Source organism: Gossypium raimondii, chromosome 5 (assembly GCF_025698545.1).
Source record: "Gossypium raimondii isolate GPD5lz chromosome 5, ASM2569854v1, whole genome shotgun sequence".
Lineage (NCBI taxonomy): Eukaryota > Viridiplantae > Streptophyta > Magnoliopsida > Malvales > Malvaceae > Gossypium > Gossypium raimondii.
The window spans coordinates 49367502-49439590 of NC_068569.1; the positions used below are offsets into that span (position 1 = coordinate 49367502).

At 32.7% G+C, this 72089-nt stretch overlaps 5 protein-coding genes across 9 annotated transcripts; 1 reads left to right on the forward strand and 4 right to left on the reverse strand.

Moving 5' to 3' along the window:
• Positions 1-864: 864 nt before the first annotated feature.
• On the reverse strand, positions 865-3444 carry LOC105766358 (multiple organellar RNA editing factor 8, chloroplastic/mitochondrial). Of its 2 annotated transcripts, XM_052629999.1 has the most exons (5): positions 2956-3444; positions 1900-1997; positions 1735-1800; positions 1330-1650; positions 865-1275 (listed from the first exon to the last, which is right to left on the reverse strand). In XM_052629999.1, exons 1-5 carry the CDS (start codon positions 3384-3386, stop codon positions 1013-1015), a joined length of 1179 nt encoding a protein of 392 aa, XP_052485959.1. In that variant the 5' UTR covers positions 3387-3444; the 3' UTR covers positions 865-1012. The 2 variants fall into 2 exon arrangements, with proteins under 2 accessions (XP_052485959.1, XP_012441235.1); XM_012585781.2 differs by having other exon boundaries at positions 865-1650; positions 2956-3443.
• A 1764-nt stretch (positions 3445-5208) lies between these two features.
• Positions 5209-8372, reverse strand: LOC105766359 (cold-responsive protein kinase 1). 2 transcript variants are annotated; one of them, XM_012585785.2, is made up of 7 exons: positions 8187-8372; positions 7439-7545; positions 7186-7301; positions 6869-7079; positions 6556-6793; positions 6237-6387; positions 5209-5786 (listed from the first exon to the last, which is right to left on the reverse strand). In XM_012585785.2, the coding sequence occupies exons 2-7, from the start codon at positions 7509-7511 to the stop codon at positions 5418-5420; spliced, it is 1158 nt and encodes a 385-aa protein (XP_012441239.1). In that variant the 5' UTR covers positions 7512-7545; positions 8187-8372; the 3' UTR covers positions 5209-5417. The 2 variants fall into 2 exon arrangements, with proteins under 2 accessions (XP_012441239.1, XP_012441238.1); XM_012585784.2 differs by having other exon boundaries at positions 7439-7564; positions 8187-8371.
• Positions 8373-20558: 12186 nt separating this feature from the next.
• LOC105766357 (uncharacterized) lies at positions 20559-21239 on the forward strand. The gene is made up of 2 exons (XM_012585780.2): positions 20559-20842; positions 20924-21239. Exons 1-2 carry the CDS (start codon positions 20622-20624, stop codon positions 21057-21059), a joined length of 357 nt encoding a protein of 118 aa, XP_012441234.1. The 5' UTR covers positions 20559-20621; the 3' UTR covers positions 21060-21239.
• A 782-nt stretch (positions 21240-22021) lies between these two features.
• On the reverse strand, positions 22022-28605 carry LOC105766356 (putative disease resistance RPP13-like protein 1). Of its 3 annotated transcripts, XM_052630000.1 has the most exons (5): positions 28260-28604; positions 27400-27440; positions 22881-27195; positions 22727-22795; positions 22022-22418 (listed from the first exon to the last, which is right to left on the reverse strand). In XM_052630000.1, exons 2-3 carry the CDS (start codon positions 27404-27406, stop codon positions 22928-22930), a joined length of 4275 nt encoding a protein of 1424 aa, XP_052485960.1. In that variant the 5' UTR covers positions 27407-27440; positions 28260-28604; the 3' UTR covers positions 22022-22418; positions 22727-22795; positions 22881-22927. The 3 variants fall into 3 exon arrangements, with proteins under 3 accessions (XP_052485960.1, XP_012441229.1, XP_012441230.1); XM_012585775.2 differs by lacking the exon at positions 27400-27440 and having other exon boundaries at positions 28260-28605; XM_012585776.2 differs by lacking the exon at positions 28260-28604 and having other exon boundaries at positions 27400-27671.
• Positions 28606-38161: 9556 nt separating this feature from the next.
• LOC105766355 (protein DJ-1 homolog B) lies at positions 38162-42208 on the reverse strand. The gene is made up of 8 exons (XM_012585773.2): positions 41927-42208; positions 41649-41849; positions 41205-41354; positions 40893-41075; positions 40655-40735; positions 39578-39778; positions 39341-39481; positions 38162-38871 (listed from the first exon to the last, which is right to left on the reverse strand). Exons 1-8 carry the CDS (start codon positions 42062-42064, stop codon positions 38668-38670), a joined length of 1299 nt encoding a protein of 432 aa, XP_012441227.1. The 5' UTR covers positions 42065-42208; the 3' UTR covers positions 38162-38667.
• Between the last annotated feature and the right edge of the window lie 29881 nt (positions 42209-72089).

The window sequence follows — 72089 nt, forward strand, 5'->3', positions numbered from 1 at the left end:
AAAAAAAGACTTTTATTGGTAAATTACCCTAAGTTAGTGATGACGTAATTGTTTACTTTTAGCTATCGGTAATGTCTGGTTCAGCTCCACGACAAAAGAAAAGTATGAATATTTTAACCCTTAAAAGTATGATATAGATAATAAAACAAGATTAAAAAATTAGAACTTTTAAAACATTAAAGGGTAAATGAAAATGTTGACCACTAATATTTGTATATTTTGTCAAAACGATACTAATTATATTTTTAATCTTTTTAATTATCAATTTCTTTTCAAACTATAATGTACCATTAAAAAGTTAATTGAGGATAATATAAAATTTTATATGTGAAATATTTTTATGAGATGTAAACTTAAATAACCCTATAAGATGTATATGTAAAAATAATAAATTAAATAAATAATACATGAAATTAAAAAATAACACTTAATTTAAAGAAAATAAACATAATTAACCAAACGTAAGAAAGATTAAAACCTTTTGAAAAAAATATTAAAACCTTAAACTTATTCAATAAACATGTTAAAAAACAAAAAACTTAAAAATATAATTAGAGTCGTTTTGACAAAAAATAGAAATATTAGTGGCCAAATTTATAATTAATCCAACATTAAATTCTCACTAGCTTAAAATATAAAAAGAGTGACATTCGGCAAATCTCGTTAACATAAATATTAACCACCAAATTCTCTCTTAATCAACAAAGGGATGATAGATGGAGTCATGACTTGTAATGAACAACGGAGAAACAGACACTTCTTCAATAAAAAGCCTAAACATATCCAAATTTAAGTGACACCAACATCATCATCATAATAATATATTTAGAAAACATCAACAGCAGTCCATCCAACACGACAAAATTTCGTACTAATGAAGATATACTGATGAACTTAGCAAACATCCACAGCAGTACAGCAATTCATTTTAATAGCCACAAGCTCAACAGATATTCTCTTTATCTACAATGTTCCTAAAAATGTCTTCTTTCAATTCATCTAAAACAAATATCTAAGACTGGTAATTCCCACCAGGCCCGCCCATATTTGGCGGATGGTTATTCGGATATTGCACATTCTGTGTATTACCTTGGTAAGGATTTTGGAAATTCTGAGCATTTCCACCCATGTTACCAGACCATCCTTGATTCGGTGGACCCGGTGGCATCCCACCCATGTTGTTCGGCGGCGGCATTCCTCCTCCCATGTTGTTAGGAGGCGGCATTCCTCCCATATTGTTAGGAGGCGGCATTCCTCCTCCCATGTTGTTCCGCGGTGGCATTCCTCCCATACTGTTAGGAGGCGGCATTCCTCCCATATTGTTAGGAGGCGGCATTCCTCCCATATTGTTAGGAGGCGGCATTCCTCCCCCCATGTTGTTGGCTGGCATACCTCCCCTATTGTTGTAAGGCATTCCTCCCATGTTGTTAGGAGGTGGACTTCTAGCTGTATTAGGAGCAGCATTCTGCATACCCTGGTTAGGAGGAGGCTGCATGTTTTCCCTTCTTCTCTCATAGTTTCTTGATCTGTCATAATTACGAGGCCTGTCATTACGTCTATTTCTTTCATTTGCACGTGCATTGTTCCTCACCCATTCCTCATGGTACTTGGGATCATAAGGCACAGCTTGCCCATTAATGAAAGGTTCACCTGAAAAACAATAGCATAAAACCAAAAACCCCCACCATGAAAGAATTATTCAAGATTTTTTTAAAAAAAGATGGTAAAAAATACCTCCATAATCTTTATTCTTCACGTCCAAGTAAGAATCTGGAAGAACCCAACGAACTCCAGGAAGTTCTGAGAAGAAAATAAAATTTTATAAGAACATCACAAAAAGCATTTCTCGAAACAGACTTGTAGTGACAAGAAAACTAGATAACTTAAAAGGACATGTACCCTTGATCTTGTACGAGAGCTCTTCAGAAACAAGGGCTCCAAAGGCATAATAATGCCGAGTAGAAACTGAATAAATTTTCATTCTAGCTTCGTCTTCACTGTTAACAAGACACAGAAAATAAACTGTAATTACAAAAGTAATGTACACATTTCGATAAATTATAATTACAAAAGTAATGTACACATCTAGTCATGGGATAACCGCAATAAGTATCTGGAGAAAAACATTCCTAATCTGGAATCTCAATCAGAAATGAGATAAGTTACGATCATGCAACATGGCAAACCTAAGAGTGGCAAAAAGTTGTTTCGAAGACAGTAATACTCAATAGGAAGAGATACTTCTACCGAATCATATCAAGTCGTGCTAACCAAAAACTGTCAGCAATGACACAAATATCTGTTCATGTGTAGCATGAAGATACTCTAATAACACCGCATTCCGAAAATTTCAAACATAAAGACAAGCACTTTATATGAAACAAAAGTAATTTGTAAATAAAAAATTACAGAAGAAACAATTAGAACAACTTACAATAAGTTATCTTGGACAAATTTTCTTTTATTAAAACAAATTACCACTACCAAACTAAAACCAAATGATTTTCTCAATGGTAAATATGAATTCAGAGCCAAAGTAAAAGAATTGCAGAACATTAAATTCAACACATTGTTTCTCTTCATTCCATTCCTTTCCAACTTCGAAGAGAACAATACCAAGTAAGATCTCAAAATAAAGCAATAAACTCATTTTTTTCCCCCATGGAAAAGCTACCCTAAAACAAAGGAATCGAACTATATTTTATCTTTATCCGAATAATTTCCTCAGCATTCATTAGTGGGCAAAAAAAACATGAATTTTAAGGTTTCGTTTCCTAAAAAATTAGTACTTCATTAAAAGTGAGTAAAATAAAACAAAAATCCCAATGCCATATACACAAAATCAATAATTTTCCCATCAAAATTTGTTAGTTTATTGCAAACAATTAAACTACTCAGCTTAATATAAGATAAACAATCAAAAACGAAACCCATCATAAACCAACAACAAGTTACCTGCCCACTACTTGAGCTAGGGTTTTGATATAACTATCAATAATTTCATCCCTAGTAGCATCCTCTTTAGGGGGCTCCACCACAACGAGCCAATGCTCAAAATCACAGCCGTCGAGCAATATTGTCTCCTTCGGGGGACGATTCGAGTAATTAGGACTCGGGTCATTGAGAGAGGACCTGGCTGCTCGAGTGGAGAACGATTTGACAGTGGGGAAAAGTGAGTCGCGAAGGAGGAGCGAGTAGCAAAGTGGGGCACGGAGACGACGGAGGAAAAAGAGGGAAGGGGATGGCGATGAGGTTATTAGGGTTTTCACGGGGGAAGCGGCGGCGGCGGGGGAAAAGGAAGAGAAAGGGGGGCATGAAGGGAAGAGGAAGGAGGTTAGGGATTTTGGTTTGGAGAGGAGATAGCGAGAGAGGGATTGGGTCGCCATTTGTGGAAAGCCGCTACGATGATGAGAGGAACCGAAAGGAAATTGAAAAATAGTAAATAGGGTTTTGGAAGGGCTTTTAAAGAAGATTAGAAGAAGGACAAATATGTAATTTTATAAATTTTGAAGATATCATACTTTAAAATTAAGGGTAAACTTCATTACTAGTCATCCACTATTAGTAAGTTTCAATTTTAGTCCCTCAACTATGAAAAGTTATAAAATAGTCATCTAATTATTCAACTTTTCTTTTTAATCACCGACAGTTAAATAACTAACAAGAAGATGATGTGATAGCTTTTAAAATTAATACAATAATAAATTTAGCTCTCGATATGTGCACGTTTATTAATTTAATCTTAAATTTTAAAATTTAACCATCAATGTTTACACATTATCTATTTTAAAAATTTTAAAAATCGAATAGTTAAATGACCATTTAATAAACTTTCGTAATTGGGTGATTAGAAAAAAACTTACTAATAGTTGAGTGACTATTAGTATAATTTACCCTAAATTAATTAAAATGTTACATGAAATATAGTATAACAATAATATAAATGAAAATACAAATTTATATATTAAATTACTAAATGTTATTATTTATATAAATATATAATATTTTGAGTACGGTTATACATTAAAATTTCGCTATTATTTTTTAATTTCAAGTTTAAATTTTTACTAATTATTTATTATTTTATATCTAATTATTGTAATAAGTATGTAATAAATTAGTTTTTTTCATTTTTGTTCGATAGAAGTAAACAGCATTAAGCGAAAATTTTTTTTCATTTTATTACCGTAGTAACCAAACGAGACATATTAAAATATTCTAGGGCTTTATAATTTTTTATATGAGATTTAATATTTTGATTGATTAAGTTTTAATTTCATGAGAACTTTATGTGTTGACTTGATAGTTAGGGCGTTCACCGTTCCAAATATGGTCTGGATTCGAGTCGCGCTAGTCGCGTTGTTGATAAGATTTTGCTTTCATCTTGTAAGTCAAAAAATAGTTTTAATTTGATGACCAAATTGGGATTAATTGATTTGTGAATTACATGGCCAAAGTGAAATTTCTTAGCATGTAGCCAATTTTTCTGTCTTTCTTCCACCAACCTCAATTTTAGGTGTGAAAAGCAGGAATGATTGGGTGAGGCCACCAATATTAATCCCTCTGATTTTTGTTTCATTTCTTTTGTCATCTTTTCTTTGGGTTGGTTGCGAACTATCCAATCCCCACCAAATCCAAGTCAAGCCCAATGACTTCAAACAGGCTAAATTATGACCAAGGATGTCAACTTCATCTCTTTGTATTTCCTTTCTTCACATTATCTCAGGAATTCCCAGTTTTTCCTCTCAACTTCCACATTTGTTTCCCTCAATGGAATTGCTTGTGAAGTCATTGGTTACCGCCCGCCGGAAAGCTCCGTTCAGATTAGAAACTAGAAACTTGTCTTACAAGTTAAGTGGCAAACTTGTCTTACAGCTTGGATTTGGATCAGGTTGCAGGTTGCAGGTTCCAGGATTGGTTGGGGATCAGACAACGGCATTTCTGGTGGAGAAAGGCACCGAGTATCATTGGAGTCGATCTGGTTTACGACCCTGCTGTTATCTTGATTGATGAACCAACTTCAGGGTTGGTTTCAGCTTCTGCTCTTAATGTAGTGACACGGCTAAAATCAATGGCAATCAATCAAGGTAAAATCATTAATAATAATAATAATATTAAAGCCTTAATTGAAAAAAAAAAACAGGTTGAACAGTGAAGAGATTGATCCTTACAAATGTTCAGAACAATGAAAGAAGTGGGAGCAATGACTGAACTCAAAAAAGAATCAAAATATTAAGGCACAAATGATTACAATTTACATAAATTTACAGCATTGCTGGTCTCACAAAACAGGAAAGATGAACAAGGTATAATGTGGCTAAGCAAAACCTGAAACCCGAACTGTTACTTCGATGAAATCAGGAAGAAAAAATTTCAAAAATTCTTCCTAAAGAGTACCAAAACAAGAATAGAACAACCTAATTGCTTCGGTCGAATATTGAATTGAATGTCATTGTAGCATACGATGTTGTGACATTTTCTGATGACGAAGATGAATTCCCCCCTTTGCCTGTGCCTTCAGATATCATGCCGGAGTTATCTTTTTGGCCTCTGAGTGCTGTGAATTCCGAAAGAAGGCCAGGTCTTGATATATTCTCATCATTCACAGCTTCTTCTCCCATTAGCATCTTCACCACTTGAGACATGGATGGTCGGAGTTTTGGAATGTCTTGGGTGCAAAGTAAACCAATCTTTAGAAATTTCTGAGCCTCTTCTTCATCATACTCGCCGCCCATTGATGTATCAACTAGTTCCACTAGTTCTCTGGACTCATACTTGTTCCATGCCTGCAGTTGTAAATCTATTTAGCAACAATCTCAAAATCATGTTGTAACACCGAAGAACAAAATCGAAACATGAGAAGCTTAGTGACTTAGCTAAGTGGAGATTGACCTAAAAGATTGGATCAAAATCACGTGACTCCACCATCTGACATCGGATCATGTGACTCCACCATTTGAGATCCAACAACATAGAATGCCAATGTAAATGTGGAATTCAAAAACCTAAAGATTTAAGGTTTTCTCATTGTACATGCTTGAAACTTCTGTTTCAAATAGTATTTCGTGTATGTTATTAATGTTTGTTTAAGCTAAAAGCTAAGCTGTAGGCCAACAGAGATTTAATACGTATGTCCCGTGTGGGATATTATCTCTCCATGTTTCTACACACTAAGAGACTTGAATTAAGGTAACAATGAAAGCGACAAGAAGACAGAACATAGAAGAAATTCATACCCTCTCGAGAAGGTATTGCTCTGATAGAGGCAATCTTCTGTTTGTGTTGCATCTACCGCTAACAATTTCCAACAGCAAAACGCCAAAACTATAAATATCCGCTTTCCTCGTCAACTGGCCTCTTATAGCATACTCCGGTGCTAGATAACCTCTACACAGACCACATGAGGAAACACGAATGAATTAAAGTGAAAAGGAAATTTGGTAGATCAGTAAATAAACTATGCAGAGCTTGAATCATGTACTCCGTAACACCAAGTCGATTCACTAAGAACGAAATACAGAACTCACAAGTATATAGAGCAATGTAAGAACTCACGTTGTTCCAGCAACACGTGTACTTATGTGGGTCATGTTGTCAGGGAAAAGCTTTGCCAGGCCAAAATCTGAAATTTTGGGATTGAGATTTTTATCGAGGAGAATATTGCTTGCTTTTATGTCTCTGTGAATAATATGTGGTTGAACTTCCTCGTGAAGGAATGCAAGCCCCTTTGCAACACCGATGCAAATGTTACGCCTTGCTTCCCAGCTGAATTGCATACTGCTATGCCCTCCACCTAAAAGGTAAAGAGGCCTCAGGTTATTAACGTTCAAGCGGATATTAAACACGAACCAAGAATAGAAGTAATTACCGAGAAGTGTTTGTGCAAGGCTGTTATTCTCGAGATAGCCATAGACCAAAATCCTATGGTTTCCTTCCACACAACAACCGCACAATTCAACCAGGTTCTCATGCTCTATTTCAGCAATCATGTTTATTTCCGTCAAGAACTCTCGTACCCCTTGCTTTGAGTCCGCTGACAGCACCTTTATAGCACCCATGGTACCATCTCCGAAAGTTCCCTGTTCATTACAAAAAGTACAGTAAAAAAACAGGATTAGTTTCGCATGCAAGCATTTATCAAAGCAGTGTTTCAAAAATATTCAAACAAAAGAAGATTCCATTCACCTTATAGACAACACCGAAACCTCCCTCACCAATTTTATTGGAATGATGAAAATTTCCAGTTGCCATTTTCAGCTCCTTGTAAGGAAACCGTTTAGTGTTCAGAATACCCGAAACCTCTGTGCCAATGAGTATGCAATTAGAAACTTATAAGTTTCTACGACAGGGGACGGAGTTTTATAGCCCCATGAGCCGTTTTCTTAGGATTGTTGGTTCGAAAATGAAGAGAGAACAATAAGTCAAGTAAGCAGCATACCTTCATCTATTTCTATTGTTTGTTCAGCTGAGAAAGTTTTCTTTCTCGAAAATAAACATGAGAAACAAGCCATCACCAGCTGCTGCTCAGTTCGAATAATCAAATGCCTTCACACAGACGAAAATCCTGTGAGGCCAACGTAAAGCATCAAATAAGAAACATAATCGTCCATGAACATAAAAAAGGTGTACACTGTTGCCTTATAATACCCTAATTAACATACCCTATAGAACAAAACATATTATAGATTAGCTTCTAAAATAGAACAAAAGATCACAAATTAAACTTCCAAATGTATTAGCTAATAATTTTGGAAACATGCAAACTTTGCTGGTAAGTTGAAAGGTCGAAGGGGCACATCAAGAAAAATTGTTCTCATTTTCTATAGTATCTTAGCACATCAAGAAATTAAAATCTGATTTATGACACCCAGAACTATGAATTTTTTTTTAAAAAAAAGGCGAAAGCAAAAACCAACATTTTCAATTTGCCTCTGTTTTGCTAAAAACAGAGAAAATTTAAATCCATGAAACAATATTTTTTTGTGGCACAAAGAATCCAAGAAAACAAACAAGGAAGAAGAGATAAAGCATCCAAAACTCCATCAAGTACACTACTTTTTTTTGAATATATCCAAATCCCAAGCAAACCGAAACAAAATAAAGAGATCTGATAAATCATAAATCTTTTTCTCATTAATTTTCCTGTATTTTATTGAAAACCAAACAAAACCCAGATTGGAACTAACCTCAAATGCGTAGGAAAGTTGCAACAAAGACTCCGACAACCTTAGAACCGTGAATAATTGAAGAGCTGTGAAGTGTGGACTAAATTCTAGTCTTCCTGCAGTCGTTATTAGAGGTTCAAGTGGACGAGTATAGAGTATAGACCATTAATAAGCTAAAAAGAGAAGACCAGTCCAACACCACCCAACGGTTTTACGTAATTATCTATTTTCTCTCTCAAATTTCTTCGAATACTTATCACGTATGCAATTTATCACGTCATTTTCTTTGTCCTATTATTTTTCAAAGGGGTCCCTATACTCTTTATAATTTTGGAATTTAGTCAATGTACTTTTATGACCAGGATTTTATTCCTTTACTTTTTCATATTTAAAATTCAGATCCAATTATTAAAATTTTAATTTTATTTGTGTCAATAAAAAACTCACAGTGTAACTAATTTAAAAAGTTAAAAGACTAAATGTAAAAATTCTAATAACCTTTTGTTTTTAAAATGCTAGGTTATCAAATTGTAGAAAAAATAAAATAAAAAAGAGAAATCCCACGTGAAGTTAAAGATGGGAAGGAAAAGTCAAGTCAATTAAGGCTTCTCTCTCTTTGACAATACCAGCATTGTTTATTTTAATATTTGGAGTTTATAATTTATTTTATTAGTCAAGTTAGGTAAAGTCAATTTCTTCTTAATATAAAATTTTAAAATTATAAAATATCATCCACTCATAATAAATTTACTTGTTTGTGTAAATATATTATAAATTCTAAATTCTAGCTAAAGGGTGATTTTTCAAAAAAATTATATTTTTATTTTATTTATCCATAAATTATTTTTATTTAATTCTAATGTATATTTTTAAATTTTATTTTATTAGAACTATTTGTATTTTTTTACAAATATAATGATATTCATATTAAAACTATTTATTCTAATATAATTCTTCTTCCTTTATAATTATTATTTAATTTGTAAAATTTCAATAATATTTTTTTCTTAAATTATTTATTTATCTAAAAAAAGTAAAACTATAAATGCTAACATTTTGAAAAAAAAAATATGATCAGAACCGTTCAAAAAAAATCTCAAAAGATTTAAAATTCTTCATCCAAGTTTTAGGCTTCCTTTGGTTTGGCTTTGCATGCCAGTGAGGTACAGTTGGGGGAAAAATATGATACCAACCTCACTAGTCAGCCATTTGGTTCAAAGATGTCATCAGGAGAAGCCATCTCCACCAAATTTCAAATCACTGGAGATCTTCGCAAGAATCGAAATTAATCGAAATTGTTGGTATTTTTAATGCAAAAATACCCTTACTTTTGTTTATTATTTTACCATTTTATCCTTGAAAGTTAAACTATAAAAAATTAAAAATAATGTTACTATTTGTGAAAATAATATTTATCATTGTTATAAAAAATTTGATCCAAGTATAATGTTACTATTTGTTACTATTTGTGAAAATAATATTTGATCCAAGTATAATGTTACTATTTGTGAAAATAATATTTATCATTGTTATAAAAATATTTAACTATAAAAATTAAAATAATTATCATTTTATCTAATAAATAATTTAAATTAATTATATAATTCATTAAAATATTGGAAGATACATTTTAATATTTTATTAAATGAATTTATAAATTCACATATTTTAACAATTTTAAAAAAGTAAAATAATTTAAAAAACTTCTATTATATATCAATTCTAATCTGATGTCCTTAATAGTCATTTTTTATTCTCACTTCACCGCTACAGCTGCGTTTGAATCCAAACACACACTCCACCATTGTTTCTAATCTCACTGCTATAATATCCAATCTCACCGCTACAGTAACTAATCTCACCGCCACCACTGTTTTTAAGCTCACCGGAGGTAAACACACCACCCATCCAAACTAAGCCTTAGTAGCTCAATTTCTTTTTCTAAATTCTACGTGATTTTTTTTAATTTTAATTTTTTATTTGATTTAATAAGCATCATTTAGTATAAGAATAATTATTATTCTTAACATACTATTTTTACTTATTTTGAAAATGTATTGTTTTCAGTTCTTTACTTTTATTATTTATAAATTCTTTTAAAAATAAAAGTTAATGTAATTATTAAATATAATAATAACAAATATATTTATAAAATTTCAAGTCAAAAGCAAAGGTGGCTTAGCATTGTTGTCAGGCGTACTATCCTATTAAATTCCAAGTAATTTCCTTCATAGCTTTCATGTGTTAGATTTGCACTTTTTGAAGTTAATTCTAAAACTTTTCTCATTTTTGTTGCACATATTTAATACACGTTTTATATTCGTGTTTATAATTTTGTATATATTAATACTTTTATTATATTTATTTTTACATCATTAATATAAAATAAAACATGAAATATGATATATATATATATATATATGCATATATAAGAGTGGACGTTTCAAAGGTTTAGAAATATGTAAAATTTGATAAATTTTAAAATTATACATGATATTTAATTTAATGTGCAATTGTATATATGAACTTTAATTTGATACAATTATATGTATGAAATTTTGATTGTGGTTCAAATAAATGCACGAAACTTTAATTTTGATTCAATCAACATATATAAACATAAAATGATGTTATATCAATAATTATGTTTGTTAAGTATGACTCCTATTTCAGTCAAATTCGAAAAATAATCTTTTAGTTAAACTTTATTTATCTGTTTCAATCAAACTCTGATTAGTCTAGATTATTTTATTATTATTTGACCTATAGCTGGAGTTCTTCATATTTCTTTTGAACCTCTGCTTCTCTCGCTGCTTCTCTCGCTGCAGCCTCTGCTTCCCTCGTTGTCGCCTCTGCTTTAAGTTGTAGCTGGAGTTCTTCATATTTCCTTTGAACCTCAAATGTGGTCGCTTGCATCTGAGCCATCTGATCTTTTAACCTCTGAACTTTAGCTTGAGCCTGACTCCCCGAAGCCATGTATTGCTGCGAGCTGGATCCAAAATATTGGGTTGGACTAACAAAAGATCCTTGAAATCGAACTCGGCCATACCTTTCAGGACCCAAAACTTCAGTAATAATCCGGTTATCAACGTCTTCAGGATGAACAGAACTATCACTAGAAACAATCGCTTCGTACTCCGCCTTTTTATCCTTTAGTTTTTCCTAATAAATAAATCACATAGTTAGGAACGCAATATATATTAAAAAAACAAATGCAACATAACAATAGTCGCATTACAAGCAATGAATTAAACCATTAGAAAATAAACACTATAAATAACTAAAATAAGTCAAATCGTATTAAGTAAACGTACCATAATTTCACCAGCTTCAGGAGTCATAGTAGATCCATCTTTCTTCCTATGTGTAATTTCAAAAAGTTGAAGGCGTCCAAATTTTTGATCGGACGACCGTTCCTACAATATAGTAGTAAAAATATTATTTAATGGAAAGTTATACATATTTGACAATATTAAAAAATTAAAAATACCTCCGCCTCAGCTACACATGCAAAACTTCTCAATCCGACTGTGTGAGTGAATTTTTGTTTCTGCCTACTGCTTTTTCCAACTCGTTCACGATCTTACGTTATGAAATTTTTAGTACGTAAATAGTAAATACTATAAACCAAAATAATTACAATAGTTTGGAAGTACGTCATACCTCGCCTTTCTTCGAATGCCAAAATCTAACCGCATCTTCCCATTGGTACATCAGCATACCCGGCGGGACATTTTGCAATTTCTCATCGAGGGTTGTTTTTGTCTTATAATAATATTTCTTCAAAGTACTTTTATGGTCTCTTCATCTTTTTCCTAATGCCTTCTTTACATAAGCATCTGAGACCTCTAAAGCAAACTTCGCCTACAAAAAACCCAAGTTAATAAAGTAAATATAAATGAAACTATTTCCCAAGAATTACAGATGACATTAACATTTTGTTACCTTAATACTATCGAGGGCTTGGTTTTTGTTGCTATCGGGCATTTGATGGCATGACTCGTAGTTGATAGGCAACATATTCGCATTTCGTGCTAAAATGCCCATGTATCCTGCTAAAAGTCGAGCTTTTGATCCAACAGGCTAACCAAAATTGTTTCTGCATACCTTGACACGCTCAACTGGATCTAACTCGTATAAATCTGTAAGTAGCGTACATCCTCAATCTCTGCGTGTCCCACCATTTTCAGCTGCAAATGGTATATTATAATATAAGAATTTGAAAAATAAATCAATTATAAGTCAACACGCATGTAAATTAAATGTAAAATTACTTTGAACTTCTGTAGGATCCTCAGGTGTAATCAGAACATTTGAAGATCCAATTGTTGTCTGTTGTTCAGTACTATTTGTTTCTCGAGTTTGGATCATTTTGAACAATGCTTCCCCTTGGAATTTTTCTTCTAGGCATTTTATCTGCAATAAACATAAAATAGTTGAAAACTTAATAACTAATTACAACAATAATAGCACATATAAAATAGTTGAAATATATAATAAGACCAAGATTTAAATTATGATATTAAACAATCGTAAAATCTTACTACATCATTATTCGTAAATATCTTCATCCGTATCCTGACGAACCCATTGAAATTGTGCACTAGTACTAGGGATATTATCGTTTAAGTTTTGTTCTGGAAATGACAAAGTTTCTGATCTATCGTCAATGTTATCTCTACTTCCACTGCCCATTTCAAACAAGTCTCTAGGGATGTTACGGAGTACAACGTACCAACCCTCATCAGTTGGATCTTTTGAGTAAAAAACTTGTTTGACTTGATATGAGAATACATACGGCTCATCTATCAGTTGTTGTCCTGTGTGAATCAATCGGGCATTCTCCATGAAAAAGCCATTGTTTATAACCCCGAACAAACCCATCAACAATTAGATGCTCGTATACAACTTCACGATAATGCCAGTTTATGTTGACACACTTCTTACACGGGCAAAGGATCATGTTCTCTTGGATTGCATATTGAAATGCAAAATTTAGAAAAGTCTGTACTCCATTTCGATAACCGTCGCTTACCCTTGACAAATTCATCTAAGACCGGTCCATTTCTTATTTCTTGAAGTCTGATTTTCACCAGAAATTACAAGGGTAAGTTGTTCAGTGGTAAGTATAAATGAGTTATGTAAGTATATCATATGATATATATTTATGTATTAAGTAAATTATGTAAGTTATGTACTTGTATGTATTATGTAAGTTATGTATTAAGTAAGCTATGTAAGTTGTGTATTATGTAAGTTATGTATTAAGTAAGCTATGTAAGTTGTGTATTATGTAAGTTATGTAAGTTATCAAAGTAATGTATGTTATGTAAGTTGTAAGTTATTATGTATTATGTAAGTTATGTAAGTTAAATGTATTATGTAGGTTATGTAAGTTGTGTAAGATATTTAAGTTATGTAAGTTTTGTATTATGTAAGTTATGTAAGTTATGTAAGTTAAATGTATTATGTAGGTTATGTAAGTTGTGTAAGATATTTAAGTTATGTAAGTTTTGTATTATGTAAGTTATGTATGCTATTTATTATGTAAGTTGTTATGTTATTACGTAAGTTATGCAAGTTTATATATAAGCTTGTAGATAACTTATGTAAGTTAATATGTAAGTAATGTATTATGTAAGTTTATATAAAAAATTTATAAGTTATGTATTATGTAAGTTAAAAGATATGTATTATGTAAGTTTACATATAAGTTTATGTGATAGTTATGTAAGTTTATATAAATATTAATAAGTTATGTAAGTTCTTGTACATACAAATTTTGGTTATGTAAGATATGTATGATGTAAGTATATCACTTTTATGTATCTTATTTATAATTATTTTAAAATTATAATATATTTTAACAAGTTATGTAAGTAATTAAATATATACTTAAATTTTAGTAAGTAATGTATTTAAGTAACATATTTAAGTAATAAATTTAAACAAATTTTAGTAAGTAATGTATTTAAGTAACATATTTAAGTAATAAATTTAACCAAATTTTAGTAAGTAATGTATTTAGGTAAATTATTTAAGTAATATATTCAAGTAATATATTAAAGTAAATTTTAGTAAAAATATGTTTTAGTAAGTAATGTAAGTCATGTAAAATATACTTAAAATTGTTATTTAAGTAATGTAAGATATAAAATTTAAAAATTATATATTATCAATATATATATTAGTAATAAGTTAAATTAAATTGTAAAATATATTAAAATATAATAAATATTGAAAATATATATTAACTTTAAAATATATATTCATAATTTATTTATATTAAACATGCAATCAAGTAATAATTCATTGACAAGTCATTATATAATCAATTTATTAAACATTCAATCAATTAACTTACAAAATTGATAATTCATTGACATTCAATCAATTAATCGATCAATTTATTGAATAATCATAGATTATTAAACATTAGCATTCAATCGCATAAATGAGAACTAACGTCGATAATTTATTAATTGACATAAAATTGAAAATCGATAATTTGTTCACTTTAAACCGAATCCACTATTCGCCCATAATTTATTCAATTACTCAAATATAAAAAGTGATTTAAAAATTTTAATCATTTATGTAATTGTTTTTTTTGGGTAAAAATACGTACAAGAATTACAATCATAATTTATACCTTACAGTTATGGAAAATTTTTTGCAAAGTAACATGCAAATTGAGCTAGCAACATATAAATCAAATATGATAATTAAAACCGATACCACAGACTTAAAAAAATCTTAATTAAAACTCCTTTTAAAACTCAAAATAATAATTAAAGTATAAAGCTAAAATATAACAAAATCCAAAATTTAAAGATTTGGAGGTGTTTTTTTTTAAGAAAACAAAGGTGGGAAACATAGGAATAAATACCTCAATTTCCTCGACTTCGAATCAAACTACTGCAAAAAAATAAAAATAAAAATAAAAAGGAAAACATAAGTAAATTAGTACCAAATAAATAGGAAAAAAATAAAACAAGGAAATAGAAGAGTATTTAACTGACATAGAATTTCTTAAAACAACTCTAAATCCATCTCCCTCAACTTGATTATTCGCTATGGATTCATTCATTCAACCTCAACACCTTCAACCCTTGTGATAATTGCTTCTCCATTACTGCTAGTCTTTCTTTTCTTTTTCCTATGGATATCAAAATCTAACCTTTATTTTTGACTCCTTATTTTTAAATGCAAAATAACAGTAAGGCTATGACTCCTATGTGTCACTGCAAGTGCAGTAGCAAAAAAGAAAGCAATGAACATTGAACACTAAATTCTACTAGAAAATCTTGACCACTATCAAACAACAGTATTTACTCAGTCGAACAATAAATCCATATATATATAGCAGACTAAAGGCAAACAACAGTCGAATAAAACGGTATGGTACCCACTATCAAACTAATCAAAAGCATCGACTAATTTACTCAAAAAGGACCAAATTTTGAGCATGAACGAGTCAAATAAAAGTAACCCATATCAGAACTAAGGACACAAAGCTTGAAATAAAATGATGAAATTAATACCGAGAGCTTTATACCTTGGAAAGGGTATTGGCCAAAACTGAAGATGGAATCCCAAATTAGTAGTTGTAGCGCCTTCTTCTCGGTTTCAGCCTTGGAGCTTCTGGAAAAGTTGGAAGCTTGAAAGCGTGGGTAGCTGAAAGAAAGGAGTCAAACCAATAGTAATGGAGAAGCAACAGAGATATATTAACGCATGAAGAAAAAGAACGAAGTACTCAAACTTACCGATGGTTGCGGCACCGGAGATGGACGGAGAATGTGATGCAGCACAGGAGACGGCAAAGTAGCAGGTGGTCGGGTTTGGGGAGCTGTTAGGGATTAAGGGAAATTATAGGGATTTGGGGGAGAATGAGTCTTTGGGGGATAAGTGATGGAGAAATATTGGGTGTCAAATTTGGTCAAAAGGATGGGAAAAAAATGACGCCGTTTTCATCTAAAAAATTAACCATTTGCAGTGTTTATAAATAAGCGCCACTAACTATAAGTCAAAACGCAGTCGTTTCATCAACAAATAGCTCACACCTCTGGCGTTTTTGAATAAACGCCACTAATAATACAGCAAAACGGCCTTGTATCAATAAAATTTAAAACATTTTTGCGGCGTTCTAAGCGAAGCGCCACTAACTATAAATCAAAACGCAGTCGCATCATCAACACTTACCTCAAATCCATGGCGTTTTCAAAAAATCGCCACGAATAACATTTACAAAACGGCATCGTTTCTATAAATGTTAAAACAATTTTGCGGTGTTTTAATTAAAGCGCCACTAAATATAAGTTGAAACGAAGTCGTTTCCCCAACAGTTAACTCAAGCTTGTGGCGTTTCCTGAAAAACGCCACTAATACCATAGACAAAAACGACTACATTTCAATAAACATAATTACAATTTTGCGGCGTTTCTTGTAAAGCGCCACTAATAGCAATGTAAAACGGCGCAGCTTTATTAACTCCTAATAAAACTTTGCGGCATTTTTTTAAAGCGCCACTAATTTCTATCCTTTTGCGGGGTGTGGTTGAAAACGCCACTAAGAGCACAGATCAAAACACAGCGTTTTGCCATTTTTGAAACAAATTTGCGGCATTTTTGTATAAACGCCATTAGGAACACAAAATAAAACGTCATCGTTTTTCATACTAATCCATATTTGTGGCATTTTTTACTAAAATGCCACTAATGCATAAACACTAAAATAAATTTAATTTTTGTCATTTTTTATTAACCTTAAACCCTTAGAGCCATAAACAATAAGACACTAACTATAAAAAACTAAACCCTAAACCGTAAACCCCAAATCCAAATAACAAACATTAACCACTAAACCTAAAATACTAAACATTAAACCCTAAACTCTAATATGATATACCCGACACCCTAAACTTTAAACCATAAATATATATTATAAGTTACAATTAAAAGTAATTAAAAAGAATCGTATTGCTTGTTTAAACCCTAAAATAACTTTATTTTTTTATATTTTTATCAAAATCCCTAACCCTTAAACCCTAATACCCTAACCCTTAAAACCATAATTAAACACTAAGACTCTGACTATAAAAGCTAAACTCCAAACAATAAACTTTAAAACACTAAATCCGAAACCCAATATAACAAACCCTAAACCATAAACTTAAAATTATAGTACCAAACATTAAACCTTAAACCCTAAAACCCCTTAAACTATAGCCCTTAAACCTCTTAAACCCTAAACCCCACAAAGTTTTAATCAATATTAAATACTGCTTCCACAATTTTTTATAAACATATATAAGCTTTTACATTAATATATATCTATGTGCATATACATGTACATCAATATCCACATGAAATTTTTAGGGGTTTAGGGTTTTAAGTATTATGTTTGGTTTAAGGGTTTTGAGAAAGCCATATGGCCGGCATCTATTTTAACAGTTTAATGATAACTTAAATGAAAACTTCTAATTATAATTAATAATAAATAAATCAATTAAAAAACAAATAGAAAAATAATTATTTTGCGGCGCTTCATCAAAAACGCCGCTAAATCCCCGAATGCTCAGAAAACGGAATCGTTGGGCTTAGGTTTTTTTGCGGCGCTTTCACAAAAAACGCCGCTAAAGCCCTGAGCATTAGTGGCGCTTCCCCCGAAAAAGCCGCTAAATCCCCGAATGCTCAGAAAACGGTGTCGTTGGGCTTCGGTTTCTTTGCGGCGCCTACTCAAAAACGCCGCTAAAGTCCTGAGCATTAGCGGCGCTTTACCGAAAATGCCACTAAATCCCCAAATGCTCTGAAAACGGCGTCGTCGGGCTTCAGTTTCTTTGAGTCCTGAGCATTAGCGGCGCTTCACCGAAAACGCCACTAAATCCCCAAATGCTCAGAAGACGGCGTCGTTGGGCTTTGGTTTCTTTGCGACGCTTACTCAAAAACGCAGCTAAAGTCCTGAGCATTAGCGACGCTTTACCGAAAACGCCACTAAATCCCCGAATGCTCAGAAAACGGCATCGTTGGGCTTCGGTTTTTGCGGCGCTTTATGGAAAACGCCGCTAATGCTTATTTTTAGCGGCCTTTTCCATAAGGCGCCGCTAATGATCGATCTTTAGCGGCGTTTGTTATCCAAACGCCGCTAGCATCACCGCTAAAAGCCTATTTTGGTGTAACCGGTCGTGTCTTTTTGTATTAATCATTTGGCGCATCTAAAAGAATAATAATCTTTTCATCTTTCAGAATGTTACTTAGTTGGCAATTAAAATTGTCAAATCTTCTATTAGTTGGGCTCAACAATATGAATTAAGCCACAATGGATATGGCCACAATTTTAGCTATCAAACGACCTCTTGAGTAGTGGGTTCATTTATTCATTAATGGTGCAGTGGCTAGAATCACAGGAAATGCTTTTGCTGGTGATGTGTTACATGATCAGTTTGGAAATTGGATCTTGGGATTTAATCAATATCTGAGTAGATGTACACCTTTTGAGGCTGAACTTTGAGATATTCTATATGGACTTCTCGCTCTGTTAAGTAAAGGTTATAAATGGGCCATAATTCAAACAGATAATCCAAATGTGGTCCAGGCCTTGACTGATAATGGATTGGAGAATTCAAGTATTACTATTCTTAGAAGGATTTAGCGGATTATGAGATATGAAGGACGGTGGTGGATTAGATAGGTGCCTAGAGAATGTAACATAATTGCGAACTAGTTGGCTAATCTTATTTTAGCATGGAAGTCAAGCTTACAAGTTTTCAATGTTGCTCCCAATGAAGTTTTAGTGGTTCTACAACAAAATAAAGCGAGTGACACTTTTGAGCAATTAATTTAATTTAACTTTGCTTCTTTTATTTTTCACCAAAAAATATATATAAAAAAATCAAGTATTTGTAAGAATCCAAATTCACATTATTTAAGTTCAAACATTAGGGTTTAAATTTTGAAATTACCATCCCACCCATATTAAGAGTGTTGGAAACATACTGTTGCAAAATAAAATCGTTAGTATTGACAGAACAAAGAAACAAAGTATAAATAAATAAATAAACTAATCATTGTGCCATAAAAGAATCATTGCCTTAGAAGCCCCGAATAAAGAAGGTGAAACACAATTAGTATTGTTCTTCTTGAAAGGAATCGGGAAATAAGACCGAGAAATAAGCTGGAAAAAAAATCAACTAAACCACACTAGGTTCAATTCCCAAAAAAGATCGGAGGAATCACACAAAACTGAATCTCCTAGACAGAATATCTCTCTAATGTAATTTAGTAAAATACCAGAATTCCGAAGAAAAGAAGAATGAGAAAAGTTGTTTGCCTTTTGAAGGGGTAAAATAATAAAATACCAATGTTGGTTTTCAAAAATAATAAAAGATTTTCCTCAACCGAAAATGTTTGGAAAATATTTTTTTTCCATAACCAACAAAGAAAACCCATAATTTTAAAAAATATATATATTTTGGTAAATATTACAAATTAGAGAAAGAAATTATAACCGTAAATTTTCGACCTTTCAAACCCTCCAAGAAGACCCATAAATTTACTTAGATTTAAAAAAAAAGTGATGATAAACAAGTAATAAAAATGTTGGTATCATCCAATTTCCTCCCTACCCTCTCCTATATGGATTAATCATTGGGTATAATTATAATGAGTGTTGAATTTTGCAATTAGGCCATTATTTTAGGATAAAAGAAATGCAAATCCGTACACATAATTATAGGATGAATCCAAAATAATTCCCTTTTCTTGACTTTGGAATCAATCCAGTTATAGAGAATAAAGTCATAACTTTCACTTTGAATCTCCAATTCCTATTGCATGATTAGGTGAAATGTGCATGCTTTTGTGTAGCAATCAACCTTCTAATTAGCTGTCATTATTGAATCTTCCTTATCTCTTTCTTACTTTATCACTCCAAACCTATACCATTTAAATCCAACCATCCAAATCTACCAATCCCAATGGAGGTTAAGATCCCTACTTGATGCCATCCCTAATCACAGAAACTGCAACAGCTTCCGTTACACTGTTTAACATGGATTCAAATCGTATTATTTTCATTCCCACCTTAAAGTTATAAAACTTTGAAGGATAAAATAGATTTGGGTGAACTATAAGGGTAATCACTGAACTATTAATTTTTTCGGTTTAGTAAATCTCACATTAGTTGTCATTAACTCAGTAACGAAAATTTAATTTGAATTTTTTATTAGTTAAATGAACACATTTTATCAATTTGATCTTAAATTTAAAGACGGCCGAATTGAGCTAAAAATAAAAAGAGAATAAGGCAGAGGATGTAAAAGTGACGTTATACCAATTTAAAATGCCATGGTTAGAAAATATTAGAAATTACATGTATGACCTCAGAAAAGATGGTTTTGTTTTCTTTAATGGATAAGGGTAATGGGTTTTCTCTCATTGGATGAGATGAGAGAGGAAAATGTCGTTCACACACACAATCTTCAATGGCATTCCTCAGCCTTCCCGTCTTCCTGTGAACAGAAACGGCACAAGATTCATTACCAAAGCGAGTAAAAGGAAGGAGAATGGTGGTCTAACTTCAAGAAACCAGCAGCTTCCCAAGTTCCAACTCAAGGTTTCCAACACGGTTATCGCAAGGTCTGTGGTGGTTTTATTCGGACTTGGATTCATTGATGCTGGGTAAGCCTAACCATCTTGCTCAACTTCACTTACTAGGTACTTAAAATGAGTAGTAATTAGAGTTGGGAGATGTACTTTCAGGTATAGTGGGGATTGGTCAAGGATTGGAGTGATCTCAAAGGATGTTGAGGACTTGCTAAAGATTGCTGCCTTCTTGGTTGTTCCTTTCTGCATCTTTCTTGTATCTTCCTTTTCGAAACAGACTCCTGACACTTAACCTTCTTTAGCTAATATATCCAAATCCGAGTGGTATAAGTCCCTGGGCACTGACTTCTGCTGTTAAAGAAGTTGCTTTCCAACACAGTCTCTGTCTTGCTGATCTTACTGCAGGACTTTGGTATGTACCAAAGCAGAATACAAAATCCCCCATGAATGAATATAACCAATTTTTATTCAATTTACACTCAAAATCAGCTTTCAGTAAGTGATATTATTTAGTTATACCATAATATGGTGTTCTTTTCTCAGCTATACAACAATATAGTTGCTTTAGATTTCACGACCCTCTCTATAACAACCACCCACTATAACAACATTTTGTTATAATAGCCAAGTTGAAGGATCGATTTTTTCTATTTTATTTTAAAATTCTACAACAATTTTTCACTTATAACATCATTTATAGTTATCAAGTAAATTCTTTATTAAATTAGTTTTTTATAATAGCATATGGTTTAAATTTTAAGTAAAATTATTGAAAATGATCTTAATTAAAATATTATTTCAATAAAATAATTAAATTTCACGTAAAGAAATTTATTAATCATCTTTTTAAAATGGTAGAATTAAATATATCAATTCAATAAATTGTTTAAGTTCCTAATCAAAATTCTATTATGAATTCAAATAACATAAACTTATACATCGATTACTTGAATATAATAACTCATGATAAATTAATTAATTTAATTTGATAATTCATATTGATTAATTGTACTTGTTAGATTTATGAACTTTATAATTAACCATGTGAAAATGTAAAACAAAATATGCATAAATGTAATAATTCATGCACATGTTGTATTTTAATTTTGTTGATTTAATTCCCAATTTTTTTAACATAATTCTTTCTTCGTTTGATTGAAATTCACGATATAAATTCTATGGTAAGCTTACAACAATTATCTCTATAACAACATGTTATAATGTATAATAACCAGCTCTTTATAACAGGCAAAATTTGAGCACACAAATGATACTATAGATAGGGTTGAGTGTACACAACAATTTTTCCACAAAGTGAAGTGATCTGTTATTTGTTGAGATCTAAAACTTGAAATATTCAAATGACAGAGAACACAATAATTTACATGGTTCGGGAATATTTCCTACAAAACGTGAAAGTTTGGGTGAAATTTTAAGACAAGTATTAACATTATTTGTACCAGACACACATGATATTGTTCTCAACTGCTCCATTTCTTATTGCTACTTTAACAGAGGACAGCCATTGAAACATGTATAGTTCTAAAATGAGGTACTTCAGCACAAGATACGATAGTAGGCATGAAATAACCGTCACCAAAGTTGTTGGAGCACGAGTTTTAAAGATATTGAACCACATTTTAGGAAATACCTGGAAATAACGAGTGAGCAACATTATTTTAATCTCAAATGACAAAAACAATACTGCATATCATAACATCCATCAATCAATCATCCATGAAACTGGAAACAACTCTGCCTGAATGGCAGATACAATAGACGATACTCAAAGCAACATTATTTTAATTTCATGTTCTCAAAGCTAAATCAGTAACACATTTAGCTCCACTTCTTTCTATGAAAGATCCCTCCCTATATAGTTTGGTTATACCACCATGAGACTGCTTATCAATGGAATTTCAGTTTAGATATTAAACGAATAAGAAGAGTTTCAAGTACCTGAGGTCTTTTGAAACAGTTATTCCAAGCTCATTTTCGCACAGATTCAGCTTCCAAGACTGCAAATGCCTGCAAAATAATTAAAAATGAAAATGAAAATAAAAACATAACTACAACTTATAAGGCATGTGGATGTATAAAATGATTTTCGCACCTGTTGCCTGTGTCTGGAGAAACTCAATGCCAGATTTTGCTGCTTATCTATCGTTCCAACTGATAATCTAGCCTTGACTTCTTTATTTTGAAATTGACATAAGGTATGTGGGCGATCTTGGACCATTCTCGTCCTTTATCTCTTGTACTCACTTTCTCTAGCAACAGGCACTCGTAAATGTGTAGCCGCTCAAGCGACAGAAGCATGTCCTTTTCTGGAAGAGATGTGAGCTTAGGACAATTATGGATGCTCAATATTTGAAGAGAGTTAATATGTTGAAAGCCCTTGGAGTACATGGATTCCAGCTTCTCGAAATTTTCAATGCAGATAAAGGTAAGAGAAGGAGGCAGCATCATTCCAATTCCTTCTTCTGGAAACGACACCACATTCGAGCATCCTTCACCGCCGATGGTGAGTTGCTGAAGAGAGGTGAGTCGAGTTAACCCCCATTCAACAAGTGAGCTATAAATTTTGGGTGCATTTGAGATTGCAAGTGACGTGAGGCCGGTAGGGAAACCTTCATATGGGAAGGATATGTCAGCCGAACAGTTCCACACCATTAATTCTCGAAGAGAGATGAAGTTGTTGATGCACATGGGAAGGGCTCCAAAATTTTCACAACCTTCAATTGAGAAAACTCTGAGATTTGTGGTAGGCAACTCACTTTCCTTGAAAGAAACTACCATATTTGAACAATTCACTATTTGAATCTCCTGGAGAAGGTTCAGCTTGTCTAATCCTCTTGGTAAAGATTTAATATTTTGAGCACCCGAAATTTTAATACATTCGAGATCACTGGTCTCATGGAAGTCTTGGGCTATGCATTCCAACATTGGACAATTCCAAATTTCTAGCTGTTTAAGCATGGTGGGTAACTTAGTGTTTAAAAATAAGCTACTCAGGCTTGAGCAATTGTAAACTTGGAGATGTCGAAGCCGATTGCATATATCACCCCTTGATGACAAACATATTAGAGACTTGCAGTATCTGATGTCCAAGTGCTCAAGAAGACAAATGTTACTACTCATACTCTTGTTATTTTCTTTTTCATCAACTAAATTTTGCAAATTCTCGCACTCCCAAATCTCCAACTTATTTAAAGCAGGGGGAAAATTGTTCTCTGCAAAAGAAATCAAGCCAGAACACCCATAAATACTTACTACTGTAAGGAATGAGAGTGCATCTAAGAATTTTGGTAGTCTATTGAGCCTTTTACAATTCCATATTGTCAGAGACTCAACACTCGGAATTTTGTCAAGTTTCAATCCTTCCTCATCTGTTTCCAAAGAGACCAACTGGGGACAATCCTTAATTGTAATGAAATGATGCCCAACCAACCCTAACCCATTTTGTGATAAAGATTCCAACTCCTTCCAACCAGGGATGTGAAAATGTTCTGAGCTTGCAAACCTCAACATTTTCATCTTTGTTGAAATGTTGAACTTTGAAATGTCTGAAAGAGACGCAGTTTTCAAAGAGATAACCTCCTTTGCAGAAAAAGAGCATTCATCCAACAATTCTTCACACCCTCTGACGCTTAACTCGCACAGTGATGGGAAACATGAAATTGAAACTGTCAACCTTGGGCACTCATAGATTTGAAGTTTTAGCAAGGATGGAAGACGAGTTGGTAACTTTTCCAACAATTGAGGACATTCTCTTATTGAAAGCTCACGAAGGTTGGGAAATTTCGAAACTTGCTCTTCACCTTCACACGGGTCCCACTCTTTCCAGTTTGGCAGTCTTTGAAAATGCAGATTCTCTAATGATACAAATGGTTTCAGTTGATTTTCTCCAAAGAACTCAGCACCAACCTTTTGTACCTCATCGAAGCCAATAATAGACAAATCTTTTAATAACGGCAACAATCCAATTGATGGTAGTGATTTGCAACTTGTACAGTTGCAAAGCTCCAATGACAACATATTCTTAAAGGAAGAATCTGCTATCCAAGAAGAGAATTTTGCACCACCATAATTGTCAATGTTGAGTTGTTCAAGCTTTTTCTGAGGACGAAGAGAATCTAACACTCGTTCTTCAGCTTCTTTATTCCTTGCATATTTCTCAAAGTTGCTACTCCATTGTAGTACCAATCTCTCAATTCCCAGTTTCTCATTTAACTTAACTTCCCCCGCATGTTGACCATTAACATTCTCCAACCCAGAAATGCAAAAATCACCTTTGAGGTTTGGCAAATTTTTCAGTTCTCCAATGTAGTGTCCATCACCTTTCCCTATAACAAAATTAGATAACCTTTGAAGATTGGTTAGCTTACCAATTCCAAAAGGCATCCTTTCAATTGATTTTGCACCTCTTATATCAAGATAATGCAAGTTAATAAGATTTTCCATCTTCGAGGGCAACTGTTGGAGGCAGCCACATCCTCTTAATATTAAAGTTTCCAAATAGTAAAGAGTACACAAAGAATCAGGTAAACATTTGATCTCAGTGTAAGAAAAATTTAAGTAGCGGAGATGTTTTAAATTTTCAAAAACATCAGGCAATTCAATGATCTTATACCCACTCAAAGAAAGCAACCTTAGGTAGCCAAGTCTTGGTAACAAATCAACCAGGACAAAATTAGTTAAAAAGAATCCTGGAAAACTTGGAGACATTAAGGCTATAAGAGTACGTAAAGAATCTGCTTTATCAAATGCTTCAAACTTCTTCGCTGTCTCATACCTGCTGACAATAAAAGAAGAATGTCGAGTGCGATTTGAGAACATTTGTTGCTTATCATCCTCCAATTTGCAGCATATTTCCCCTGCAACTGATTGTGCTAAGTCATTTATAAGGTGATGCATTATGAACCGGGATTTATCTTTACTAGATATCTGAAAAAATGACCTTGACGCTAGATCTTGGAAATATTGGTTTCCAGGATCTTTAATTTGACCTTTTGCATTTAGTTGCAAGAAACCTTCAGCTCTCCATAACAAGATTATTTCTTCTTTCTGAAATTCATAATCTTTTGGAAATATGGAGCAATATGCAAAGCACCGTTTCAATTGCGGAGGAAGATGATGGTAGCTTAACCGCAATGCAGGAAGTATGCCACATTGATCTTCTGGTAAGTCCCATATCTCGCTCTCATATATTTTTTCCCATTCACCAAGATCTTTAACAGTGCGTAGTAGGCTTCCAATGGCTTTTGCCGCCAAAGGTAAGCCGTTGCACCTTCTCACTATGTTCTCTCCAACTTCTTTAAATTGAAGATGCCCATTGAAATTTCGTGCTTTTAATGCATGCTGAGTAAATATGGACAAACAGTCATCATGTGATAATTTATCCAAGTGAAAAGCTTTCACTGGATCCACATTAGATGAAACATTTTGAATGCGAGTTGTTACAATAATCTTGGTCCCTGCTCCAAACGGAGATCGTAAGATGGTCCAATCTTCGTAACTCTCGTTCCAAATGTCATCTAAAACAAGCAAGAATTTTTTTCCTGACAACTTCTCCTTCAACTTGACTTGAAGTAAATTCAGGTCATTGTAAGCACATGGTTCAGAAGTGATGGACTGTAAAATTGTCTTAGTTATATTAACCGCATCAAATTCATCAGAAACACATACCCAGGCCCTGTGATCAAAAGACTCCTTTGTGCTGGCATCATTATAAACAAGCTGAGCAAGAGTTGTTTTGCCCATCCCTCCCATGCCAACAATGGAAAGGACAAAAACTCCATTGGAGTTATTACTTTTGAGCAAATCAAGCATTTTTCGCTTCTCATCGTCCCTACCAACATACTCCACAGCTTCATCCACTACAGAAGTTGGTTGCAACCTAGGTTTCTTTCCCTTTGAGGTAGCACCTTGAGACAAGATCTCACTCAACCCTAAACTATTTCTTCGTGTAGTCAAACTATCCAGTCTAGCAGTTATCTCTTTCATCTTGGGAATCATGGAATTGTTAAACAAAAAGGAAGTTGGAGAGAAATTACTACTAGTACAGCAGGTAGGAATGAGTTTCCGTACCTTACTAATGCTGGCTTGAGCTTGAGTTTTAAGGAGCGCAAGACGTAACTCTTCATAAGCGAACTCGTCCAAGATGTCATCCATATCATAAGCCAAGTCTTGGAGATCTTCCAACCAATTCCTTACACCCTTGTTCTTGATCTGCTTCTCCTCTGCATCGTTCAACACTGCTTGGATATCAGGTAATATGGATTGCCATTGCTTGAGCTGCTGTTGGACTTGCTTGTGATCAGCAACAAAGTTGAGTGCAGAATCAAGCAACCTGCCCCACAACAGCTCCAAAAATCCAGAAAGAGCAGCCTCTCCAATGACAGACATGGTGGAATTATGAAAAGAAGCTGAAGAGAGAAATGAATAAGCAAAATGGAAATTCAGGGGAAACTAAATTCTGTATAATCAGTGGAAGTTCAAGAACTTGGACAATATATTTTAAGCATATAATAATTCAGTACGAGGCAATGAGATGAACCCTAAGTGCTTGTTGGAGGCTAAGCACTGATGGGAAAAAATAAGAAAAGTGGAAAAGTGGTGGTCACACTCACAGTCCATGAAATTATTGCAGCCCCCGGTGTCTTATCTGCATCTGCATGGAATTATTTATGAAGCATTTAATGATTGGAAATTTCAGGGCAGTTCCTGTTTGGCCCTCCATCAACTATAGCCATCAATTTAAAACTTACTGATTTAGAAAATCTATAATTTTATGATATATCATCAATTGATTTATTTGGGTCCAAAATTTTCAAGGGAACTTTAATTGAAAAGAAAGAATTTTCCTGCTCCTCTTCTCTCAAATTTTCAAACCGCCAACCAATAGTAAGGAAGTAGAAAAGTAAGAAAGAAAGATCAATGCAAAATGAAAGAAATAAATTAATTCTTTTAAATATAATTTTAAAGTCATTTAAGGGTATACCAAATTTCATCACATCTAAGAATCCAGAGAAATTCTCAAAGAAAGAAGAAAAACTGTAGAAAATCTCTTCAATGGCATCAAGATGATCATTCGTACAAATACTGAAGTGAAGTGACATCTTCATGTTGATTAAAATGTCTATGAATTTAATCTTTTGTGCTTCAGAATCTGAATTTACAACCAAACAAACACAATGTCTTCCTCAAAAAAATTTGAAGAAATTAAGATTGGCATACATACGGCTATAGTTGAAACTATGACAAAATGCGGTACATTCACTGATTTTCTCTGTGACTTTTTTTCATTTTGTGAGATCAAATAGATTTTATTTGTTGCAGACATGTTATCTTCAATTAGTCCATCTTTTATTCTTTCCCTACTGTTAAAATTTGGTAAGCTATCAATTAATAGTTGGGGAAGAGAAAAAAGCAAAGTCATTTTCAAAACATATACAGATTGTTGAATGAGTGTTGTCAGATTGTTACTGACCCGAAGTGGTTTGCGGGGCTCCAAATCTTTCACACCTGACCAATTTCCCCCACATTCAGTCCTGTCACCGCAAACCCCATGGGTTTTAAAGAGGAAGTTTTCGCCGATGGGATGTGGACTCCAGAGCAATAGCTGCCGGATGAGATGGTAGGGCTGATATTCCGATGTGCGAAGTTGATTCAGATGAGTTTGCATTTGGAAGCAATGGAAGAGGGGTGGTAAAGCCATGGGAAGGAAAGGAGAGAGGATTAATGAAGAATGTGGATCAGATGAGCTTGAACTAATTCTCGGCACTTCCATGACTGTGTATCAGTTTTTCATAGCGTGCAGCAAGCTGTGTGACAAAGATCCATTGCCCTTTAGTGCCTACTTTGATCCCATATTTGTTCTGAAAGAGAAAGAAACGGAATGGGATAATGGCAAAATTTACCCCTCTACTTTAACCAAATTGTCAATCTGTACTTTAATTTTTTTTATCAATATAGAACCCAAATTTTACTGTTGTGACACATTGATCAATAAAATAACCACGTGGCACATTATTGAATCTTTTACCAATGGCTCGAGGACCTCTAAGCAATAAGTCCAATTTATTTTTGTTTCCAAAATTCTTTCGTTTTTTCTTTTCTTTCTTTCCTTTATTTTTTTAACAAACCGCCTCCATAATCACTCTAAAATAAAATTTATGTTATTTTGACCACTTTAATTTTTCTCAATTTAGTCACTATAAATAAGATCATGTGAATTAATTATTGTTGTTAAAATTTCTATTTTCTTTTAGTAAATTGCTGAAATGGTACATTAACTACTCTGTGAATGACTGACATGTAGCAATTTTTTGTTGGCTTTTGACCAAGTTTAGAGATCTATGGGGTTTTTTTTTATAAAACTAGCTTAAAAAATTTAATTAATTACATAAATGACTCATTTTTTAATTAAACACGTAAATAACCTAAAATCTACAGTGAGTTGTTGTAGCCAAAGTGTTTTGCGCTACCAACATGCCACGTCAGCAACCAGAATAAAAAATTAATTTTTTGGTAGAGCTATGTAGAATGGCTTCACCTGTATAAATATCAAGAAAATACTATAATTTTTGAAAAAAAAATAGATAGACTTTAAAAAGAATTTCTATTTTTTGGTGGAGCCAAATAAATTAACTCAACCAGTTTCCAAAGCTGCCCACCCCTTTTTCCAATGAGGCTTTTTTTTTTAAGTTTTTTAAAATTTTAAATATATTTTAAATATTTTAAAATTGTTTATACTTAATTTTTTTAATATGTTCAAAATTTTAATATATTTTAATATATTAAGTATATTAAAATTTTAAAATTGGTTATACTCAACATTTTCTTTAACATATTTAAAATTTTAATATATTTAACATTTTTAAACTTTTAAAATTTTAAATATATTGAAAAATATTTTTCTTTTTACCTATTAAAAATATATTAAATATATTAAAATTTAATATATTTAAAATTTCAATATATTTAAAAATATATTGAATATATTAAAATTTTAACATATTAAAATTTCAATATATTTAAAAATATATTGAATATATTAAAATTTTAATATATTAAAATTTTAAAATTGGTTATACTTAATATTTTTAATATATTTAATTTTTTAAGTTTTTAAAATTTTAAATATATTAAGAAAATCTTTTTGCCTTTACCTATTAAAATATATATTAAGTATATTAAAATTTTAAATATATTAAAATATATATTAAAATTTTAAAATTAATTATATATATTAAAATTTTAAAATTAATTATACTTAACATTTTTTTAATATATTTAAAATTTTTTAAAAATTAAAAAAATTCACATTGCAGATTTGGAAACTGCTGGCGCTAATTTATTTGGCTCTACTAGAAAATGAAAAGTTTTTTTAAAGGCCCCTTTTTTAAAAAAATTACAGTATTTCTCTAATATTTATACAGGAGGTGTCATTCTACATGATTCCATCAAAAAATTAATTTTTTTATCCCGGTTGCTGACGTGGCATGTTGGTGGTGCCAAACTCTTTGGCTCTACTAATTTTCACTATAAATTTTAGGTCATTTACGTGTTTAATAAAAAAAATGAGTCATTTATATAATTAATTAAAATTTTTAGGTTAATTTTATTGGATCTTTCATATGTTTCCATTTTCTTCTGCAATTACCAGTTGTAGCTCTAGTATCTAATAAAACATATAAAGAATATGTTTTATATTCTTTAAATTGAAATGTAATTTCAATATATGTGTAATATTTCCTGGACTGAAAATTTGAAAATGTAATTACATCACTTGTTCCAAGTTTCATTTGTTGGATTATTATCGAAGTTTGTATTTCTTTCATTCTAGTGTTTCTAGAAAATACAGAGTTTCTACTTGGTTCTGTGGGAAAAATAAGAATATGAACTATTTTCATTCCTATTGATGTTGAAGATATAGAACTTCTACTTGGATTTTCTTCATCTTCCTCTATTTGAGTATTTGAGGTAAAACCAAATTATCATATGTATTTATTATAGCTATATTTTTAAAACATAATTTATCACCGGACGACACATATTCTATTGTACTTACGGGTTTAGAAGTACTTGCACTATTTATCCTATCTATCATCCAATCTCCGGTATTGATAAATCTCTTAAATGTAATAATTTTGGTTGTATTTCAATATTGGACTTATTAGATTCAAAGAGTTCAATAATTTTATTATTAATTTCTTTGATTTCTACTTCGATGTATTTGTATATTCATTAATAGAAATCTAACTGATTGCTAGGTCTTCTACTAAATTATTAATTTCAGAATTTTTGTTTGAATTTTAAGACGTAAACATTCTTCTATCAAAGAATCATAATAGATATAAAGTATTTTGATTTAACTTTAAATCATATTACTCCTGCATGTAAATTTGATTGAGTTCCTCCAATAAGTGCTTTTATTAGATTTTCAAATCTTTTATCTAATACAACTGCTATTATTGGTATATCATGACCTTTTCTAAACAAAGCTCTTATAGTTATCATTATAATTCTTAAATGTATATATCTAACTTGGGAATATTTCTTTTAATCCTCTTAATTTTATCTTTATTAAATAGTGAGATTTCATTAATCCACCTCTAGTGTCTTTGGCAAATCAGATTACCACTTATTTTTCTATATGTCTTTGACACCATATTTTATATTTAGATATTTTATAAATTTCTTCTTTAGAAATATATTTTTATTATTTTTTCTATCATTTCATTAGAAAAGTCCTTTTCTTCTCTTAAGAATTTCTTCTAATTGATAATTAGAACCGCTTCCTATATTAAACATAAATATATATTCTTCTTCATCTATATCGTAATCCATTTCGATGTTAATTAAATATAATACTTTCTCGGATTTATTTTCTTTTTGAACATATTTCTAAATCTTGTTCTTCGTGTGTTTTAATCATTTTTCTTGCACTTTTTCCTTTATTAGGACAATTTGGTGCTATATGTCCTTCTTCATCACATATGAAACACTTACATTTTTGTTTTTAGGATTTTTAGAAGTTTTCTTCTAATAAATCTTTTCTTTTATTATAACCGAATTTTTCTTATTTCCTGCTTTCCATCTAACTAGCTTATATCTTCTATTTTTCTTTTTATGTTTTTTATAAGTATTTAGACGTCTTGATTTACATCCAAATTCTCATTCATTTTCTAAAATTTTTGTACAATGCTTATTACTTAATTTATGCTTAACTTGTTTAGAAGCCTTACTTTGTAAACAATGCATAGTTATTCTTTCTTTTGCAAAATTAATTTTATTTCCTATAGAATCTATACTTTCGATTCTATACCAACTATTTTACTATGCTTTTCTCAATAAGAATCATACTTTTTTATACAAACTCATCCCATGGTGGTGGTAATTTATGGAAATATTGGTTTTCTAAAATTTATATTTTCATTTTTAGTTTTGATATTCATGAAGAAATTTTTAGAAAATTCTTCTAAGTATCTTATGTCACATAATTTAATTTTTGACAATACATAACCAGACAGACAATCTTTATCTTTTTTATCAATATATCCACAAAATTATGTTTTTAGAATAAAAGTTAACCCTTTTAATAAATCTTTGGGAGTTCCAATCTGGTTGATTAACTGCCCTTTCTATTCTTTTCCATTTTCTGATTCTTTCCCATCTTCTTAGGAATTGTAAAACATCTCCTTGAAATTTTCCAACAAAGTAGTTTAAAAATTTTTCTTTTGACCACATGTTGTTGTTAACAACTATAGTCATGGATTGTACTCAATCATCTATGGTTTTTGCACAGTCCGCTATAGGAATTCATTGAGCAATATTTCTTTTGTTTAAATTATCTATTCTATGTGGGACCGATTGAGTAGATGGTTCTTCTAAATTTTTAGATTTTATTTCATTAGTAGTAATATTTTCGGTTTGATTACCAACAATTCTAGTTGTATTTTCTACTTGTTCATAGTTTTTATGAAAAGATCTTAAATAATCATCTTTTGAAAATCTAGCTCTATTTTTCTTTTTCCATGAGGATTATAATGCTTGATTAGTATCCATTGGTTCTGTATTTCTATATTTTCTTCTTCATCTATTGAAGCATTTTCTTCATCGATTTGTAACTTGTAACATTTATGTCCTCTAGGTTTATAGAATTATCGTAATGATTAGAACTGCTACTACCGTCTGTAATGTCATAGTTTAACATATAATGATAATTAAATAATGTAAACAAATCTTTATGTTTTTCATAAGGTTGTTCTATTAATTTTAGATATTCTATTCTTTCATTTTTATCGATGTCTTAGTAAATTTATTCTTCCAATGTTCTATAAGTTGTTTATAGGATTGGAAATCATATTTTGTTGATAAGTATATTTTCTTTCTTGGTTTTAGGTTTTTATGTCTTTTATTTTGGAAGACGATTCTTCAGAGGAAGTGTCTTCTTCTTCCGACAAAGTTAATATTATGTTACTATTTCCATAATACAAAGGTCCTAAATCTATTTCTTACTCTATATTTTTATTAATAAGAACTTGTTCTAATTTATTATTAACTTGAGATAAGATTTTTTAGATTCGTTGTTCAAATCTAATTTTATAACTTCTCCTAAATTATTTATTTGTTGTTCTATTTTACTAACTTTATTATATAACTTATGAAAATATATAGAAGTAATATCTATTAAACTATTAAAACCTTTACTAAAAGCTGAAATATTATTCTCATTTTTAGAATCAATATGCATATCATGATTGCAAAATTTATCCTTATATGAACAATCAGTTTCTTCCATGAAATTTATCTCAGGTACCTAAAACCGCCTGTTAACTTTATATGTTCTTACTCTAAAAAGCCAATAGTCTCATCCAGACATAAACAGGCTATAATAAGACAAAATAACAAATAGATGGGTTTTAAGATAAACAAGCATGAAATAAACGGAACTGAGAATAAGGGATAAGACCTTACAATGAATACTACGATATTATTTCTCCAGATAACGTTACAAGAGACTCTGATACCAATTACAAGAGGAACAGGAGACAGTAGATAATATTACAAATTTACAAAATAAAACTAGTAGTAAGGAAAAGGGTTTTGACAAAGAAAGAGAGGATGATGGATAAGAAGTGGTTAAGGAAAGGTTTTTCCAACTATCTTCGATGCCTCCATTAGGCTTCCTTCATCTCTATTTATAGGAGAATTTTTGAACTCTGTTTAATTTTCTTTGAATCCCGCACAGTTTTTCTAATAAGGATGATGTCTTATCATTGATTTGATGATTTTAGTCATGACATGGTTGCTTCCATGTTGCTTCCTTTTTTGTCTGAACCTAAATGTTGCTTTCTTAAGTTGCTTCCTTTTTTGTCTGAACTTGGATGCTATTTTCCCAAGTTGCTTCATTTTTTGTCTAGACATGGATGTTGCTTTTCCATGTTGCTTCCTTGATATTTTTATTGGTTTCTTCGAATTGGCTTTTATCCTTCCTGAATATTATCTAGATTTATTTTCTAAATTTCATCTCAATGTAATGAATAGATTGATAGTCTTAGTGAGTTCCAATTTTCCCACGTATTCTTGATTTCTTCTATTATGTATGATGGAAAATCATCAATCTCCATGTCAGCTATCTTTTTTAATAGTTGAACGGATTCGTTATTTCTATCATCATGAGTGTATCTGACTCCAATGTCATATGCCAATATTCTTCTTCCATCAGTCCAGAGGCTATAAGTTTTTTGCTGAAGTAAATATTGGGCTTTGGTCATTAAATCCATTCCTGCTTGGATCTAATAATAACTGAGATTATTGTAACACTTGTCAATATTTTTTGTCAAGTGTTCTTTCCCTTCTTTAGCTGCTGAAATGTTGGGACCTCCAATAATTTTTTTAAAGATTCAAATTTCATATGACTGATAAAATTTTTCTTTTTTAGCTATACTAATAAGATTGCTAATTTCAAGATGAAAATAATAATAATAATCATCTTCATATACCATACGTAATAATATAGTTTTAATAAATGCAACAAAATATTTTAATAAATGAAAATAAAATTTTGAAGTGTTATTTCTTTAACAAAACCCCATTCAATATTTCTTATATCAAATGGTTCATGATCAAGTCTAAACTTTATAGTAGTGAATTTTAATTTAAATTATTAGTGAAAACATAAGCTTGTAGAAAGTATTCGAAAAACTTTTTGAAATTGAGCTTGTTTGGTTGCAAATAGCTCCATTTATTTATTTTAAATATTTCTACAGTGAATATTCCTAGCCTTATTATATAAATATAATCTAAACATTTTATTTATAATCGGGTTATTTGTTCCCTTATTAATAAATACTGAAATATATTAAGAATATTGTTTATCTCTTTAATATCTAAATAACTAATTTCTAGTTCTTCCCAATCGCGATATAAAATGAATTTTAATAATAAATTATGAGCTTCTTGTTCTTTAGTTTTTTCAACTAAAATTGTGAAAGATTAGTAAGAGCTCTCTTGAAATTAGCATTTTGCTCAGTAATATGAGTTTTCCATATTTCATTAATAAAATTATATAATTCTGATGGTAAGCCTGGATTATAAAAATATTTTATTTCCTGAATTTGTTGTGATTTCAACAAATTTTCTGATGCAGAAAACTTTTCTACTCCTTTTATGATTTCAACATAATTGGCTTGATATGTTGAATTTGGATCTGGAGACCAAGGTAATGGACTTACCAGTTGTGGTGTAAATGATAATTGAGTTCCAACTAGTTGTCTTACCATTTGATATGGAATGTAATATCATTAGTTAGGATAAAAAGATACTTGAGAAGGTATTGTCACAAATCCTTGATTAGGATTTATTGATTTGAAAGTGTTTCCTTTATTGGGCCTTTCATGAGCAGTAATCCATTCACTAACTTTTTCTAGAGATTGTTTACCTCTATCCATATGACCTGCTAATATAATCGCAATAATATTATCAATTCCTTTTACATATAAAACTTCAAAATTAAAAGGATATAATTCATTATATCATCTAATTCTTCTAAGTACGAGTTCCAATATTTTATTAGTAAGGAAACCTTTTATTGCCTGATTATCCGTTTTTATGATAAATTTTTCGGGGCTAAATATATAAGAAAGTTTTTATACCTTTCTTTATTGTTAATAATTCTTTTCATATATGACATAATTAATTTTATTTGGTTTAAATTTTCCGAACTATATCCACATATTAATTATTCGTTATTTATTGTTTTAGCTTTTAAAATACAACCCCAATAATTTTGTGAAGCACCTATTTCTAAAATTAATTTATCACATTGTTTAGGTAAATAAACTTTTAAAATTTGATTAATTTCAGATTTTAAATTTTTATGTTTTCTGAGTCTGTTTTAGACCGGATAAAGGGTTTATCCTTTTTAATTTTTCATATAACCTACCTATTTTTTCAGAAAATAAATTTCTTTCATAATTAATAATTTCTAAAATTGTTGAAGTTGCTTTTATCTTCAATTTTATCAAGAACTTTTTTATTTTTACTATAATATGATCTTGTAGTTTAAGACCATCTGCAGATAATTTTAATCCTAAGAATTCTATTTTTGTTTTTTCTAGCTCTATTTTTTAGGACTTAGTATGATTCCATGTTTTATGATTTCTTGAGAAATTATATTTAAATGTTTTCTATGTAATTCTAATGTGTCTGAAAATATTAAAATATCATCTATATAAACTACACAAAATTTTTTATATTTATTAAATATAGAATCCATCCATCTTTGAAAGATTTGTGGTGCATTACATAATTCAAATGACATTACTTTCCATTGATAATGTTCATTAGGAGCACTAAAAGCTGTCAAAGGTTTTGACTCCTCTGTTAACATAATTTGCCAGAATCCTGATTTACAGTCAAATTTACTAAAGTATTTTGCTTGTTTAGCTTGATTAATTAAAATATCATTTCTTGGAATAAAATAACCATAAAAAAATAATATTTTGATTTAATATTTTATAATTAATAACCATTTTAGCTTTTCCTCTTTTTATTTCAGCATGATTTCTAACAATAAAAGTTGGATTTGAACGTGGACTATTAGTTTTTCTATTAATCCTTTTCTAATAATTCTTGAATTTCGTGTCAAATTCATATATATCTTGTTTAGTATAGATCATTGATTTGACTCTAATAATTTTATTGGAATTTTCTAATTTTATATCACAATATCTAGGGTTATTTTACCATAATTTTAATGGTTCTTCACCAAAATTATTATCTAATATTTTAAACAACCAATGACTTGTTTAAAGTTGTTTAATTTGTTTTTTCTTGGTGGTGTAATTTTTTTATCACAAACAAATTTATGATTTTCTACTAGTGCTATTTCTATAAAAGTTCTTTCTACAGATAACATAATTATATTTTTATCAATAGAAAATGATAAATGTTGATATATAAAATTATTACCAAATAATGCATCTCCATGCATCTCTAGAAAGCATAATATTTTAAGTATCACAAATCTTACATTATTGATGTAAAGTTTAGGAGGAAAAAATTTTGGACTAATTATATGGAAGTCCCTAAACTTTAGTAAAAAATCAAGAAAAATATCCATGCGTCAATCTCTCAATGTGCTAATATGTCACATCAATAATCCTTTAAATACAACGAAAATTTTAACGAAAGTGATTAGTTCATATAATTATTTTATTTAGAGTAACTAAATTAAAAAAAATAGAGTGATCAAAATATGACAGGCTCAGACCCTACTTTCAGGTGACACGAATGCAACTTACCTTTATTTTTTTCACCAACATTTATTATCATCACCTTTTCTTTACCCGTATATCACTATTAATTTTGATATTGGGAATCATTAAACCGTTAAATAACTTTTCCCTTTTCTTCAATAGTTCTTGAAAGTTTAGTAACGCTCAAAAGGTTTAATTCACTATTAGATTTGGAAGTGTCGGTTTTCACTTTGATATTTAATTTTTTTATTAAATTAGTACTTCTTAATTTGGTATCTAAAATATGCCTCTTTGTATATTTTAACAAATTCATGGACAACCTAAGAAAGTATACCTGGAATGGTCTTCTCAGCTTGTCTGAATCAGCACAAGTGGAGAGAAAATGTTACAAGAATTTGAGCACAAATCATCTCAAATTTGAAACCGAACTTGCTCCATTGCATCAAATTACTTGCATTGCTGAACTCATTCAATATTGCAGGTCCAGTGTGTCTTCTAATTGATAGTAAAAAGCCACTACAGTCTTTCGCTTAAGCAAAATCATGAATATGATTCCATACATATGGTTTTGAGCATGAAATCAGGAGCTGCCCCCGGAAATTTAATGATGCATGGACATTAACAATTTATAAATCAAGGTATCATAAGAAAATTTATTAGAATTAGAAGTGTTAAAATCTTAAATATATAAATACAGTACATATATGAATTAGTCATACTAATCCTATTTAAACATGGATTATATTTATTACAATATTTTCACATCATCAAAATTTAATCAATCATTGAAATATAATGAAACATCTTACTCACAAGACTTTGTAAAGATTCAATCTTATATTTCAATTCCTTCTGCTAGGAAAGAGGCCATCTCCCCATCAAATTTGCAGAAGAGAAAATATTTGGACCTAAATTGTAACAAGTTAAAAAGAAAGCATCATAGCTAAACCCGGGTGTTCTTATTGCTCAACTGTTCCTAGTCTCATTTATTTATCAACCAACTATGGTATATAAACCGCAAAGTGAATCTGTAGTCAAATGCAAACTCACCTTTGATCTTCCCATGTATCATCTCATAAAATGTTCTATGGTAGCAAGAACCGAGGACAATCATTCATACTAGTTGATCTATTAGTGTACAAAAAGCATCACCTTTGCTAGTTCTAAGGCTTTCGGGCGTCCGAAAAACTTCTCAACAATTCCTAGTGCAAACTCCATGGAAGTTCCAGGACCCCTGCTTGTAATGAGGTTGCCATCCACCACAACTCGGTTGTCGATGAAACTCTGATCTGATAGTTTGTTGCACATTGCAGGGAAAGCTGTGGCTTTTTTGCCCTGGATCATAGCAGAATACAACTGTTAAACATCCAAGAATACCGATCTTGGATATGTATATTTCAAGCAAACATAATTACAAGAGATGAATGCAAACTTAGCTCATATATGGTTTATGGTTATTAAAGTAACAAGATTCCAAGGGCGAAAGCAGAACCAATTTGAAAATTACTGATAAAGTGAAGTAGTGGAAGTTTTGAAGTTTCAAAGCCAAAAGCAAATGATTAAAAAAGTTTCCAATGAACTTACAGCCTAATTATAGGTTAGCATGTACGAGATATTAGAATTATTTAATCAAGACTCTGGAGATGCAGAATATGGATTTTTAAATGTGATGATCATTTATTTAACCAAGCCTCAAGGGCACGATGATCATTTATTCTCTCCATGCAAATTTATAATCAAGACATGATTTTTTTCCTTTTTTTCTTAATAAAGACATGAAATGTTAATATGATCAAAATTAGACCTTCAGTAAGCCATGGGGCTCCAAGACCAAAGCTGGAGATGCGCAAATAGCTCCATAGGGTTTGTTTGATTCCGCCTGCTTCTTTAGCATGTTCACCAGCTTATCAGAGTTGGCAAATGCTTGGGCACCACCAAGTCCTCCCTGAAAATATGCAAGACCAAGTTCAAAAAGCACTTGGTGAAGGAAGAAAATAGGAATGACTCAGGAGCCAAGAAACATGACAGAATACCAACTTACTGGCAGGACTATGAGGTCATATGAAAGTTTAGCAGCTTCATCAAGAAGCATATCTGCCACTAATTTTACTTTCCTAGAAGCCAGAATTTCAAGATTGTCACCAACGGAGGCCACCACAACATTTGCCTTTGCTCGACGCAGGATATCAATTATCATAACTGCCTCCATTTCTTCTGAGCCATCAGCAATTGGTACAAGGATCTGAAAAATTAATTAAACACACTTTTATTATAGAAAAAAATATCAAAAAAAAAAAAAAAGGGAAAAATAATAGACAAATTTGAATGTCAGAACATTTAGAAGTTGGAAATGACTAGCCGAATGAAATAGCAACTAATTGCACACAATCATAGTGCGCAAGGAAATAGAGAACATTCGGAAATTAAGATAACTATTTTGTGCTGCAATCAACTCGAAACTATCTAGTAATCACATAGAGAATAACTAGCATTTCGATCCACTTAAGGCAGGAGAAAACAGAAATAAGGAAAAGTAAGGATTATGAGACAAGATCAAGTTTGCAGCTACTTACATATCAAGTTTGGGCAGCCTATTTCCAGTTTTTTTATTTAGAGATTAAAAACAAAATTCAGGATCCAAAACGTGAATATGGTTTGAAATCACCATGTTTATCAGTGATCCGCATGCAAAAACAAGTGTCATTATTTCTCCTTGCAGTTAAGGTATTCAAACTACAATATTGTTACATCTCAGCTGAGTGACAAGATTATGCTTTCAATACCAACTGGTGCAAATACATACAGAAACCAGAAATATCAAAGACAGCTAGAAAGTGCAAAACTGGGTAATAGATGCCTAGGTTCAGTTTCTATTGAATTTCATTGTAAGGGATAAGTATAGAGAGCAGATTAGTATTTTTTTTCATGGCCTTGTATGTTAATTGTGCCTAATTACCAGACTATCTTATTCTTGTGAATTTACCAGTTGCTTTAATTGGTTTTTTACCCACTCAAAGTTGAAGCCAATTTCTGTGTCTTAGTCTAAACTACTGCTAGGATCTGCAATAGTACATAAACTTAATAAAATATAGACAACTAACCAACATTGAAACCTCACCTGGGGAATATTATTGCATTTCCATTCCATAGGATTTAGCTCAATGACTTTGTACTCATCCCCATGGTTAGGACGCAGCAGCTGAAGATAATCAGTTTCATATTAGCAAACACTGGTATATAATCAGTTTCATATTAGCAAACACTGGTATCATTTACCAAGCATCTGGTTAGCCAGATGGCTTTTCCTTTTCTCCAAAAGAATGCATAAAGAACTACTGTAGTGGAAGTCCACATACCAATGGCCCAGAAACTTCATCAGCTTTCTCTTTGTCATACAGTTGCTCAACCAGTGCTACAGAAAACTCCATGGTCGTGCCTGGTCCACGACTTGTCACAACTTTGCCATCCTGCTGAACTATTGATTCAACAGCTGTGGCACAAGATGACAGTTGCTCCATAAATGAAGGATAACAAGTAGCCTGTCAAGAACAATCATGATGATTATCACTTCAATGAAGCAAAACCATAAACAATCTAAGAAAACCTGTCACCAATAGCAACATATAGCATGATGTATGAAATAATTTAGCTTAACACCTAGAACGTACTTTCAGTCCCTTCAACAGACCCCATGAACCAAGCGCAACTGCAGGTGAAGCACACACGGCAGCATAAAGACGTCCTTCTGCAGCTTGCTTCTTCACAACACTTTCAAGAACTGCACAATCTTTAAAGTTGGTAGCACCAGGCATGCCTCCCTAAATATACATAGATCAATGAGAAACATGAAAATATGAATTAAAAACACAAGAGAAGACCAAAATATGTTATTCTAAACAGAGTAATAGACACAAATGAAGTTCAAAATTTTTTCTTTTGTTTGAAAGAAAAAATGATCTGGAAACATCGTCAATTTAATTTCAAACAAATTATTTATTTCTATTTTTTTTTAAGTCGTACTTTTCAACCAAATATTACTTGAAAATTTCACACATTTGCATTTCACCTCGACATCAAAGCCAGAAAAAAAAGAGTGAAGGAAATGAACTTACAGGGAGTGCGATGAGATCGAAACCGGTGTCCTTACAATCACCGACGAGAGCATCAGCAACAATCTTAACACCGTGGCAAGCATCAACGCGAAGCTCTTTCTCGACGGAAGCCACCGTGACTTCAGCTCCCGATCTCCTTAAGACATCGATCGTAATCACAGCTTCCATCGGCTCCGTCCCATTCGCAACCGGCACCAAAACCTAAACAAGCAAAAATCAAAATCAAATTTAAAACCACAAAATCACACTATTAAAAATATACAGATTTTGGTATTTACTTGTTTAGCCATCGTGGTTGAAGCAGAGGCGGAGAAGGAGAAGCGAAGGTATTTCCGAGTGGAGAAACGGGAATGATGTAGTTTGGGAGTGAAAGGTAGAGAGTGCAGAGTTAAGTGGTGTAATTGTAATAATGCCATTCCTGTCGGGGGCTTTTTCGGGTTTTTAAGATATCTTCTAGAGGTATCGGCTCGAGCCCTCTGTGCTGGAAGGAGCTTGGTTTCAGTAGTGCTTGGATATGGCGGCAATGGATGAGATCGTTGAGATGAACGGCTTCAACTCCGCCACATCATCTTAAATTCTAATTATTTGGATAAGAAAGAAAAGTAAACAATTGAATTTGACATTTTACCTTGTTTTATTTTTTAGTTTTTGTGGTACATTTTCAAAAAATAAGAATAAGGTGAAGAGAAATTAATAAAAACTTCTGATGAGCACATAGTCCAATGTCACGTTTTCTCTGAGTCGTGAATTGTTTATAGTATCTTAATAGAAAGGTATAAATAAAAAGAGGAGACAAATGTCATCAAAAATTGAAAAAAACTTCCATCCCACAATGGTGCGGTTAAGGATAATGTTGTCTCATTTTGAACTCATTTTTAGAAATTTACAAGATGTGATTTGAAAATCATTTAAATAAAATGAAGAAGTAATTTGCTTGTTGATATGTAGCTTTTAGTAAAGAGCAATTGTGCACCATTAGTACAATCCCAGCTCCACCTATCATGATGTTGCAAGGTCCAGAGTCGATGTGTTGGCAAAAAGTCTAGTGGCGGTCCAACATTTAAGATATAGAGATTTAAGGGTGAGTTTGGATGGGCGGTGCGTTTACCTGCGGTTAGTGTAAAAACAGCGGTGGCAGTGAGATTAGACACTGTAGCGATACTATAGCGTGAGATAAAAAGTAAACTAAACTCACCGTACCGTACCCAATCGCCTATCCAAACTCACCCTAAGAAATTTAGTTGGGTGAGAGGAGGGAAAGATGTAAATCATTGATCCACCCAAGGGGTTGGAGTCAATTTTCATTAAAAAATGAGCTCAGTTTTAGATTTTCATATGATTTAGAGTGTAAACCCAACAAAAGAATAGAAGAACCTTGAGTAGTGGGCCCTGATGCCAATGGATTAAAGCCTTTGAAGAAACCAAACAAAGGCAGAAGTGGTCTGAAGGGATTCAGGACAGAATGAGAGGGGGATTCCAAGCCAAACAATGGGGACAAAGTGGCATATTAGAAGAAGATGCTTTGATGGTTCTTTGCATGTCATACATAAGTCAATCCATGCTTTATAGGAGATGATCCAGCAGGTGAGAGATATCCTTATTGCCATGGCAACAAGCAAACATTTTAAACAAAGAACAACCTTTATGGTCATATTTTCATACAAATTTATCTCTACAATAAGCTAAAAATCGAGTTGTTACATTTATAAAGTTTTACCAAATTTTTAAAGTTTATAATGAAATATCTAAGGGTTTAGCAAAATTTCTAAAGCTTTACCCAAATTTCTAAGAATTTACCTATGCTTTTAAAGATTTCTTTAGTGTCGAAGACTCAATTAACTCAATATTTTGGCATACCAAAATTTTAAGAAATTACCAAATTTATAAGGTTATACCAAAATATGTAAGGATTTACTAGAATTTTAAGGTTATACCAAAATTTCTAAGGATTTATTAATATATCTAAGGGTTTTACCAAAATTTCTAAAGATTTCATTGAGACACAACATCTTGGCATGCTAAAATTTCCAAAGTTTTCCAATATTTCTAAAGATTTACCAAAATTTACGAGAATTTACAAAATTTTCTAAGGTTATACCAAAATGCATAAGGATTTACCCAAATTTTAAAGCTAAATATCCATAGATTTACCAAAATTTAAGTATCTAATGATTTACCAAAATTTTTAAAATTAGTTAGAAATTTTGATAAGTCCTTAGATTTTTTTTTGGTTGGCCAAAATGTTGAGTTGATTGTGTCTGGGACATTAGGAAAATCTTTAGAAATAATGGTGAACCTTTAGGAATATTGTTAAAACTTTAGAAATATTTATAAACACTTAAAATATTAGTATAACCTTAGAAATTTTGGTAACGCATTAAAATTTTAATAAATCCTTATAATTTTGAAATTTACCATTATCGTATAATCTTATAAATTTTGATAAATCTTTAAAATTTTGATAAATCCATAGGTATCGTGGTAAACCTTAAAATTTTGGTAAAACTTTAAAATCTTGGTAAATATTGATATACCTAAATGTTGAGTTGGTTGAGTCCGAGGAACTAAGAAAATCTTTAGAAATTTTGGTAAAACCCTTAGATATATTAGTATAACCTTATTTAAATATTTACAAAGTGAAAAAAAATCCAAGTTATATATCAATTAATCGTTAATAAACGATTTGTGTTGTTTAAATCTTTGTTAGTATCAGATCTTAGCTTTGAACTTATTAGACAATTCTTTTATTATTTATTTATTACCTTTTATATGAGGTTAGCATCACGATTTCTATTTTTTTATTATACAATATTTAGAACTACTGATAGTCCCTCTCCAACCCTTAAATAGGAGGATGATGTGCTTCAGCGCATTCGAACTCACATCCTCCTGCACTGGCAATAATACCAATGTCAATTGAGCTAAGACTCAATCGGCCCTTTCCTCCACTTTTTGATAAAGGTTTTACATTATCGTAAACCTTCAAACTATTTCGAAAAAAAATCAATTTAGTTTATTTCAATCATTGTCGGGCCCTGCCCCTTTCAAATGGAAAATTTCTATTTAGATCTTTTTATAATTTATAAAATTTTAAATTAAAAATGGTAAAATTACACTTTAACCTTTCAAGATGATAAAATTTTGATTTAATTTCTTTAAAAATTATAAAAATATAGGCTATTAAAATGATGAAATTGTATTTTTTTATCGTAAAAATATTTAACTTAATTTCGGCCATCAAAAACAAATCTTTTGGCTTCACTCTTGATTCCAACCTTTTGTATTCGATTGATCTTTTTCGGTCTAAAAATTTAATTAAGTAAGCCTTTTGACTGTTAAATTTTAGCGGTTTTGTTGATGAGGTTGTTAGTGATCAATGAATCAACTATTTTTTGTTGACATAGCATCTTATGTGTACAAATTGATTGATGTGTTATTATTTTATATATCATACCAACAAGAATTAAAAAAAAAGAAAATTAAAAGGAAAAATTTATTTACACGATATAAACTTGAGCTCCAATTTGGAATGATAAGATGAGAGGGAATGAAATAAGAAAATATGTTAGTTTAAAATTATATATTTTCAAATATTTCATTTTTTTCTTCTCAGTTTTAACTCTACCAAGTAAGAAATGAAATAAAATTTCTCTTTTTCTTCTTTTAATTTTTCATCTTCCTTACCAAGTACACTTATGGAAATTCCTATACGTTTAATTTTCCATCTTTTTTTTTTATTACCCAACAAAGACTAAGGGCCCCTTTGGATGAGTTTTGCGTTTACTTTTAGTTAGTGTAAAAATAGCGTTAGTGGTGAGATTAGATATTATAGCGATACTATAGCGTGAGACAAAAAAAAAAAAAAGAAAAACTAAACGCACTGCACTAAAAATAAGCGCCCATCCAAAAGAGCCCTAAATTATTCGTTTAGTGGCAAATTATGATATTCAGAATTCAAAGATTGTGTATATAACCCATCCCCTCTTAAAATGTATTAGAAGATTTGATTATGCTAGAGAAAAAAGTGTAATGGGTAAAAGAGTTTTGTTGTTGTTTCTAATAATGTATAAATAAATAAATAAATAATTTAATTTAATTATAAAAATTTAAAAATAAATATATTTGTTTAATTTTTCATTCATGTTAAAAAATATATTTTATTATATATTTAGAGGTTTCTGAGTTGATATCACCCATTAATCGGACAAAAAGTTTTATTTTGAAGGTATTTAAGTTTTTTCTTATTTTGATAAATCTAAAAAATAAATACACATAATCAAAAATAATGTTTAAAAGTCACTAACTACACTTCATTTCAACTAAAGTCATATTTAGCGTTTATATAATTTTTTATATAAATTTGTGACTTACTCACATTTTAAACGTATCATAATCTAGTAATTATTTATATATATAATATACCATCGTATTAATAATTAATAAATTAAAATTTTAAATTCATACAAAATAAAAAATTATATAATAAGTTGCATTCCAACCAAAGTTTATATGTTATTTATCCGTTTATTATATATTGAGTTGGTGTCACATTTTATTATAGGTTAAGCATCACTTATTAAATATAAGAAAATAAAAGCAGGCTACAATGCCTTTATGGTGACGGAGCTTATCACGTCCCTTTCTCTTTTCTCATCTTCGGTAACTGCATTTTCTTTTAATTTCTCTTCATTTTGATATTGAAAACGACTAATTAATTACAATTAATTGTAATGCTAAGTGTTTACATGATTTTAGTGATATAATAATAAATTCAACTATTAATGTTTATATTTTATTTTCAATTTGGTCTTGATTCTTAAAAATGTTATAAATTAGCCTCAACATTTACATATGCAAATGTTGCTGGCTAGATTTGTTAAATTAAGATCAAATTGATAGAATATCTAAACTTTTAGAGCTAAATGTGTTATTATAACAATTAAAATTATATAAAATTGATAGAAAACATCAACGTCATGATTAATTGTTCTTAATTGCTCACTTTCAAAATTGATAGGGATTAGGTTGCTCTAATTTTTTTAGAGGGACCAATTTGTTCAATATCAATACTGAGAGTGTATGCAAAAATTTATGTCTTTTTCTTATATTGATAAATCAATAAATACAGATAATAGGAATATTAGGATTGACACAATGACTTGTTTGACTTTTCAACTGTACAAAAAAAGAAGTCATTTTAGCTCTTCATTTAATGTTTCGTCTCTTTTATCCATTGAACTTACATTATTTGTCAAATCACTCAAAAATGGATCGAAATGTTAACGTCTATTAACTCTGATGATGTGGCATACACATAGATGTCATGTTAACAATTAATTAACTTTTTATTTTTTTTAAATTTTAAAATTATAAAAATAATTTTAAAATTTAAAATTATTAAAAAGTATAAAACTATATAAAATATATGTTTTAGAATTTTTAATTTAAAAATTAATTAATTGCTAACGGGCATACACGTGGCTACCATATATTTTAGAATGATTCGACAAACAATATTAGTTCAAGGACTAAAAGAAAAATTAAATGAAATGCTAAAATAATTTTTTAAAATTAAAAGACCAAATAAATAATTATACCATTAAAATTTGAATCTAAATCATAATCATTTTATTAACTCAATTTTACTATTCCAACTAAAATAACATTAATCTTTTATTTGGGTTTTAAAAAATTAAATAATTAAAATATCTTTTAATTTTAATTAAATATAAAAATATAAAAATATAAAAATGTTTTTATTATTTTTAAACAGTGTAATAAGACAACATGCTCATGCTAAATCTGATTGGGATTTGGGCATAATCTTTTAAGAATCTAAGTCGAGAAAAGATGCCAAATTTTATAATTTTGGACACATTATAACTAATAAACTATGTATAAAATGTAAAAATAATTTAAACATGGATAAAATAAAAAAGGGTTAGTATTTGGTACATTAGTATTGTAATTTTTAATTTTATAAGTAGCTTTTAAAAATTATCACGTGTTTTTTTAATAGTTATTTTTGTTAATATTTTACTATACTTTTATAATACATTTATCAATCTCCTACCTTTATACTACTTCGAAGTTTAAAATTTTAGTATACAAAATATTTTTCTCATATAAAATGTGTAAAATACTTTAAAAAGGAAAAAAAAAAAAATGTAAAATGAAAAACACATTGAATTATAAAAAATGAATTGTACCAAATTGGCAAAATATAAAATATATAACAATTTAATTTTTATTATTTTGAATAAAAAGTTTAATTATTGCAAACATAAATATATATATGAATTATTTTATAAGAAGTAAAAAAAATGAAGTAGCAACTAATAAAAATATTGAAGCAAACTAAAAACTCAAAATCATAAAAGTAAATTAAGAGATGTGGTGTAACACCCCAAACCCGATCTTGAAGTTTAAGCCGAATCTGGAAGAGTTACACCAACGTATTGAAAACTAATTTTAGCAAATATTCAAAAAACATTCAAAACATTACTTGATTTGTAGCGGAAGTCTTTTCGAAGTTTTAACTTTGAAAACCAAAAATCCATTTTAGTCGACTTAAGTGATTTTGTAGTTTCGTGTTAGAATTTTTCAGTTACTGATGTGGTTAGCAAAAAGCAAGGCGAGTTCAGACACATATTACAAAGCCAAAAGATCAAATCATAGTTACAACAGTGCAAAAACAATCTGAGCTCCTGTACGCCGTCCGATCCTAAGTCAAATGTTTACCTGAACAGATAAAGATAAGATAAAGAGGTGAGCTACAAAGCACAGTACATAACCAAATGCAAATACAAATAAACATATCACAACATATAAATCGTAGTAATGCAGAGAACTTAATAGTGGCTGTCGAAACCATTTTTTTGAAAAGGGGAATCGACTTTTGAAAATGGAAATGGAGTCGCCACCAATCTTTTATTGAGATGTGATCGGATCACCTTGTAAATAATTTTAGGTCTGCGAATTTTGAGAAAACAGGTTCGGGATTCGGTTACGCACGAGGAAGAGTTAGCACCCTCGTGACGCCCAAAATTGGTACCGAATTGATTGTTTAATGTCTTAATGTCAAAATTTGAAAAGATTTTAAAATACGATCATTTGAAGTTTAAATTTGGATAAACCAAATTGAAAGATAAGACGTACTTATTTTGGAGAAATAAATTGTCACACTCAATGAGTTAGGGTGCGACAATTCAATTGTCAAAATTAGATTTGTCCCCTTTTTAAGAGAATCATGTACTTTAAGAAGGATATTTGATTATTTAAGTTAATTGAGAAATCAGAATCTAGTAATTTATGGTTCACTTTCTTAAAATTCTTAAACATCAAACATTGCCTTTATTTTAAAATCGAGATAACAAAATGTCATATCCAGTAAGTTAGGATCCAACATTTTGAAATCTTAAGAACTTTATTTTAAAAATTATATGGTTTAAATAAAATGAACACTTAATTATCTAAATGCATCGAAAAAATTGAAGCTCAATAAGTTAGGGCACAATTTTCTAGAACTATGAACACCAAGCCTTTTAGAAATTATGAAATAGAATGATTGTAGTGCTTTAATAAGATACAATTCTTACAAATGGAACATGATTGAATAGTAATACACAATGCAAAAGATAAATAACAACTCAAATAACAAAGATAAATAAAATTGATTTAACACAAACATATAATATATAATATATAATAATCACACTAAGATCAAAACAATAATACATCTATTTTAGAAATGAATAATTTAATAGGTTATATATATATATATATATATATATATATGTACAAAATAATAGCATTTAAAGAATATTATTATGTAAATAAAAAGAATTTTAAAATATAGCATTAAAATAAAATATTAAAATATATAAAGTATATCAAATTCTTATGAATATGTATATATATTGAAAGAATGACAGAACAAATAATAACATGCCAAGTTTGCAAATAAAGTATATAATAGATTTTTAAATAATGTATGATAAATTTTAAAAATAATAATTTAAAATAATAATATATCACATCATAGAATTTTATTAATAAATTTAAAAACAATGTCGAAATGATATTAAAATATGCTATAAATAAATTTAAAATAGATGCTAATCCAATTTGTAATTATGCTATTAGAACCTAAATTTAAATTGAAACTTAATTTAAAGTACGAAATAATAATAATAATAATAATAATAATAATGATAATAATAATAATAATAATAATAATAATAATAATAATAATAATAATGTTCAGTTATCATAAAAACAATAAATATTTACAAAATTAAATGGAATATAAAAAAGAATAATAAAAATGATTGAATTAAAATTACTAAGTTTGAAGGACTAAATTTACAACCGAATCCAAAACTAAGGACCAAAAGAACAATTAAACACGCAACTTCAAAAGTTCAAATCCGGAGGACAAAAACGCCATCGTTTGATCTTGGACCAAAATGAAATCAGAATAAAATATGTAGTATAAATAAAAAATTTAAAGAAAATTGGATTGAAATACTACAAAACAAAGGGGGACTTTACACGAAAATAGACCATCGAAATGAAATGCGCGGATCCTTCCTCGGGTTGGTCACCATGGGTATGAAAAATACGACGCCGTTTTGGGGCCATGATTCAGGCCCCAAACGACGTCGTTTAAATATCCTATAAGAACTAATTTCGAAAACCCTAAAATCATTTCAGCCACACAACAAAAATTTGGGCATTCCTGCCTCTCAACCGCTGCAAGTCTGAAACCATCCTCTGCCGTTCCAAAACCCAGGCCTCCGCCCATCCCACTCTATTTCACACAGAGGGGAAGAAGGCTTCATTGGCGCCGACGTCGAGGTAAGATCCCTTACCTTTCTTTATGTTTTTTCGTATATAAAATAAGAACAAATCGAAGAAGACAACAAAGAAAAAAAAATCAAAATCAAGCGAAGTTGGAGAATCCTAAACGATGTATTCTTTCTTGTTTTCTGAATTTTTTTGTATTTTTGTCTTATAAAATCTTCGTAACCCCTTACAAATTCTGTTTAATGGCATTATATAGCCGAAGAAATGATAGAAAATCAAAAGAAAAAATACAGAAAAAATCTTACACTATTTACTGCCCTTTTCTTGCTATCCCTTGCTGTTGTTTTGTCTGCTTCTGTTTATTGCAGGTACGGAGGCCAGCTGGAGTGTATAGAGGCTCGCGTGGATTTGGCGCAGAGGCGCTACTCGCATGCGGACGCAACATGCGCGAGGAGGAGGCCTGGCTCTGCTACGGCGGTGGAGGCTGAATGCTGCTAGGGTTTGTTGATTTCTGGTTTAGGCTAGTTGGGCTAAGGTATTGGGCTTAGGCTAATTGGCTTTAGGCTAGTGGGTTAATTTGGTTTGGTGGGTGTTTTGTAATCTGGACATTGGACTTTTAGTATTTTTTTGGTTTATTTATTTATTTTTTTCTGAAATGTATGTGGGCCGGGCAAATTTGGGTTATTACAGTGGCCATATAACCAGCACAGAGCAGATCCAAAGTATCATAGAGATTGCAACAATGGTAGTTCAACAAAACAAAACAAAATAGAACAGAACAAAATAGAATAGAGCAGAACAAAATAGCAAATGTATGTCTACGTTGTTACAGTATTTTTCAATACCAATCAGAGTGCAGATTTATCAAAAAGGATCCTACCCAACTCCGCTACACACCAAAATAGAGTTCCCCAGAACTTGTCCAACCAAATCACACCAACAGATAATTGTGGATAGTGCCACTTAAATTTGCAGTTAAAATTGCCAGATTAGATACATGTGGTCAAGCCACAATATTGCAGTCAAGCTGCCAGAATAGGATTGTGGATAACCACCAGATAATGCAGATGATTAAATTGCCAAAAAGTTCCCCCTTTCACATCATCCAAAATCCCATGCAATATGTCATGGCATGCATATACAGAGTCAGAGTAATAAGCATGTAGGTCATGCTATCGTATAATAATAGAATCAGTAGGCACAAGAGTCCATGCTTTGTCAAACAGATTTATCAAACCTCAACAGATCACATTAGATTGCTATGAAGTCACATGTATGGTTATAAATTAGAATCAATACCAATCAATTCACCATATTCGGATATCACATATTCTTAATCAACAAAGTAACATAGGGGCGTACCATCAGACTTAATAGAATATGGATCATACCTGGATAATTCACATAGCTCAACGCATCCAAACAAGGTACATTATACATTAGGAATCATCTTTCCTTATCTTAAATTGAAACATACATACATACATTCAAATAGCAGATTATTCACTAACAGATCAACAATTCTTGAGCTTTGTAGCTTAATATAGATCATACAAACCTTATGGAAGGCCTACCTTCGATCCAGACGATGTTCACGACCCTAGGAAAAATTTAGAATTTTGACCTACACACCCGTGTAGATCCACATGACCTGGTTGTCTGACCTGTGTAGCCCACATGGCCTAGCACATACCCCTGTGAGCCTCTTAGTGACTCACACGGCTTGTCACACGGCCTTGCACATGGTCATGTGGTCCTAAACAGTGAATTACATGGTCTGGACACATGCCCGTGTCCTTAGCCCATGTGACCCTAAATAGTGACTCACACAATCTACCACACGTTCTATCACACGGCTTGACACACCACCGTGTGGTGTTGAAGACAATGTTTTTCAACGTTTATAAATTCCAAAAATTCAGATTTTGGTTACCCACCTGTTACAGATTCAATGCAGAGGCAACAATGATGAATTATCGTCCCTAAAATGACATTATAGCAACAAATTAGATGACTCTGTAATGCCTCAAAATTTTAATTTTGGGTATTGCGAATGTGTGACACAAAATATCTGTCTGTTTTAGTGGTTATGTGTTCTGGGTGTGTTTGAGAGGTCCTAAGTTCAAGCTAGGACTTGGGAAAATTTTAATTTTTTTATTTATAAGCCCTATCTTTGGTCAGTAGGCTTTTAAGTAAAGGTTGGCAAATAATTAACAGAATGGGTCTGTTGGTCTGGTGGATGAGTGGAGTGTTGGTGTGAAGGAGGTCCTGTGTTCGAATCTTGGCGTGGGTATTATTTTTGTTCGTGCGTCTAAGAGAGTTTGAGATGGACTAAAAATCTGAGTAGTGAATTTAGTGGGGAGTTTGATGGAGAGAAATAAGGGATTGGGGTGGTTATCATATTTTGTTCATTTTTTTCCTTTTTTTTACTTTCCCCAAAATTCCTCCACCCTCTTACCATTTTTCTCTTCATTGCTGCCGAATTCTTGCTCTCTTTCACCCTTCATCTTCTTGTTTTTTCTTTTCCCACTCTGCCTCATGTCGCTCCACGTTTGTCTGCAATCGTTCGATAAGTTTTAGATAAGTGATTTATCTTTGTTTGTTAACTTTCTTCTGAAGTGTTTTGTTTATGCCAATTAGGGGAGGATTCAAGGGCTCGTAATCACCAATCGGAGTCTTAGTTTGTGTGGGAAATACTGTTCATCGGTTGAAGGTAAGGTTTAGTCGCTTATGGGTTAAAACCTCGATACGAGTTCGATTTGAGATCATGTTATGTTAGATTAAATTAGTGTTATTTGTTCAATTATAGGCTTTGGAGTGCTCAGGGACTATTTTAGCATCGAACAAAACCAGGTGTGTACCCGAAACGCAGAAAATGAGATTCGGCGAAAAGCTGAAATTGCTTGGTGTTTGGATAGCAGCAGTAGCATAACTTTAAAAAATCACCATAAATTATGGAAATTGAATTAGAGGATGAAAAAAATATTTAATTAAATCTTATTGAGTCTAGTTTCTAATAAAAGAAACAGTGTAAGTAATGGAATTGTAAATAGTGAGATATAATAAATTTTGTGAAACAAGGTCAGAATGAATTTGGGTTCCCCTGTTCTACTTTTGGAAAATCATCAAAAATTGGATAAATATAATTAGGGGTTCAAATTTACTTGTTTAAATGATTAGTGAGTCTATTTTCAATAGAAACAAATGGGAACTTCATCCAAATTTTTTACCAAGAGATAATTAATTTTTAGCAAAGAAGGGTCGAAGCTGTTAGACAGAAAAACAAGGGTAAGTTTGAAGATTTTACGTTACTTATTGGATAAACCAAAAATTCTAAAAATTTTACTGTAGAAAGGTATTTGAGTCTAGTTTCAAAGACATCAAGCAGATTTTAATTCGGAATTTTGTAGCTCAAGATATAAATAATTTAGTAAGAGTGACTCAAGTAGACAACTTTAAAGGAACATATAAGTAAATAGTGAAAACATATATGAATATTTAGCTAGCACGGGTTACATTAAAAATGGAACACGCGGTTAAGGCCAATTTAGGCTGAGTGGGCCACACGAGCGTGTGGGCCCACACGGGCAAACCACATGGGCGTGTGAGCCCATTTTCACTGAATTGATTGCTAAGGTTACACGGGTCACCCAAGTCGACTGTGAACCTGCTGTAGGGCCGGTAAGCATCACTTAGACCCCTAATTGTATGAACTGACTATTTGATTTATATATATGTTGAGCATGATGATAGTATGCTTGTATACTGAACTGGTTATATGTACTGATGTCCTGAGATAGCATGTCATGACTTGTATGTTGCATTGCATGGGGTTGGGTTGATTATATTTGGAGGAAGTGTACTGAAAGGCTCTTAAGCCTAACATACTAGTAGCTTAGCTGCAAATTACTATTTTGTGCCACATTCGGTACTACTTAAAGTGTAGGGATGGGTGGGTTGATTTTATCCCCACATGGAGTGTAGGGTTGGACGGAGATGGTGTGTAGAGGCTGGTTGGGTAGGACTTTGTTACTGAATATTGCATGACTGCTACTGATACTGTGATGGGATAAGACCCTACTGCATATTTGATACTATACTGAGATGGGCTAAGGCCCAAACTGTTACTGATACTGAAAAATGGCTTAGGACCATGACTACTTTAACTGTGCATTGTGATTTGCTATTGTTTTTTTTATGTGGGATTACACACTGAGTTTTTGTAAACTCACCCCTTTTGTTTAAATATGCACAGGTAATCTCCAGATCTAGGCGGATTGGTGCGGCGGAGGACTCGGCGATGACCACAACTTTGGACTTTCATGGTTTTTAACCCATATTTACGATAATTAGTTTTATTTCTATTCTATTTTTACTGGCTAAGTTTTTAGGTTGTAATTGGACTTTCGGACTTTGTTTTTGGGTTTTAATTGTCTTTACGCTATAGATTACAACTGCTAGTAGTAGGAAACCTCAGTTTTCAAAAGAAACAAATGTTTGTCCTAAACGCACGATTGTTTAATCTGTTTTAAAGGCTTTCGCAAACGAATAATGTTTTGAAACTATCGATTAAATAAGCAACACAATTTTGGAACTAATAAGATATTAAGATAATGAATTTAATGGAAATGGTTTTAATGCGACGACACGATTTTTAAACACCCTATCATGTGCCATCACTAGATCCGGCCATAACGTTTGGGCCAGGTTTGGGGTGTTACAGACTCATTCATAAACAAATCGCTAAGATTAGCGTCCAAAATCAAAGTTACATCGAAGAAATTTTGACACAAAACCTTAAATCAAAACTTACTGGCAACCGAATTAAACTAGGCAAGGGAAGTTGACCTCATACAGAATCAATTTTGAGAAACATAGCAAAACGTAAGGTAATTTGAAGAGAAAAAATCAAAACGAAGAAAAATAAAGAACAAATGATGAATGGCAGAAAAAAACATGGAAGAAGAAAGAAAGAAAAGAATAAAAAAAAATGTGAAACCATACAAGAGGTTTCTGGGAAGTTTAATTAACTAAAAAGAATAACTACCACAAGGAGCAATTCAAAATAAAACATTTCCCTATTGCTTTCATAGGGATTTTAACACAGGACCAAAGAGTACACAGAAGCTTAACCATTGAACCACTAGGCTCATTGTTGCCATCAATTGATCGAAATTAACTTATAACTCACATGTCCAAAGATAGGATTTTAATTAAAAATAGAAAAGTTTCAAGAGATATGATTCAAACCTAAAACCTCGCCTTTATAACTAAAACACTTAACCACTGAACCAGATCAATTTGCTTATACAAAATTTCCAAAATTTAGACTCAAAATCGAGAGATAACCACTCTTGATTTCAAAACTCAATTTCTTCTAAGCTAGTTTTTGGTTTAGCGGTAATATCTGTTGAGTTGATGAACGTATGATAGAGTACGATTGGCATGCTAATAGGTTATAGTGCACGTGGTACGGGGATTAATGTGAGATGAGACGATAATTCTTGACACACTTAATATACCAAAGTTCAGCATTTGTTGTGGACTATTGTGATATATTACAGTAAGTCTGGCGTGTTATTGGGGGCAGATGTAAAGCCTTCGGGCTTGGCACTCAGTGCCTATGTGTGTTTTCGGAGGGATGTTAGCCTACGGGCTAGACACTTGGTGTCGAGCTTGTTATCGGTTGGATTTGCTTGTTTGAGCATTTAGCGTGTTTTGGATGGATAACTGTGTACTCATATCCATATATCGTTCATCGGGTAATGTTATTTTTTGTTAAATGCCTTGTTATTGAATTGTTGAAAGATTATTTATGAATCTCCTGATAGCATTGTGGCTTGATAGTGAATGATTTCGTACTTGTTTATGTATAAACTCACCTATTGTGAATTGTGGTTAACAGAGAACTTTGGTTTTTAATCTTGTTATTAAAATTGTTATATTTAATTTGGTAAGCTTTATCATTTTAACCGTTGAACTTACTAAGCTCTAGTGAAGCTTATTCGTGTTCTTTTCTGTTCCTTGTAGATAACATTTTGTGGAGTCGGACGATTGGATCAACTTGAAGATCACACTATCTAAATACATTTTGGTAGATTTTGATATGTTTATTTTGGGTTATATGGCATGTAATAGGTGTTTTTGCATATGTTTAGATACTTGTTACAAATGTTATGTTTTAAGCTTGGTATAACCTTACTTGTGTATGTGCCTTTAATCTTAGTGTGAATATATTCATATAAAGTTGTTTTGGTCATGTGATATAAACCTTATTTAAGTGTTTGATCATGGTATAAATAAATTTGAATGATTAAGAAGAAATGATAAGTTTGGCATGAGTTTTATATATGAACTTATGAATTTGAATGTAAATTAGTTGAAATGTCAAGTGAATTAAGGTTGATAATTGAATTGTGGTGTCAATGAGGATACATTGGTTAGGTACTTTGGTTGATTGTTTTGCCATGTTTTAGACTTGTTTCAATGTGTTTTACGAGTATGGAAATGGTTGATTTTGATTTGGCTTGGAACCTAAGTGTTGGATAAAAGTTTGCCTTGTTTTGGAAGCTTTTTAAGGTGCACACAGCCTGGACTATTTCACACGACCATATGTCTTATTAATTTGTAGGTGCAAGAATTTTCACACGGTCACAATTAGTTATACAGTCTGGCTACATGGGCATGTGGGGAAGCCACATGACTTGGGCTATTCCACGCAGCCTGGCCACACGGCCGTGTGACCCCTGTTTCCAAAATTTTCAAATTTTTGCATATTTTTCTGTTTTGATTCAAATTAGTCTCATATTGTTCCCAAACTATTTTTAGGGCCCTGTAATCTCGATTTAAGGCCCATAAGTGTATTTTTATCCTGGTTTTTATAAGCCATTGAATGTTATCATTTATTTTATTTTTTTGTTTCTATTTGATGATAAATGTCTTGATCTATTTTGTAACGCTCTGTAACCCCAATCTGGTGACAGAGACGGGTTAGGGGTGTTACACTATGACTTTGAAAAAATTTAAACGAGTGGATTTATTTGATGTGTAATTAAATTGGATAGTCGTGAGCGTTTTTCAACTAGAGAATTTTAGTAAAGAATTTTTGTAACGCTCCAAAATTTCTAATTTTTTTATTGTGAAAATATGACACAAATATTTATCAGCTTTAGTGGTTACATGTTCTGGGAATGTTTGGGAGGTCCCAAGTTCAAGCCTTCGCTTGGGAAAATTTTGGTATTTTGAATGAATTAGGCCTTACTCTTGTTCAATAGGCTTTAATTAGGCCTTACTCTTGTTCAAAATTTTGGTATTTTGAATGAATGATTGTTGGGTATTTTGGTATTCTGGTGGTTAAATGGTGTGTTATTATGGTGGAGGTCTTGTGTTTGAATCCCAGTGCAGGCAAGGGTATTATTTTTTTGCTGGCAAGTGTATTATTATTTTTTGCTCAGATTTTTGGATAGAGTTGTGTAATAGGGGGATTCTGAGTTGTGGATGTGTAGTGGGAATTAGGGGAGAAGATTAAGGGATTTTGGGGGTTATTGGGGTTTTATTTTATTTTTTTCCCATAACCAAATTTTGACTCTTTTTTCCAAAAAAATTCTACCGTCTATTCTTCTCTCTCTCCTCTTACTGAAATTCTCTAAGTTTTTCCATCTTTCTCTTTTTTTTCTTCTTCTTGATTTTTCCCTAATCCATTTATTTTCCTTGTTTTCGCACGCGGTTAGTGCTCGCTGAGTTTCGATAAGTGTTTCTCTTCGTTTCTGTCATGAATCTCCTAGCGACTGAAGTAGTAATGTTTTTACTCTGCGATTTGGGCATAGGGGGAGGCTCAGATTGGTGATTTCAGTGTTCTCGTTTTAACAATAGTTAAATGAAGAGTTATCGTTGGTGGTAAGTTGGGTTTCTATTCGTTCTTGGTTGTCAATTCACTTGTAAATCTATTAAATTGATGTTGAGTATCTTGATTATAGGCTTTGGAGTGCTCGGGGACTGTTTTAGCATCAAACAAAACCAAGTGTGTACCCGAAATGCAAAAAAAGGAATTTGGCGAAAATTTGAAATTGCTTGTTGTTTGGACAACAACAGTAGGCTAAATTTTAAAAATCAGCATAAATTGTGGAAATCAAATTAGAGGATGAAAAAAGGGTAAAATTAAAGCTTATTGAGTCTATTTCTCATAGAAGAAACGATGTAAGAAATGGAATTGTAAATCATGAGATATAATAAACTTTATGAGACAAGGTCAGAATGAATCCGTGTTCCCCTATTTTGACTTTGAAAAATCATAAAAAATTTGAGAAAAATAATTAAGGGTTAAAATTTACATGTTTAAATTATTGATGAGTCTATTTTCAATAGAAATAAATAGAAACTTCATCCAAATATTTTACCAAGAGATAATTAATTTTGAGCAAAGAAGGGTCGAAGCTGTCAGACAGCAGAACATGGGTAAGTTTGAAGATTTTACTGTACTTATTGGCTGAACTAAAAATTTTGAAAATTTTATGGTAGAAAGGTATTTGAGTCTAGTTTCAAAGACATCAAGAGGATTGTAATTCGGAATTCTGTAGATCAAGATATAAATAATTTAGTAACAGTGAGTCAAGTAGACAACTTTGAAGGAACACATAAGTAAATAGTGAAAACATATATGAATATTTAGCTAGCACGGGTTACATTGAAAATGGATCACGCGGTCAAGGCCAATTTGGGCCAAGTGGGTCATATGGGCATGTGAGCCCATTTTTTTGAAAAGTTCTGTAAGGTTGCACGGGTCACCCAAATCGACTGTGGACCTACTATAAGGTCGGTAAGCTTTACGTTGACCTCTACATGTGTGATCTGTCTGACTGATCTCTATATCAAACATGACTTATGATATCTGAATGTATGTACTATTAATTACATAATGGCATGACATATTTTGTATGTTGCATTGCATCGGGGTGGGTTGATGATATTTGGAGGAAGTGTCTGAAAGGCTATTAAGCGTGTTATCTGGCAGCTCAGCTGCAACCTGCTGATTATGTGCCGCATTTCGGTACAGCATGGTGTGTAGGTGATGGGTGGGTTGATTTAATCCCCACATGGTGTGTAGGGTTGGACAAAGATGGTGTGTAGAGGCTGGTAGGTAGGATTCTGATTTACTGTTTCTGCATTCTGTATTTGATATAGGCCGAGGCCCTAATGTATTTCTAAGACAATATTTGGCCGGGCTAAGGCCTAAACTGATTCTGTGATGGGCCTAGGCCCCAGACTGTATCTAACTGAATTCTATTGATTATCTGTATGCATGTTTTCTGTGGGGATTACACACTGAGTTTGCGAAAAACTCACCCTTTCCCTGTGTAATCTGTACAGGTAATCCCCAGACTTGACGGGTTGGTGTAGCGGAGGACTCGACGGTGGCTACAGGTAAATTTCAGACTATTTTCCGTTAATGCTTAGAATTTATTACTTATTTGGGGGTTTTTGATGTATCTTCTGGACTATGGACTGGTTGGCTTTAAATTTTGGACTTTATACTGTTTTTTATGTTTTTTTAAACTGCAACTCCACAAAACACGATTTTTTTTCTAAAAACTAAGAATTTTCGTAAATAGAAACGATTTTCTCTAAATTAATTGGTTATAAAAGTTTCTGCTAAGAGACAAGTTTTAAAGCAAATTAACTAGTTTTTTTCTGAATTAAATAAAAGCTAAGTTACTGTAACGATTTTTTGTACTTGACAATCTTGTCTTCAAATCCCTTTCCATGTGACATTGCCAGATTTGGCAATAACATCTAGGCCGGGTTTGGGGTGTTACATTTAGTGGTATTAGAGCCAGGTTACAAAACTCGGCTGTGGATTTGGGTTTTAGAACTTGGTTTTAAGGAAATTATTTTTTAAATAGTTTGAAATATTTTTGACTGAGTATGTGGTACACCGAGTCTCCGGTGTCGATTCTGTAAGTGTGCTAAAAACTCTGATAAGTTTTTGAAAATATGAATAGCATATTCTAAAACTACTGTAGGTGGTACACTGTACTGAGGACATTGTAGATAGTGTATACTGAAAATAGTAGAGAAACTGAAAACAGTAGTAAGACTGCGATTCGTGATAACAAACTCTAAACTTCTGATACTGTTTTGCATAAAATATCTACTAATAGATATCGACATTGTAACTAATTCATAAACTGTTAACATAGATAAGCTACGAATTCTACGATGAGTGCACGAGGTATCTGCGGACGGGGTACTAGAGGTCGAGGTAGAGGCTGTAGAGGGGCTCGAGCTAAGTCCTCATCGTTAGACAGTATGCCAAATCTGGATACGAGCGAGATACCAGTTTCACCTGCTAGAGAGACTATGTCTCATGATCGCATGGCTGGGGATGACGCCTTGTCCCAGGCTATGTTGAGGATATTAGAGAGGGTCACTGGGCCCAACATTGGATCTGAAGGCTGAGGGTCAGTTATAGAATGACTCCGGTCCAATGGGGTTGAGCTATTCAGGGGTGTCACTGGAGTCACCCCTAGCGTGGCCGAGTGTTAGATGGAGGCCACGGAAAGAATCATGGACGATCTGGACTTTACCCCTGAACAAAAATTGAAAGAGGCTGTTTCCTTGCTTCGCGATGAAGCATACTAGTGGTGGCTGACCGTTAATGAAGGAACTTAGCCTGAACGATTGATATGGGATTTCTATAAGTCTTCTTTCCAAGGTGAATATGTGGGGGCAAGCTTCATCGATGCTAGAAGACGTGAGTTTCTGAATCTCATGCTAGCCGAGTGTGAGGCTGAGTTTCTAAGATTGAGCCGCTATGCGCGCGGCATGGTGGCGACTGAATATGAGAGTTTTGTCCACTTCGAGGATGGACTCAGGGACAGTTTGAGAGTTCTGATAGCTCCGTAGAGGGAGCACTACTTTTAAGCATTGGTAGAGAAATCGAAGATTGCCGAAGAGGTGAAGCCGCTGAGTGCCAAAATCGGGATAAGGAGATAGGAAAGAATAAGAGGGATTTGGAGCCCTCGAGTTCTGTGATGAGGCCTAAGAAAAAGGTCAGATCTGGTGGGCTAGTTAGAGTTGGGGCCCCTGTTGTGCCTAGTAGGATCATGCTTTGTGGAAATTGTGGAAGACGCCATCAGGGTGAATATTGGAGGACGACTGGGGCTTGTTTAAGATGTGGGTCTACTGAGCACCGTGTTTGAAAGTGTCCGTTGGGGTTCGATTAGGTGCAAGATACGGGTTCTGGTACTGTACAGCCACCTAGGGTAGTTCAGTAGCCGGCTAGGGGCTGTGGTCAGTCTAATGGTGGTAATGGTATGGGTCGTGGGCAGAGAAAATCGGGCAGAGGTGCTGGACAGGCGGAGGAGAGATAACCGGCCCTAGTTTATGCTGCTCATTACTGAGAGGATAGAGATACTCCAAACATCATCATGGGTACATTTCTTATTTTTGATGTGCCTTACATTGCATTTATAGATATAGGATCTACGTATTCCTATGTTGCTTGTTCTGTTTACAAAAACCTAGGGATTCCGATTGAAAGTACTTCTAGTGAGGTGACAGTGCTGAGCCCACTGGGGCAATCTATTGGAGTTAGCAAACTGTATAGGGATGTTCCTTTAGAGGTTCAAGGGACGGTATTTCTGGCTAATTTGATGGAGCTTCCATTTGGGGAGTTCGATATGATATTGGGGATAGACTAGTTGGTCAAGCATCGTGTCAGTTTGGACTGTGAGACTAAGAGGTTCGTATTGAGAACTGAAGGGTGTAATGAAGTAGTTGTGATTAGGAAATGTCAGAATTACTTGGCTAACGTGATCTCTGCACTGGTAGTTGAGAAATTGGTTCGCAAGGGATGTGAGGCGTATTTGACCTACGTAAGTGTTTTTGCTTTTGGGGACTTTACTGTTAAGGATATCAAAACTGTGAGGGATTTTTCAGACGTCTTTCCTGAGGAGCTACCGGGTTTACCTCCGAATCGAGAAGTAGATTTTGAGATTGAGCTTTTGCCTGGTACAGCTCCGGTGTTTATCGCTCCCTATCGAATGGCACCGAAGGAGCTTACGGAGCTTAAGGCTCAAATTTAAGAGTTATTAGATCGTTGGTTCATCCGCCCTAGTGTGTCCCATTAGGGGGCACTAGTACTATTTGTTAAGAAAAAGGATGGATCCATGAGGATGTGTATCGACTACTGATAACTAAATAAGTTGACTATTAAGAACAAGTATCCACTTCTGAGGATTGATGATTTGTTTGACCACTTCCGAGGGGCGTCTCTATTCTCTAAAATTGACTTGCATTTTGGGTATCATCAGTTGAGGGTTAAGGAGGCTGATGTGCATAAGATGACATTTAGGACTCGTTATGGTCACTACGAGTTCCTAGTAATGCCATTTGGACTGACTAATGCACCGACAACTTTCATGGATCTGATGAATCGAGTGTTTCAACCCTACCTGGATTAGTTTGTAGTGGTGTTCATCGATGATATATTGGTTTATTCGAGGACTGAGGATGAGCATGACGAGCACCTTAGGATTGTTCTTCAGATTTTGAGGGAAAATCAGCTCTATGCTAAGTTCAGCAAGTGCGAGTTCTGGGTACGTGAAGTAACATTTCTGGGTCATGTGGTGTCTGCTGAGGGGATTCGAGTCGATCCTCAAAAAATTGAGGCTGTATTGGACTTGAAGCAGCCTAGGAATGTATCTAAGATTCGCAACTTTTTGAGGCTAGCAGGTTATTACCGACGGTTTGTGGAAGGATTTTCACTGATTGTAGCACCCTTGACTAAGTTGTTACGTAAAAGTGTACCGTTTGACTGGACTAATGAGCCGTAAGATAGCTTTGAGAAGCTTAAGACTGTACTGACTGAGGCTCCTGTTTTGGTACAGCCTGAACCTAGAAAAGAGTTCACGGTTTATAGTGATGCATCACATGTGAGTTTGGGATGTGTGTTGATGCAGGATGGTAAGGTGGTTGCATACGCGTCTCATCAGCTTAAGACACACGAGGCGAACTATCCGATGTACGATTTGGAGTTGGCCGCTGTAGTCTTTGCATTAAAAATCTGGAGGCATTATCTGTACGGTGAGAAGTGTATTATCTACACTGATAATAAAAGCCTTAAGTATCTCCTCACTCAGAAGGAGTTAAATCTTAGGCAGATGGATGGGTTGAGCTGCTTAAGGATTATGATTGTACCATTGAGTACCATCCCGGTAAGGCCAATGTGGTAGTCGATGCGTTGAGCTGTAGGGCTATGACCGATCTGAGAGCGATGTTCGCTCGACTTAGCCTATTCAACGATGGAAGTCTGTTGGCAGAACTTTAGCTCAAACCAACATGGATTGAACAGATTTGAGGTAACAGTTGGGGGATAAGTCTCTTAGGTTATGTTTTCGTCAGGTTGAGAATGGTGGCACTACTAATTTTGGGATAAACAGTGATGGGGTACTTTGTTTTCACGGTCGGATTTGTGTATCAAATGATGAGGATTTAAGACAGTCGATTCTGAGAGAGGCGCATGGTAGTCCCTAAACTATGCATCCCGGCGGGAACAAGATGTACTGAGATTTTTCAGAATTGTACTAGTGGCCAAGATTGAAGCGTGAGGTTACCAACTTTGTTGCTCGCTGTTTGACTTGTCAGCAAGTTAAGGCTGAGCATCAGTGACCTTCAGGTTAGCTGCAGCCGGTTAAGATACCGTTATGGAAATGAGAGCAAGTAACGATAGACTTCGTTAGTGGGTTGCCTCTAACACCCGCTAAGAAGGATTCTGTCTAGGTCATTGTGGATCGATTGACCAAGTCTGCTCGCTTTATCTTGGTACGGGCAGACTTTTCTCTTTAGAAATTAGCTAAGCTCTACATATTAGAAATAGGGAAACTGCATGGGGTACTTATCTTGATCATTTTCGATAGGGATCCTCATTTCACGTCTCGATTCTGGAAGAAGCTTTATGAGGCTTTGGGTTCAAGATTAGACTTCAGAACTGCTTTCCTTCCTCAGATAGATGGTTAGTCAGAGAGGGTGATTCAGATACTGGAGGAGATGTTGAGGAGCTGTGTTATTGATTTCCAAGGCAATTAGGAGGAGTACTTTCCATTAGCGGAGTTTTCCTACAATAATAGCTTCCAGTCTAGCATCCAGATGGCACCTTACGAGGCACTGTACGGTCGTAAGTGTCGCATTCCTTTATGTTGGACTGAGTTGGATGAGCGACGTGTTTTGGGTCTTGAGTTGGTCTCTGAGACAGAGGATAATGTTAGATTGATTCGAGATCATTTGAAAGCGGCTTCTGGCAGGCAGAAATCTTATGCGAATTTGAAAAGGCGTGAGATCGAGTATTCTGTGGGGGACTTAGTTTTTCTCAGGGTCTCGCCATGGAAAAGGTTTTGGGGTTCAGTCACAAAGGCAAGTTGAGCCCTCGGTTTATTGGACCATACCGTATTCTGAAATGTGTGAGACATGTCGCTTATCAGTTGGAGTTAACTCCAAAGTTGGACCGCATTCATGATGTTTTTCACGTCTCGATGTTAAGGTGCTACTGCTCTGATCCCATGCATGTTGTTTCTGTTGAGGAGATTGAGGTTAGGCCAGATTTGACCTGAGAGGAGGAGTCGGTTTAGATTTAGGGGCGTGATTTAAAGGTCTTTTGGAAAAAGTCTATTCCCTTAGTGAAGGTTCTGTGGCATAATCATAGCACTAGGAGGCCACGTGGTAGCCTGAGGATACGATGTGTCAGCAATATCCTCATCTATTTTGATCAGGTAAAATTTGGAGGACGAAATTGTTTTTTAGGGGGTAGAGTTGTAATGCCCAAAAATTTCTAATTTCTTTATTGTGAAAATATAACACAAATATCTGTCAGCTTTAGTGGTTACGTGTTCTGGGAGTGTTTGAGAGGTCCCAAGTTCAAGCTTTCGCTTGGGCAAATTTTGGTATTTGAATGAATTAGGCCTTACTCTTGTTTAGTAGGCTTTTATTTGATTGTTGGGTAAATTACATCAGAATGGGCCTGCTGGTTTAGTGGTTAAATGGTGTATTATTATGGTGGAGGCCTTCTGTTAAAATCCCTATGCAAGCAAGAGTATTATTTTTTTTGCTCAGATTTCGGGATAGAGTTGGGTAATAGGGGGATTTTGTGTAGTGGATGTGTAGTGGGAATTATGGGAGAAGATTAAGGGATTTTGAGGGTTATCGGGATTTTATTTTATTTTTTCTCATAACCAAAATTTGACTCTCTTTTCCAAAAAAATTTTTCCTTCTATTCTTCTCCGTCTCCTCTTGCCAAAATTCTCTGAGTTTTTCCATCTTTCTCTTCTTTTTCTTCTTCTTGATATTTCCCTAATCCGTTTATTTTCCTTTGTTTTCACACACAGTTAGTGTTCACTTAGTTTTGGTAACTGTTTCTCTTTGTTTCTATCATGAATTTCCTAGCGATTGAAGTGGTAATGTTTTTTCTTTGCGATTTGGGCGTAGGGGGAGGCTCGGACTGGTGAATTCAGTGTTCTCGTCTTAACAATAGTTAAACAGAGGGTTATCGTTGGTGGTAGGTTGGGATTCTGTTCATTCTTGGTTGTCAATTCACTTGTAAATCTATTAAATTGATGTTTAGTATCTTGATTATAGGCTTTGGAGTGCTCGGGGACTGTTTTAGCATCAAACAAAACCAGGTGTGTACCCGAAACGCAAAAAAAAGGGATTCAGCGAAAATCTAAAATTTCTTGCTGTTTGGATAGCAGTAGGATAAATTTTAAAAATCGCCATAAATTGTGGAAATCAAATTAGAGGATGAACAAAATATGGAATTAAACCTTATTGAGCCTAGTTTCTCATAGAAGAAACGGTGTAAGTAATGGAATTGTAAATCGTGAGATATGATAAACTTTGTGAGACAGGGTCAGAATGAATTCGGGTTCCCCTGTTCTAGCTTTGAAAAATCATCAAAAATTGGAGAAAAATAATTAGGGGTTCAAATTTACATTTTTAAATTAATAATGAGTCTATTTTCAATAGAAACAAATAGAAACTTCATCCAAATTTTTTACCAAGAGATAATTCATTTTTAGCAAAGAAGGGTCGAAGATGTCAAACAACAAAACAGGGGTAAGTTTGAAGATTTTACTGTACTTATTGGCTGAACCAAAAATTTTGAAAATTTTATGGTAGAAAGGTATTTGAAGTCTAGTTTCAAAGAAATCGAGCGGATTTTAATTCAGAATTCTTTAGCTCAATATATAAATAATTTAGTAATAGTGACGCAAGTAGACAACTTTGAAGGAACACATAAGTAAATAGTGAAAACATATATGAATATTTAGTTAGCACGTGTTGCATTGAAAATGGATCACACGGCCAAGGCCAATTTAGGCCAAGTGGGCCACATGTGCGTGTGAGCCCATTTTTCTGAAAAGTTCTGTAAGGTTGCACGGGTCGCCCAAGTCGACCGTGGACCTATTGTAGGTCGGTAAGCTTTACTTAGATCCCTATATGTGTGATCTATTTGACTAATCTCTATATCGAGCATGACTTATGACATCTAAATGTATGTACCATTAATTGCATAATGGCATGATATATTTTGTATGTTGCATTGCATCGGGGTGGGTTGATGATATTTGGAGGAAGTGTCTGAAAGGCTATTAAGCCTGTTATCTGGCAGCTCAGCTGCAACTTTCTGATTATGTGCCATATTTCGGTACAGCATGGTGTGTAGGGATGGGTGGGTTGATTTAATCCGCACATGGTGTGTAGGGTTGGACGGAGATGGTGTGTAAAGGCTGGTGGGTAGGATTCTGATTTACTATATCTACATTCTGTATCTAATATGGGCCAAGGTCCTAATGTATTTTTGAGACAGTATTTGAACGGGCTAAGACCCAAACTGATTCTGTGATGGGCCTAAGCCCTAGATTGTATCTAACTGAATTCTGTTGATTATCTGTATGCATGTTTTTTGTGGGGATTACACACTGAGTTAGCGAAAACTCACCTTTTCTCTATTTAATCTGTATAGGTAATCCCAGACGTGACGGGTCGGTATAGCAGAGGACTCGACGATGGCCACACGTAAATTTTGGACTATTTTTCGTTAATGCTTAGAATTTATTACTTATTGCGGGTTTTTGATGTATCTTTTGGACTATGGACTGGTTGGCTTGAAATTTTGGACTTTATACTGTTTTTTGTGGTTTTTTTTTTAAACTGCAACTCCACAAAACACAATTTTTTTTCTAAAAATTAAGCATTTTCGTAAACAGAAACGATTTTCCCTAAATTAATTGGTTACAAAAGTTTCCGCTAAGAGACAAGTTTTCAAACAAATCAACTAGTTTTTTTTTCCAAATTAAATAAAAGCTAAGTTACTGTAACGACTTTTTATACTCGACAATCTTGTCTTCAAATCCCTTTCCATGTGACATCGCCAGATTCGGCCATAATGTCTAGGCCAGGTTTGGGGTGTTACAGTTTTCTTGAAAAGTTAATTTTGGAAAATCTTAGTGATTTTTGGGAAAATTAATTTTGATTAAGAAAAATTAAATTAATTAAAATAAAAATAATATTTTTGGAAATTAATGTTCAAGTCAATCAATTAACCCAATGATAGTTGAACTTGAAAATTGGACCTGAGATAGAAAGTTGAGCTCGAAAACCTAAAACCGAGATCGAGACCCAAAAACGTGTCAAATCGAATTTGGTATGTGAGACTGGATCAACGATCCAACCGATGGCTAGACTTGACCGATTGGGCCACCACTAGGCCCGAATTGAATCTACAACAATCGAATCAACTTAGGGTGTCGTGCCTATAATAACATCATCGGGCAAGACAGTGTCGACGATTGTGATAGCGACATTCTGGTGGCCAACGGATGGTCGGCGATGGTGGTTCTCCGGTGGTTAAGCAGTGAAAAAATTTAATATTATTTAAATAAATTTAATATTAAATTAAATTTAATATTTTTCTTATAGATAAAAATTCTATTAATTTAATAGATTTAATATTAAATTTAATTTAATATTTATCTTGATAAGTATTATATTAATTTAATATTATTGTGGTTAAGATTAATCATAGTTGAACTATCTAAACTCTCCCTATATAAGATCAACCTAATATATTTCCCCCATCTACAGATTTCACGATAGTTTTCTCCCATTTCTTTTGATTGTCGTCCCTTGCTCTCCCAAGCTTTTCCTATTCAAATTTTAATTCCCAAACTCCATTCCCTTGATTTCTTTCATTCTCAAAACATTAAACCTTCATAGAATTTTAAGAAAACACTTAAGACACCATTGAATTTGTGTTCTCTCAATCTGGTGGGATTTTCAAATTTTTGACTAAAGCTTTGTTTTCTTCCATCGAAGGTAACAATTCGTCTTTCCCTTAGTTTTAGATGCTATCTAGTATTTTAAAATGAGTTTTTAGCCATTAAATCACATGTTTTGAATAAAAGTCAAAACTTGAGTCGTTAATGGTGGATTTTAGGATTTTAAATAAAAATGTAGTTTCAAAGTGTTTTTCAATTAGTTTTGGTATGAATAGAAGGTTTCTAAACCGAGTTTAAAGTTTCGTTAAAGATTTCTTGAGTTTTAATGAATTTTTGTAAAAATTGTCATAACATGTCGAAAACTTTTGATACCATGAATTGCGTAGTTTTGTATAGTTTAAAGGTTTGGAATTAGTCGTTGGTGAATAATTAGATGAATGGAATCGGTTTTAGGCAAAAAGATTAAGTATAGACCAAGATAATTGAGTTTTAATTTTGCGATGTCGACGGTTTCGGTTCCAAGAGAATTTGACTTAGGCTTGTGATTTTTTTTCTTTAAGAGAGTCTTTGGCTGTATGTTAATTGTGCTTTTTGTGTGATTTACTTGTTGAAACATCGGAATCATTAGGACCTTTTACGAGTTAAGAAAAAGCTAGTTTGACCTTTCAACGATTAGGTAAAAGCGTGATCGGTAAGTGTTTGGAATCATTGCTTGTAGACACGATTCATTGTGTTAATTGGGAATTTAGAAGTAGCCTAAATCCTTACTCTAAATTCCGAGTATAAGTTTTCTCATACCCATGTTTAATTTGTGAAATATGTGCTTATGTGATTGTGGAAACGAGAACTAAGATGTGATGCTATGACATATGCTATATGCTTGTGATGACTATTGTGAAAGTTTAAATGTGGGCATGATATACATGACGAATGATAGTGATAATGTTGTGCTAATGATGCTAATATGTAGTGATAGTGAGTGGAAAATTTGTAAGTAACTTCTTCTTTCTTTGACATTTATGTACCTTCTCTATTAATCACTAATATGTAGGTTTGTTGATTGTAGGTATCATATTCAATAGCTTAGAATTTTCCATATCAATTACAATTCTTAAATATATCATTATTTAATTAGTTTAAACTTGTGACAAACAACAAGATTAAGTATAAGCTATGCAGGTAATTCATGTTTCGTGGATATGTAATACAATTTAAGTAAACCCTGCTTACATGTGCTAGTTGGCAAGAATTGGGATTCTTTAGATTTTGTTGACACTAACAAATTAAATCTTAGGTACATAACTTTAAGGTTATTTTTAATAAGTGAAATAATTTCAATGAGCTTCTTTAAGGGAGACTTGTTGCTAGGAGTTTTGTTGGTAACAATAACAAATTCATTAAAGAATATTGAATTTATCTTTGCATTGTTGACCGAACTAGTGAATCAAAATTGAGGTTTCACCTTTCACTAGATCCTAATCGTATTGACTTCACAAAAATTTTTGCGATATTTCTTTTAGTAGTTTTATTTTAAAATTTTAATTTTAAAACTCTTGTTATTTTAGTTTTAATTTATCTTGGATCAGTTCTTTGTGTTTGAACCAAATTTTGGTTTGTTTTGGTTGTGTTTCAGTTTATTTCTACTGTTCCTTCCTCTTCATTCCTCTCTTGCCAACACTTCCTCTACTTTCTTCCTTTAGTTTTATGATTTGCCATATTTCTACGTTGTCACCCTTTAGGTCGCCTCTTGGCAAGTGTTGGTCGTTATTTTGTTGTAGTAACGTAGTTTTCTTCTTCAGTTCACATGGACTAAAGTGGACTTTTAATTGGTTTTAATACTGAGTTTGAACATTCTTGTATTGATAAGAGAATATCGTAAGACACACAACGATCCTCCAGCGAGTTAAGTGTTGTTAAAGGTTGTTTTTCTTTTCCAAGGGTAAGTGTTTGGATGTTCAAGTTACAGGTTGGTTTCGTTTAGTTTATAGGAATCGATTATTTAGGTCGTATTAGTATGTGTATTAGTTAATTGGTTCGATTTGGATTTTATGTGTAGATTCCAAAATTGCTACTGTCGAGACAACATATCAGAAGTGTTCAGCTGTGTGTTTCTCACCCAAAAACAGTAAAAATAACCATGAAAAATCTAGAAGTTCGTAAAAATTTTGAAGCTGGTAAACTGTATCACATGATCGTGTAACTAGTCATGTGGCAGACCATGTGGGTTACACGATCATGTGGTAGGCCATGTGACAGACCGTGTGGGTCACATGACCGTGTGGTAGGCCATGCGACAGATCATGTGGGTCACACGACCGTGTGGTAGGTTGTGTGGTAGACCGTATCGGTCACAGGACCATATAGTAAGACATTTAGCAGACCGTGTGTGTCACACGAACATGTGGTAGGCTATGTGGTAGATCGTGTGGGTCACATAACCGTGTGGTAGGCCGTATGGCAAATTATGTGGGCCCACACAGCTTGGTCAAGTAGGGTGTGTGGACCACACGGGCGTGTAGGTCCATTTTGGGTAGTTTGTGGGCCCCGTTTGACCCAAAGTGAGATTTTTTAAATCAGGTAGGTAGATATTTAGTAATCTAGTAAGACCGCGAAATCTGTAATCTAAATGTTTACATGTTAGTAAAGCATAACTCTTATTAGTAAAACTCTATGTAGGCTATGTGCCATAATTTGTTTTAATGAAACTTATGTAAGCATGTCATAAATCTGTTTCGTTACGATCATATGTAGCATGAGATGTTGGTATGTTTTTGAATGTGCATTGGGGTAAGATATAATATGTGATGGATGAAATGTGTTCCGGTAGTTTTACTGCAATTCTGGCGCTATATCCGGAATATCCGTTCTTGAAGTATAGCTGCAAATTTCCCAAGTGCATACAACCATAAAGTCTAGGCCGGGGTTGGGGTGTTAGAAATTTGTCAAATTTCAAGTCACAAAAAATAGATTATTTGTGATGGATGTACGTATAACTTCCAGGCATTTTTGGGCTAAGATGTCATTTAAATAATGAAAGAGTAGGCTCTTAGCTTTGAAACACACATTGAATCACATGATCTCGAGTTCAAGAGATCAAGTTACGTCGTTTAAGTGAAGGCTGCACCAGAAAGATATTCTAAACGAGATTATTTCAAAAAATTACAAGTTTTGGGCGTTGCTCTATGTTTAAAACAATTTGGGTTCGATTTTAATGCTTTATTTTGATTATATATAATCCCATATTGTATTTATTATTTTTTGGCATTTATTTAAATTGAATTTTAAGATATTTTTAAGTCATTTAAGCTTGTTTAGAAGTTTTACGTTTTTAGTCGACAAGAAGGTGTAGTTCAACTAGAATTTT

Coding starts and splice junctions, on each gene's coding strand:
- LOC105766359 (XM_012585785.2), bottom strand. CDS start 7,511: ATGGCTTGTTTCTCATGTTTATTTTCGAGAAAGAAAACTTTCTCAGCT. Junction 7,302..7,438: donor AACAATAGAAATAGATGAAG/GTATGCTGCTTA, acceptor TCATTGGCACAG/AGGTTTCGGGTATTCTGAAC. Junction 6,388..6,555: donor ACACGTGTTGCTGGAACAAC/GTGAGTTCTTAC, acceptor TGGTCTGTGTAG/AGGTTATCTAGCACCGGAGT.
- LOC105766357 (XM_012585780.2), top strand. CDS start 20,622: ATGTCGTTCACACACACAATCTTCAATGGCATTCCTCAGCCTTCCCGT. Junction 20,843..20,923: donor CTTGGATTCATTGATGCTGG/GTAAGCCTAACC, acceptor ATGTACTTTCAG/GTATAGTGGGGATTGGTCAA.
- LOC105766358 (XM_012585781.2), bottom strand. CDS start 3,386: ATGGCGACCCAATCCCTCTCTCGCTATCTCCTCTCCAAACCAAAATCC. Junction 1,998..2,955: donor CTAGCTCAAGTAGTGGGCAG/GTAACTTGTTGT, acceptor TCTTGTTAACAG/TGAAGACGAAGCTAGAATGA. Junction 1,801..1,899: donor GCTCTCGTACAAGATCAAGG/GTACATGTCCTT, acceptor TTTTCTTCTCAG/AACTTCCTGGAGTTCGTTGG.
- LOC105766356 (XM_012585775.2), bottom strand. CDS start 28,314: ATGTGGGGGAAATTGGTCAGGTGTGAAAGATTTGGAGCCCCGCAAACC. Junction 27,196..28,259: donor AGCCCCGCAAACCACTTCGG/GTCAGTAACAAT, acceptor TTCTCTCTTCAG/CTTCTTTTCATAATTCCACC.
- LOC105766355 (XM_012585773.2), bottom strand. CDS start 42,064: ATGGCATTATTACAATTACACCACTTAACTCTGCACTCTCTACCTTTC. Junction 41,355..41,648: donor TCGATCTCATCGCACTCCCT/GTAAGTTCATTT, acceptor ATGTATATTTAG/GGAGGCATGCCTGGTGCTAC. Junction 41,076..41,204: donor GTCTGTTGAAGGGACTGAAA/GTACGTTCTAGG, acceptor TGTTCTTGACAG/GCTACTTGTTATCCTTCATT.